The following is a 60,948-nucleotide window of genomic DNA, read 5'->3' as shown; positions in this document are numbered from 1 at the left end:
GGGCAAGGAGAGATTGCAGAGCAGCCACCGGAGCAGCGCTCAGCAGCACCACGGGGCAAAGCACAGGTTTGGGCTCCCTGAGTGCCAGCAACCCTGCATCACTGACAGCTCCATTGTCATTCTTCCATCCAAATACTTAGAAAAATAAAGAGTATGATCTGAGGTAGATAAACAACACACATTTTTTCCAGATATCCTAAAAATTGTAGCATTTCTGAGTTCTCTTGGTTAATCTATGTGAGGCAAACACTTCTGTCATTGCTTCTGTTTAAATTATGCTTCCTAATATGATAAGACAGATAATACACAGATACACAGGTAATAAAGAAGACCTTAGACTCACATTGACACTATTGTAAGCAAGACAGATCATAGCAGCACATGCTTGGAGGGTGAATTGAAATAAGTATCATACTTTTATCCTGTTCATTAGTACTGTTCACTAAGTATCATTTTTTATATTGTTCTTTTAAGTTAGTCTGTTATTTACTCATTTACTGTAGACATAAAAGAGAAGATTGGTCTAAGGGAAAGATCTGAAGCAAATGCATGAGATGTCTAGGAGAAGTAGAAAAAAAAACAAAGTGTAGATTAGGATATACTCTCAGACAGAGAAGTCTATATAAAAGTCTTGAAAACATTTGAGATTAGACTTATTTTTTCCAGGGTCACAGTTTTTTTTCCATTTGAATAGAGTGTAATGCCAACAAAAGAAAACCAAACTAGAAGATTTTGTCTTTTCTACCTCCAGTGTGGCTCATGTCCTTCTTAAATGTCTTCTAATGTTCTTTGTTTTCAAGGAAACATTATAACAATTTTCCAACATAGCATGGATGTCTGGGTCAAGTGCACAGCAGTTTCGGTGCTGCTGACTGCGGTCTGTGGCCGGTGGCTGAAGCAGGCAAAGGCCCCTCTGCTTCTCCACAAGCCGTTCATCGTTGTCTGGAACGCACCCACCGAGCAGTGCAGGCTGCGGTACAAAGTGGACCTGGATCTCAGCATTTTTGACATTGCATCGAACACCAACGAGACTTTGAGTGGATCCAATGTGACAATCTTCTATCACACTCATCTGGGATACTACCCTTATTATTCGGATAATGGAGATCCTGTGAACGGAGGTGTGCCACAAAATGAAAGTCTTATCAAACACCTTAATAAAGCAAAGTCCGACATTGACTATTCCATACCCATGAAGAAATTCCAAGGACTTGCAGTCATTGACTGGGAAAACTGGAGACCCCAGTGGGATAGGAACTGGGGCAATAAAACTATTTACAGAAATAAATCTCTTGAGATGGTTAGGCAACGGCACCCTCAGTGGTCAGAGGACAAAGTTAGGAAAGTAGCTAAGGAGGAGTTTGAAAATGCTGGCAAGAGCTTTATGAACAACACTATCCTTTTGGCTGAGCATATGAGACCAAACGGTTTGTGGGGTTACTATCTTTACCCAGACTGCTACAACTATGATTACAAAGAACAACCAGAAACATACACAGGAAAATGCCCAGACATTGAATCTTCCCGTAATGATCTTCTGTTTTGGCTCTGGAAGGAAAGCACTGCTCTCTACCCATCTATATATCTGGATTATATATTGAAGTCAAGTCCAAATGCATTAAAATTTGTTCACTATCGAGTTAAAGAGGCAATACGTATTGCCTCAATTGCTAGAAAAGACTATGTTTTGCCTGTTTTTGTTTACTCCAGACCATTTTATGCCTATACTTTTCGTGTTTTAACAGAGGTAAGCAGAGACCTCTTTAAAAATCTACAGGTTAGAGATAGCCTCACAGAAAAGATGCTTTCTAAAAGTTTTATTTGTAAAATGGCATTTATTTATTTGTATTTCGTATGTAAGACTGTCTCTCTAAAGAAAGTACAATAGTACAAAACACTACACCTCTCAATATTTAATTCTGCAGTGTTTTAATCTATTTCTGTATTTTAATGTAGATTTGTACATATTGTATATATTTTAATGAGGATAATTTAGAAAGAAAGCACAAAGAAATTGTTTCCTTAAGAAATGCAATTCCATATTTTAATCTTTATGATAGCTTGTGGAATGAAGCTGACAATTTTTTTTGAAATTTGAAAGTAATTAGTATAATGGAAAGATTATCTTTCATGAGAAAAGATCCTCCAGGCTTTTTGTTTTCTTCTCCAAAGGAAAATTCATTCAGTAGAGAAATAATCAAAGTTGTCTGGCCTGAGGCACCTAACTCCTGCATTGGCCAGAGGTACAACACTTCATGATCCAACATTTAGTACTAACATTTTGGAATCATTTAAATTAGGAAACCAAATTTTTAAATGACAGAATATTCTCTCAACCAATGACAGAGTGCAAGATATATAGCGTGACCACAATATTGATCACAATTTAAGTATAGCTTGGTGGTCAAGATATACTTACAAAAATCGTAGACTAAATTGAAAATGGGGGAAAAGAGGTAAAGAAAGAAGGTCCAGATTCAGTTCAACAGGCCACTAACTGCCTCAGCCTGGAGATGGGAGTAGGGATGTTGTGGTGCATCCCTGGCAAGCTGCAAAGTGTTTCAAACCACTCCTCTGTGGAATCAAATGAAATCCAAAAAATCCCTCATTATTAGCAACTGGGAACTCTCTGAAGCTGTTTTTTGAGTGTAATGTGGGATGGGAAATTGTAGGTCCCAGCTGCCTCAAAAACCAAGTAGGTTACAAATAGGCAGAGCCAGGTCCCAGTGAAGGCAAGGGGAGTCACTGGTGTGAGAGCAGGAAGGATTTCACCCAAGTTCACTCAAGAATTCAGAACAGAAGGCCATGAAATAAATCAGCAGTCTGAAGATGTAGACTAAAATAGTATGTTATCATATAAGTCAGTCCCTTGATTAGTATAAAAATGCCATGAAAGCTATGAAAACTGTTACCAGTTGTGCAAAAGTTCAAAATCTGGGGTGATGTGATGTTAGTTTTACCTTAAGTAATTTTCTGAAAAGTACAGTGGCAATTTGAAATGATATTCCTCATAGGTTTTTCAATTGTGTAGAGCCATTGACTTTTGGATGCCTTAAAGATCACTTTACAACTCACCAGAAAGGGCCATCCATGAACAGCCATAAAATTATCCTTGGGTTTTGCACCAATATATATTTTCTAATAAGGCACAGTATCCAGTTCTGCAGACAGTCATGGAGACAGAGCTTGCCATGTCTCCAGAGCGTACATTTAGTCTGTGAGAACAGCTTGGGCACTGACAGAAACTTGCAGGGTGCACTTAAGAATACTTTAAACAGCAATGAGCAGGAAATTGATGTTCCTGTTTTCTTTAATAGCCACAAAGCCATGAAGATATTTTAAGAATGCTTTTGTGCAGTCACATTAGTAGACTAGACTGGAGTTTCCTATTCGAACCGTGAAATGCCCCCAGGTGAAGCTTGCAAACCTTCAAATGAGGTATGAAACCCCTGAGCTCTGGAAATCTTTTGCACTAATGAGACACTAAAACCTGTCAGTGGAGTGTAGTGGCATCCAAGCTAAATAATCATAGAAAAACTGGGATACTGGGTTAATAGCCATTTGAGCTCTGACATAGACTGGGACAGGAGAACTGCTCTCCTACTCCCTTGGGTTGTATGAAGCCCTTATGTATATGACATGAAACATGGAGAAAATACCACAGTAGGAAAAATAAATTGAAACAGTTTTTGTGGGTCAGGGTCACTGAGGGAGAGACACAAATCTCTCCAGCACACTCTACCTTTTATCCCGACTGCACTTGGAAATCAGGGGAATTGTTCACAAGGTATCTGAAAAATTCATCCAAACCACTTATAAAGAGTGATTTGGGATCTCAACTGCTGTGACAGTTTTCTGTATCTTAAAAATGTGTTCAAGCACTTTGCTGTCTGTAAATATTTAGGAACTATCTTCCTTAAAAACTCATTAATAGCAACATGGGAGGATTAAATTGCATAGTAGCATCCTGACTAGATGACTGAAGTCACTAATAAAGCAAGATGTCACCTAACAAATGATCAATAGTGGATAGCAACTTCTTTCACTCACATACAGTGTTCTCTGAAGCCAGGGTGTGCATGGGTGCAAACACCATTCCCTGCAGCCAAACAAGGCCTCTGCTAGTATCCCTGTGTAAAGGAAAAACATGTCCTTAACTAATGATGGTTCAAATGTGAAGGAGAGATTACAGATATTTTTTTCCTTCTCTGCAGCAGATGACTTGGAGTGACTGTTCTGTTTCCTCTCATGCCCATAAGCTGGAACAGCTTAGCTCACCTCCTTTTTTTTTTTTTTAGAGGACAGTGCAGTTACTCGGCTGAATGAAATATGGAGAAGCATTGATCAGAAATGGGGCCTCCTTCTCTGTGTCAAGTCACCAGCTAGGATATACAGCCCAGAATAATCCTGAGGCTCTTTGGTTGTTGTACACTGCCCTGAAAAGCTGAAACAAGAAAAAGGCTTTGAAATGTTTATCGCTCGTAGAAATGCCAAGCACCTCCATGGCAGCTGACCCAGAAATGTTTCTCTCCAGTGCAAGAGTGTAACAGGCATGCCAGAGGATCTGATATGAGAGTGAATTAGGATTTCCCATCCAGAAAAATGCCAATATGGCCATGTATGAAATAATGACTATGTTTTCTAATAAACACTTATTTCCTGCATGTGACTCCGCGGGAATTAGAACCAGAGGCCAAGAATATCTGCTTAACAGTCCATCTGCTTGTCTGCTTGCATTTGCATGGAAGAGCCAGACCAGTGCTCACCTCACTAGTGCCAAAATGTGAGGAGGACTCTAGATTCACCCCTGAAGGCCAGATCATTGCAAAACTGACATATGTCTCTAAGGCCTCTCTTGGAGCTTACTCAGGGCTTCCGGGAGGCTCCTCCCTGACTCTCCTTCCAAGCTGCATCTCTCAGCAGCTGTGGGAGACACCTGAATTCCTTTTCTTTTTCTTTCTTCCTTTCTTTCTGTTTAAAAATGCCCTTCTCACTAGTGGTTATTCGGGTATATTGGTGCACAGAGAGAACACGAGATGGTACTCCCTTTATCCATTCCCCTGTTCAACATATGTTGGGCATCAGAAAAAGATAAGGGAATTTCTATACAAAAAGAATGGGAGAACAAGACAGTAACTGAATGAGATGGTACAATGTCATAGTCATAGGCTGTTCAGGGAAGACCCCTTCCATGCTAAAGTTTTTTTGAGTCAGTTGTTCGGAAAAAGACATAACTATGCATAGAAATGACAGTAAAAATCTGATTTCCTTCCTGCAGACAAGTTTCTTAATTGCTAAGCTGAATTAATGATAAACTTTAGAGTCAGATTCACACTTCTTTCTCTTGTTCTCCTTTGAATCTTTCAATATATGGTGCAGAGTGAAATGGTATCTGAAAGAAGACACTCCTCTAAGGGCTGCTTATAACTTCATGGTGAAGATAGCCCTCACTTAGTGGGAGATGAATATATCTTACACATAGATGAAGAGAGAAAAATTCAGCCAAGGTCTTTCTAGTTCCTCTGGGTGAAGATTGTCACCACTAAACCTTCATATTAAGGAAAAAAGAAGAGGAAATGAAAAGAGGAGGGAGAATGTTTAAATGAAATTCCGTATTGTTTGGAAGGGAGTTGCTGTTTTCTGTAGCATCCAATACCTGGACATCCTTTGAGCATCCCTAGGAAAATGTGTCTTGCAGTAAAAAGTTTTTGATCCTGGTGACAGTGTGAGAAAGATGCTGAGTTTCTCAGCATTGACAAGGTGATGATTATAAGTATGCACAAATTAGGAGCACGGATGGTTAGGAGACTTCAGTTGTGAAAATATCACTCTTCCTATGGAATTTATACATATGGACGATTAGTGTGGCTTTAAGGATATGCTCTTGGATTAAAATACCTTAATTCCACATCAATCATGGAATCTGTTTCTAAATAATTTCTTCAAGTAACAAAAGAAGATTGTGGAAGCTGAAGACATAGAGCTTGGATTTTTCACGATAATAGAATCACAGAACAGCTGGGGTTGGAAGTGACCTCTGGAGATCTTCTCCAACTCCTTGTTCAAGGGTCAATTTCTTGAACCCAGGTTGCCCAAGACAATGTCTATAGCATATCCAAGGATGGAGAGTCCACAACCTCTCTGGTTCAGACAATCTCATATGAAAAAGTGTTTTCTCGTGCTCAAGTGGAATTTCATCTGTTTCAGATTGTGCCCATTGTCTCTTGTTATGCCCATTTTCTCTTATATTGACTTATGGCCAAGAACTTTAACTGACAAAGCATATTACTTACAAAATCTTTTTTTTTGTTGTTTTTCCCAGATCTTAGCTCAGTCCACAATACCAGATATCTATCAATGAGCTCTTTTGTCAATTTGTTAATGAGCTCTAAACTGTGCTGGTAGACATCTAGAATCACAGTCTAGTCTTTGTACATGCATAATCTTTATAAAGTGCTTTGCAGATGAGTGAAGTTTGGAAACAGTCTTTACCAAGGTTATATGTCACATTCTCTTAATGATATTTTGATCTTTAATTCATACTTTTTTTTTTTTCCTATCAAATTAAATCCCATGGTGAAAAAAAGATCACCATTTCCCACGTGAAAGTAACACCTGCAGAGACTATACTGTCCTTTTATCCTTATTCACTGAACTACTTTTATAGAGCACTGAACTTTTATAAAGTTAATATAGTTTATAAACTATATTTTTAAGAGTAACGACATTCTTTCAAAGGCTGCTTGGATGATCATCAGCAACAAGAACTTCAGGTAAAACCAATTACAGTTTTAACACTTTAAACCTTACACTAAGAACTAGTAGGCGAGTTCTACTCTGCACAACTTCTTTGGATTTTCCTGAACTATTTTGTCTCACTTCAGTTAAGAGTAAAAATCTCTGCTCACTATGACTTCTCTGTAATTTTCTTCAACTGTTCAGCACAATTTCCCGATTTTCTAATATATTTTTATATCTTCTTTTTATATCTTCTTTTATATCTTCTTTTACTTCTTCTATATATCAGGACTGCGAATTCTAACTATGTATCTGTAAATCAACAGGCACACTTACATACTGAAATAAATTATTATTATCAGTAATGATATTATTAGTTATTATATATTAGTAATAATATTATTGGTAGTAATAATGACAATAATAATAACATAGTCCATCCATTCTATTAACCTGAATTTCTCTGAGTGCTATGTCTGGTAATTTGCTTGGTCTTTTGGATTATTTTCTCCTGCGAAGGGATATAAGATTGTTATCAAAGAGCATCAGTGACTTTTAAAGGAAATTTGAAGGTCCTTCATCCAGTTAAGAGAAATTACAGGATCTGTCATTACAAAAATGATCAAGAGCTACTTATTAATTATCAGTTGTAAGCAGAATTTGTTTTAGATACAAACAATCATGCCTTAAAATATGAGATGGATTCAAAGATCCTTTCTCCATGTTTTACAATATTTAATTGTATTTCTCCTGACACAGTATTCAGAGTCTCACGATTCCATTATTACTCCTCCAGTTTGTCTGGAAAGATCCCTTGTGAGTAAACCATAATGTTTTTATTAGTAGTCCTGCTCATGAATGAAGACCTTGCAAGCCTCACTACAGAAGAACTGTGATCTGAAGAGTGATTTTGTTGTGAAGACTATATATACCACAGGGACCAGTGTTTCCTACAGGGAAAACACATCGGTGCCTAGATCCTAGAACTTTTTTATTTTTATATCTGTGTTTTTCTGATGTCTACTTTCCACTTCCTTTTTCAGATTGATCTGGTGCATACTATCGGTGAGAGCGCTGCCTTGGGAGCAGCTGGAGTTGTGCTTTGGGGGAGTATACAATATGCAAGGTCAAAGGTAAGTAAGTGATCACAGAATCACAGAATCACAGAGTGGTTGAGGTTGGAAGGGACCTCTAGAGATCATCTAGTCCAACACCCCTGCTCCAGCAGGGACACCTAGAGCACGTGGCACAGGGCGGCATCCAAGCGGGTTTTGAAGATCTCCAGAGAAGGAGACTCCACAACCTCTCTTGGCAACCTCTTGCAGTGCTCTGTCACCCTCAGAGTAAAGAAGTTCTTCCTCATATGGAGGTGGGGAACTTCCTGTGTTTCCACTTACACCCGTTACCCCTCATCCTGTCACTGGCCACCACGGAGGAGAGCCTGGCGCCATCCTCCCTACAATCACCCCTCAGGTACTTGAACCTGTTAATCAAATCTCCTCACAGTTAGTGATGTTGCTTTGTTATTATTTAAGAATAGCCTCAGCAGCTATTGATTACACTACACAGTTCTGTGCCTTAGTCAGGCCCAGAAGTCTCATTCTTGCCCAACAGAAAGAACGGAGCTAATGAGTTGGAGAGTGCTTTACCTGGTCATTACTGGGAACTGTCCTGAAAAGACAGATGGAGAAGAATGTCACTGCAGGAAAAGGCCTGCTTTCTCTTCTTCCTCTCCTCAGGTGTTCATAAATACTCCATCTGTAAGTGACGGAGAGGGCAAGGTGTCCCAGTACTGCTGGAATTGCTGCGGACATTGAGCGTGGTTTTAGCTCAGGTAGTGTGTACTTAGCGTAGCACAGGATGCACAGCAGGCTGGCTCCTCATCTGCCCTCGTGGGAAGAGCATCCTGCCTGAACCTGGCAGGGCTTTGGTGCCCTCTGTGCCTTTGACAGAGTCTGTCTCCTCCTGCTGACATCTCTGACAAAACACCACCTACTCCGCACAGGAAGAGGAAAACCTGAACCGGACACAGCCAGAGGACTTTAATGCTTCATAGCTGCAACAATTTCTATGCCAGTCTCTGAAAAAGGTGAAGCTGCTAATAAATTGAAAGAGCTAGAGTATTCAGGATCAAAGCTGTAATTCAGTATATGCTATAAAGCCTATTTGTGGCACATGGCTCCTTTTCAAGGGCTACCAGAAATCTCTATTTAAAAAACTAGTTAGATCAATATGCAAACTGTTTAGTAAGACATCCTTCCTTCCCTCAAATCACTCTGAAACACTGTGTATTGCACCCAAACAGAGAATAAATAAAAGTTAATATTTGGCTAATCTTATACATAGAAAGAATCTCCCTTAAACCAATGTATTACTCCAGTAAATGTATGTAAATACAACAAAATTTATCTCATATATCATAGCCCCAAAGAGTTTTATAGTAGTATTTTATGAAATATATGGAACTCGGTCATAATGTTAGCTAGTGAGTAATTTGTCACAGTCTTTTATTTTCTACAGGAGAGCTGCTCGGCGGTGAAGCGATACATTGATGGCCCCTTGGGGCACTACGTCATTAATGTGACATCCGCAGCCAAACTCTGCAGCAAAGTCCTGTGCAAGAAGAACGGAAGATGTATCCGCAAAAACAGCGACTCCTCTGCGTACCTCCATTTGTCACCCCAAAATTTTAAGATTCAAGTCCATCACTCTGAGAGGGGCCCACGATTCCAAGTGACTGGAAAACCGAGTCTGAAAAATATCAAAGCCATGAGGCAGCGATTCATGTGTCAGTGCTACCAAGGCTGGACAGGAATATTTTGTGAACTGCCTGACCAAAGGTTAATGGAGCACTGGGTTCACTTTGTGTTCAGCAGATCAAGGAAACAGAAGCTTCATATCTTCCTCTTAGGGCCCACGCAGCTTCTTCTCCTTTTGCTGCACACTATTTTTTTCCTGAAGTAGCGTAAGGAAATCAGAGATGGTATCACTAAGACTTTTGTTCTTTAGAAAGTGTATATTACAAAGAGAAATAGTATTACTGATTAAATAATTTATTCAGCTTCGTTCATGGTCCCAATCCTTCTGGAATTGCTCTAGATATTAAGTGTATTTTTAAAGCATCTATGCTATTTTGGAGGGGCTGCTTTACAGCTTGAACAATTTTTACTCATGCCTTAAACAAATAAAGCTGCTGCTGCCGCCACAAGTTTTACCTGACTAAAAATGTTGAAAAAATAGCTTATAAAGATTTTTTTATGTAGAAACTTAAAAAAAAAAAAAAAAAAAAAGGACCCAGAGCCTCTTTGTATCCGTGCTGGATGACTTAGCACATGGTGATAAGGAGATCTTTCATGCAGACCTAGTCTGTTTCCCACAGCTTCTTCTGAAATCAAATGGGGCATTTTGTGTGAGCAGCCACATTGTCCAGATCTACATTCGCCATAAGCCACCCTAGATATCTCTGAAGAGAGAATGTGAAGAGTGCAGGAATTATGCATCGGTGCACATAATTACAATATATATGTTTCAGTATTTCAAGTCCTGAAGCTAATTTGTGTTACTTCTAGAGGCATAAGTATTTCCACTGATATTTCTGTCCCATCAGTTTCAAAGGTAAAGTTTGACTAATGATAGATCATCTCTGTAATTTCCAGTCTTTTGGTCAAATATTCATTTTTCCACAACCACAGGCAACCAGCTGGACTTATGTGATTTTAGATCAGGGCTCCTGAGCTTGGTCCTGGCAGGTGACACTTCACAAAGTTGCTGCCAAGGCAGAAGAAAGGGCCCATCTCTTTCTTGTCTCCTCCTGGAAAGCAAGCAGCCTCACACTTTCTCTCTCTTCTTAGCCAGGTCCCCTTCTTGATAGCAGCCTAAATTACTTAAAGCATTAGCATATCTCTGTGCCTTTTTATTTTCCCTAGTGTTCTTTGTATTCCTCTGTTATTGCTGATTTTTCTTTATGGTAACCCTCCAGAAAACCCCTTTTCTTCATTTACTAGGGCCAGATCCACAGCTGGTATGAGCTGTGGTGCTCAGGTTCACTCTTGTCAAGCACCCAGAGTATAACAGAACTGTAATAGATGCAGTGATCACTTTAAAGACATTAGAAGAAGGAATGACTTCATTTAAATAGAGATTTATTGCTAGCCATATTGTTTTGAGTCACTCTGTAATGCCATGTTGTGCTGAGATGCTTCAGAAGAGATTTGCCACTGACCTTTTACTTTACAGCATGTAACAGCAATGGATGACAGCAAAGTGAAGGCAAAAAAAAATTTATTGGTGTGAGAGAGAAGGAATTAAAATGCAAGCTTAGCAAAACTAAAAGCTATTAAGACAGAATCAAAGTGGAGTGTTTATCTTTACTTTTATTTTTCTTGATTACGTATATTCTGCTTTAGCTCTTCTTTCAGTTGAGTTGGCCGCAATTCAGGGGAAGGTTACTGATACTTTAATGTGGTGTGAGTATTGAAACCATTAGCTCATTTTTACTAAATACCTGTATCAGCAACAGATCTGCATTTAAATTATGTGTTTCTGCTTTGTAGAGCATTAACTTGCATTCTAAAACCATGACCATGATGTGATCTGAAAATATAACGTCATGTGTTATGTCACAGAAATGTGTTTTTTAAAATGTCATGTGTGTTGCTGTGAAGTGTTGATATTATTTCTACAGGTTCATTAGAATAGGTTGTTTAATGGCTTATATACAAAATTTATTTGAATGGCATAAATTTGGATAAACTGATATAAGGACTTAGTCAGCTAAAGTGCAGTTTGTTTGTGGGGAATTTATACTAACAATACAAATGCTGTGGCCGAAGTGACAACCTTCCTGATTTGGCTTGTGATGTATGATCCCTATTATTGTTCACTGACAGACCCTTGCTACATCCCTAGGGCTTTGTTTGTGTATCCCAGGTGTAAATCTGTACAGCACATTTCTGTAGTCTAGGCTACCATCTCACACCCAGGAGTATATGAATGCCCATAGCAGTGTATCTGCCTGCATACAGAGGATTTGGCTCAAATATTTATGTGAAGAACTGCAAGGCCAGGTCTGCACCCTGATCATTAGGTTGATTTCATTATACTTCCCTGGCTATAATAAAAATCAGAATTTGTTTTAAGTTCCTTAATCACTCTTAATGGAACAAAGCACTTAGGTGAATGAACTTTTACAGATTTGGGTTTTTTAATATTTCAGCTATTCAGAATGCTTTCTTCAGGCAATAAAATAAGATTTACTGTTAGAAAGTAGGTTTATTTGGAAGTTCTTTACAGCTGTAGCTGCCACTCACAGGGTTGGAGGTAGCTGTTGCTGGCTGAAGGCAGGTGGCTGCACATAAGGTCCCCACATTTGGATGATCCCAGACCACTGCTCCCAGGTGGAACCAAAGCTGGGATGCATTTGTCCCTCTTAGCCAGCTTGGTGAATATGTCCTGCCTGACCAGAGACAGAAATGCATCATGTGAGGCTGCCCATGGCCTGATGCTCAGCAGGACCATGCAGCACCCATCTGCCCAAAAATCGTATCAGGCAAGACACTCTTCTGCTCCCTTCCCTTCTTTTGTGGGTGATATGGTCACTGCGAGAGCCACCACACCTCCCCTAAAGGGCTTACTGATATCCTGGCATCTTTTTTTTCCATTGCTTGCTAAGAAATGTGAAGTGTACTGACCTTGATAATGGTCATTTTTCGACTTCAATTACCATTAAATTAACTCTCAAAATAAATGATGGACTAATCAATTCACTTAATCTAGGCCTAAAAACTCTAAAAGTTAATTCAAATGAACAGGCTTTCTTCAAAACCTTATCTACCTGGAAGATGGGGGACATGTAGCTCCTCATTATTATTTTTCAAATTCATTGATGCTCCCAAAAACTATCATGCAGTTACAATCTTGCCAATTTATTTCTTTCTAAGTGTATTTCTGTCTTTAATAGTATTTCTGATAAAATCAGACTTTAGTTGCTACAGCAGTATAAATTATAAACAGCAAGGGTCCTATTAGCAATTGCAGTGGTAGGTCTTACATGATCATACCAGTGCACATAATTTAACAAAGACTTTTTCTGGTCCAGGTGGATGGTAGAGGCTTTGAAAATACCCTCTCCTAGTACTAGCTGTGTTAGACTTATTTGGAGGAGGGAGAGTTAAAAGCAGCAGAGAACTGTGCTATGAACTTTTATGCTCATCTCTTTAGGTAGAATGAACTCTTAGAGCAGAATCAATCCTTGGAAGTGGGCATTTTGTTTCCTGAGATGATAGAAATCAGATTTTCTGCATTCTTTCTGTGTTTGAACTCAATACGTGTATCTCTTCCCAAATGCTGACCCGTGGAGCTGTTTAATCTTCTACCTCTCATCAGGGAATTAACAATACCAAGAAAAGCACAACTGATAGATTTCCGGCTTTTAATTTTTTTTCAATTTTACATTCTGATATTTTTAAATTTGGGGAAATGCTTTGTTCATTTCTTCTTTCTCCCTCACCACTGCCTCAGTGCCTGTAAGTGTACCAACAAAACAATGAAAACATTTTTTATTAAAGTTATCTATCTCATTAATTTTAGGTGATTTTTCCTTCCAGGGATAAAAACACCTGATCTGGGCACCCATAAGTCTTAATGATCAGGAAAAAAAGAATGGGAGGACAAAAATTATACAGTTTGGAAGGTCATGATCCTCTCCATTCATTTCATCCTGAGATCCCATTAACGTCTAATGAAGACCATTGTGCATGATATTTTTTTCAGTGGTGGGCTTTATATTTCTGCATATTATCTGGAAATCAGATCTGGAAATATAACACCAACCTTAACTTACCAGTAAGTGGTAACTTAGCAGCCATGTCACATGGCAAGCAAGAGAAAGGCGGGGTTATTTCAGTGGGGTATTGTGTCTAATATATGATTGTATGTTTTGAGCAAGCATGGAAAGGCTGAGGCTCATTTTGCTCCACTTCTGCACCTGACAGGCAGCTATGTGGGGCTGCAAATCCAGTTTGACAGCAATATCAGCTGCAGGTGCCACCACCGTCTTCTCCCGTCTCCCTACCTTTCCTCTGACTCCCATCCCTGTACTGTGGTGTGATGTCCTCTTGCTGTGTTGCGTGCCCTTGCTGAGAACTGTTTTGAGTACCCATCTGGCTCAAAAGCCCCTAAAAATGTATTTTTGAAGTCTTTTAAAAGAGCGAGTTTCCTTAGTCTGACTCATGTCATGACTGCTGAGTCAAAGCAACAGGAGTGGGCAAAAGCCATAGTGAGGTTGTAGCAACACACTAAGTAAGTTGAGCATTGCCCCCCTGAGGCAATATATCATGAATAAGCAGCCTTGGTATGAACTTGAGGGCCCAGTGGGGAGGAGCTGCCAGTGTCCGCGAGTGACTCACCTAATCCACCACACAGCTCTGCGGCGGTGGCAGCCGCTGCAAGGCCGAGCTGCGGCCAGCTGGGCTACCTCTCTGCCCTGGCTCCACTACCACCACCTAGCACGGCCATTGAAGCCTGGGCCACCACTGGGAACGTGGGCTTGGAGCTGGAAACTCACCCAGGAGCTTGTCAGGGGGGTCCTTTTCTCCTGTGTCAGTTCCCTGGAGTGGCTCCTTATGACAATACTCAAGTCTTGGCTAGCAAGGACATGGGAGTGCCTGGAGCAGCTCACATTGTTGGGGGACATTTGGCTAGGGAGGAGGTATACAGACACATGAGGGCCCCTGCATAGCTCCCCTAAATCAAAGGGGTCTTTGGGATAACTTGTTCAGACTTAGATCTCTAACCAGAGGACAAAGTCAGGACAGACAAGCTTCACCTTGAGCAGCGCAGCTCAAAGAACATGAATATTTAAAATATCCCATGAAGTGCCCTTTTGCCCCTGAGAAAACAAAAGCTTGCTGGCTGATCATAATCAGACGAGCATCTCTGTGTCTCTTCAGCTTTTTTTCTAATGCAAGGTCTCTGCTAGGGTCAGTGGATTTGTAAAAATGGGAAATATTTTTTAGAGAAAAAAAGAGCTAAAATCACATATAAAGCAAAGAGAAGAAAAACTCGGATCGTTAGTTACAGTTTGTGACACTGTGCAAAAAACAGCATACCTACATACATGTTAAAAATTCCTTGTCAAAATAAAAAGATTGCTAAAATTAAAAATTGCCTCAATTTTACAGATTGTGAGGGAGTGAATTAAAGTTGCACACCATACATGATAAGAAGATTTTCACCAAAGAAACTATGAAATACTGAAGGCACTGTGACAGCCACAACTTATTTTTTGTTTATGTTTCAGAAAAAGTAATTTCCTGTCAATCTGTGCCAGACTCAGAGACCAGGAATATATGCAAACACGGGTAACTAAAAATAGGTTGGAAATGAAAGTTTTGTGCACTTCGAAGAATGACACGGGCTGGAAACAGCACAGCTTCTCAAAGAAAAATCCAGTCCTTAAAAAAGAAAACAAAACAACATCACATATTCTTTAATAAGATTAAAGCCACTAGAATGTTTTTACAGAAACTAGGCAATGGCACTGCTCACTTTCTACATACCAAAACATGCTGCAGTCAAGAACCTTTAGATGTCAAATCAGAAGGGGTGGGAACTTTTTTAGTAGTTTCATAAAGTGAAAGGAAGATTGTATTTGAGATCTAATTCTGTGATTTTAAATAAATTTAAATTTTTTTTCCAGTTTATCCCCTATTTATTATCACCAAAGTAAGTTCAAGGTTGTATTTTCCTGATTCCGTGAATATCTCATTTAATTTGCAGTAAGAAAACATGACTAAATATATCCATGTGCATATGTAAATATATACATTTACATGTTTAACTTTGCCCCAGAAAGAGCAGAAGAGTTAATGCAGGAATGAGGCTGTGTTTTCTGTCATGTGGAAACAAACTTAGAGGCAGTTACATAACCTTATAGCTTGGCACTTATGGTCTTTGCAGAGGTTTCGGATTATGTGTATTATGTAACCTCGTTTACACAAGAAGCTAAAAGCATCAATCAAGCTAAAAATAAGCAGTCTTCTGTAATTTCAAATGACAATATTTCAAACTTCTTTAATACGACTGCTCTTATTTTAACAGCAAAAGTGGTCCCTCCAGACGATTTATTTACTTTTTCTCTTTGGCAATGTTTTACTGCGCTGGCAGCCTGTTTTCTCAGAGAGATTCAAAGCTACTTTCTCATTTTTCCATTACAGCAAGACTCTTCTGGCTTTTATTTAAGGTGCTCTCCTTTTGTGTTTGGAAGAGAAGCCTGGAATATTATTTCTGCTTTTCCTGAATTTTGTGAGCAGCTTTTGGAAAAAAAAAAAAAAAAAAGTTTGTTTCTGTACTAGTTAATAACCTTCTGAGTCAATTAGCAGGTTATTAAGACTATTTACTGTGTTGCTCCTTCAAACACTGGGTTTTCAGGACAGAAGACATGTATGTTTTTTTCCTTGCTAGAACTGCTCCTTACCTTGGTTTTGTAGCCTCACGCTTAATGTACCCCTCCAGTAAGAGACGGGGATGCTAGGAGGTCAGGAGGGAGACAGGATGACTTTGCAGGTCTATCAAAGATTTTTAAGCTTTGTGACATTCAGTTGTGCACAAAGGTCTCTCACCTAATGGTCGATATAGTGCCCTACCATGGTAAGTGATGGTTATTGCATGGGGTTCGTCTGCACAAGTGTAAACTGAAGCCCTTTGGAGACTTCAGACTGCTCTACAGACAGGTGCTCTTAAGTTTCAGCATTAAACTTTGTTTTGCACACTTTGGACTAATCACAAACATTTTAGACCTGAGAGAAAGGAGAAACAAGACAAACTCTCCTGTGGCATCCTAGAAATTTGGGTATGGAAGGATCTTGATTGCAAAGTATTGGTAATATACAAGTACAGAAGTTGCTATGTAAGTACAGCAGCAATACTCAGAAGGGTCTCCTAGCTTTCACACCCCACTCTCAGTATACTTGGATCAGGATCTGATCATAAACTGACCTGATTTCAGTGAAGAGGCTAATTTGATTTGTGGAGCTCTCCACTCACTTTCAACAGAAAGGACGTGATTTTTCTGAATGTAATATCTTCTACTTTTTTTTTTTTATGTCAACACTCTTAAAGGTGTACAACCTCATCAGGTTTAAGATAATATCTCATTTTTGATTTGCATCAGCTGAAAACCAGACATGAACTATTCATACTTGCTTTGTTCATCCTCAGATTTTTTCTTTTAGTCTGTCTCTAACCCATTAGTTCCTAGCACCCACTGGCTGCCGCAGGGACGGCTGGCAGCGATTCCTTAAACATCCACTCTGTGCTCACAGAAAAGCAGCAAGTCATATGATTTTTTGCATGGAAAGGCTGACTGAGAGCATTACCACTGAGCGAGGCTTGCTAAATTTGTTCAAAGCCTAAGGATTGTTAGAATCCAGTCCATACATGAGGCTTACAGAGGTTTACATGACTCCCAGCTTCAAATAATTGCAATAATCCCTTAGGCTGACAACGTTGAATTGTATTTCCTCCAACAATAACATTTAGTGCTAATGTGATACTCAACTGGTGGACGGGAAAAAAATGAATTGCCTTCTTTTGTTGTTGCATTACAACGGTTATTTTGTAGGAAGAGGAAGAAAGGAATGTCACCCCAATCTGCTGATGCTGGGTGCAAGCTGTAATCATTCCAGTCCATGTGTGGGAGCTTGTTCTGCAGACGCTGGGGGGCTGATCTTATCCTAGTGCAAGTACAAAGGGACTCTGCCAGACTCACTGGGAAGTTAGTGGGAGGAGAGTCAACCCTTTCCTCCTGGGCCGGGCTAACTTCTGAAAAGAATATGCTCGGAACATTAAGTGTCATTTATTTGCTTTTTCAGTCGCGATTTACCATTCAATTGGATCAGGAAAATGGATGACGTGTAAAACTATTTCTTAGGAGAATCATTTCAGCACAATTTAACATGCTATGAAGTTAGCATTCATTTGTTGGCATTTATTCTTTTCTCTCAGTAGTTGCAGAAATGCATGAAAAATGGGATGGTAATTACATTCCATGAATTTCATGGTCCAAAAATGCCATTCATTCACACTGTGTGGACTCTGGAGGGGGAGAACCCAGGGAGTTTTCATGTCTTAAAACGGGCCCACACTTGGGTTTTCTTTCTTTTTGTAGACAGCCTAAGCCAGGTAGCTGGCTATGCTATGATGTCATCCTGTAAGCACATCTCCCAGACTTGGCTCTTCATAGTGTGATTATTTTTCATTATCAATAAGTGGACAGCAGTGTTACAGGAAATTGGACATCCTGGGATACAGAGTTTAAGCCAGCTTGTGAATGCAGACTGCATGTCATGCTGCCAGTGTAACCCTGGAGTGTGAATCACCTTGCGTATGGTGTAATCCTTGTAACTTTCTAATATGCTCTCACATGACAGCAACACAAACTACCCATGCTATGCCAGTACCCAGGCCATTATGTAGATTCTATAGCACAAAATTCCAAAATGAAGCAGAGGTTACCCGCTTTGGAAAAGAGCTGTTCTGAAAAACCTTTGGGATTTAAAACAATTGTGGCATGGAACACTGAGAACCTTTCAAATCTAAAGGCAGATATCTGGAGACATTTTATTAAAAGGATTTGATTCTCAGCTATAATCAACCCTCATTGCTACTGAGTCATGGCCAGGTAATGCTAGGTAAGGTCTTGCTCCATTTTTATTCTTCATTATGCTGAATATTCACTACCTTACAAATAATAACTTAACAAAGATACTGCACGGATCTCCTCCAGGTGAATTAGTCTAAGGAGCTCCCATCCACAGAAAGGAAGGTAGAGGATGGCAACGATGCATCCTGCCATACTCTCCTCCTTCAGGCTGTGGCCAGTGCCTTTCAGGGTGGTGCTCTCTGTCTCTGGGCTCCAGGCATCTGCACAGCCTCTGGGCATATTGCCTCCACATCCAGATTTGTCACTGAAAGCAAGAGTTGCTTCTGATGGCGTTACTTAAACCAGACAAAATTTCTTCCAGCTCATGAGGCTTCTTGAGTGTATCAGCTTTAGCTTCTAGCTTCAGCTTTAGACAGCAAAATGTTAATTCTGTAAAAATCCAGGGATTTTATTCAATCTCTGTATGAAAATTCATATTTTACAAAAACATGCACCTCTGACAAGGATGTTTGTTAGTTGGCTGACCTGTTGAGACAGCCTGCTTTAAATCCATCAAGTAAAAAAAAAAAAAAATTCCCCAAAAAACCCCAAAAAGCCCTCACTGTCTGTATTCATCCTTTGTAACTCTCCTAGTCCTTTGAATGGAGTAACATCCTTGGAATATAATTCTGTTACAAGACAAATATCAAGGGTTTGAAGTACATTTCTCTGCTATAGATTAATTGGGGTAGAGAATACAGGGTTTATATAATCTGATCAATGTTTAGCCTCTCCCTTATCATTTACTTAGTTTTTTTTTTTTCTTTAATCACAGTCTTGTGGTCTGGTACAAGCAAATTCTTTTGCAATTCTGAGCTATATTTTAAGCTGATTTTGCTTAGGCACAGCTAGAGCTGTCTGCTGTCTAATAAAGACACAAGGTCGCCACTTGCTTGGCCTGCAGGACATTGCAGCCCACGGTGCTTTTGGACTGCCAAGTGAGCTGGACACCAAGTCAGGCTGTAATTAGCAGGCAGGGTATAACTGGGTACATCCATCCTGGATTTTGGCAATTACGGCAGACATAATTGAGAGAAATACCTAGCAGAAAGGGGAAGGAAGTCCCTAGCATGCGCTGTGCAAGTAGGATCGGGTTTAGGAAGCCTGGGTGAAGGGAAGAACCCTGAGCAGCGCCCGGGCTTGGGGCACTCCTCTCAGCTCTCTGCTTGCAGAGTTTGCTCATGCCTGCAATACAGATGGAGGTGAAAAGCCCCAAAAGGAGCAAAGGTGGGAGCCAGGAAACCTGAGGGATCTCTCACAGTGTAGGACAGGGTAGCCGTTGGCCTCCACAGGCCCGGCAGGAGAGCAGCCTGGCGCAGCTCTCTGAGGAAGCTGAGCAGCAGAGCCCTTTTCAGCACAATCATGGGGATCTGCTGCCCTCTGGTAGGATTTTCTTGCATCTCTCATTCTCTGTGATGGGGAGAGCTGGCACAGAGAGCGTGGTGGTTGCCTGTCTGGAAGTGTGCTGGCCTGCCTGTATTTTGGGGCTCCTTGGGGGCAACCAGAGCATTGCTGCAGGTAGCCCCAACTATCACCTCCCTGCTCCTTCCTGGGCAGACAGGAGGTTCTCGTTGATCTGAGGAAGAGGCACCATGGCTGCCATGACACCCCTCCCTTGCTCTGTCCCTGCTGAGGCGACAGTGCAGTTCACCTTGGTCCTGCTTGGGCTGTACGTCCTTTTAGTGACAAAATGTTGTTTGGCCTATAATGCTGTGGCTCTGCTGAGTTCAGTTTCTCAGCAGGGTATATTCCTTCTGAGAGACACTGACAAAATTGAGCTAATTCTCATTAAAGCCGTTTCCCAAAAGGCATGTTAATGCAGATTAGGTGTGCTGCCTTTGCCTTTTCATAGGGGTCAACCATCCAATTTGCTGACGGTAGTTTTGAAAATCTGGGACTTCTCTAAGTGTATTGTGTGTCTCCAGGGGTGAGATTTCTCTGCTGTAATTCTGAGCTCTGCAGGTTTGCACTGTACTTGCAGTGGTTCTGTCGCCCATCTTTGTGGCCAGCAGAAGAAACAGGTATGCATAGGACATGCATCAAATCCTTCCATCAGATAACTTGTTTCCTAAAAATATCTAAAGCTTATTAAAAGTGTCTGAGGTTGCTACCTCGGATGCTGATGATTTTGCTGAAAGTGACCAGAATTATATCATAAAATAGCAAAGAAATGGAGGGGGGGGGGGAGGAATGGTGTAATAAAAATACCACAGGTGCATAGATATCTTCTTTTTTTTTTTTTTTTTTGACATAAAGAAGAGGTATCCTAGATTCCGTGGAGGAATACAACTGCTATTCCCCTTCATTTATGAACCAGCCTGGCTGCTCAAATGAGTCAAGTGCTTACCTCCACTGTCAGTGTCAGCCCCAGGAGGGAGAAACAGCTAGGCAAGGACCGAGGAAAAAGACAAAGTAGGACTTGGGAAAGTACAAATCCATGACACTCACTGATAGTTGTACTGCTACGTGGGATTTCCCTAGGGCTCTGGATGGGGAGGGGTGCTCAAAGCTGGGTATGGGTAAGGCCGAATAAGCAACTTCTACACAGATGAGTGAGCAGAGCAAAGGAGGCCGAGGCAGTGATCTTGCAGGGAGAGGCATTTCAGCATTGTATAAGGGGTATATTTTTATGACAGAAACAACTGTATTAGGTAGGTAAAGGATGGGCACAGGCAATGACACTAGCTATTTAACTAACATAGATGCATGCATACATATATATACACACACATATAGCACAGACATAGCAAACAATGTAAACTTTTAGTACCTTCATGCCTTACACTGTGGCTAATGATTCTGCTTGTACCAGTGGCCACAAGCCATGGCGTAAGAGCCCACATTGTACATTGAAGTGCTGTGCAAAACAATATGACCTGGTTTGTAAGGAGCTAGTTCAATGTGACAACACAGCTAGGCTAATAAATAGTTCAGAATGGTCTTTCATGGATCTGGTTTATTGCTGCCAGGGGTCTGATCTTGTATCCCTTTATGATACTGCACAATGACAGTGAAATATGTGTGCTTGTTTAGAGCTATTTGGAGCATCTCTAGTTGTGATGACAGCACTAGACAGGTCAGGCAGGTTCACAAAGCTATGAAAATGGCAATAAAATCTAAGGTTTGATTGGATTGTTATCTTTGTTATTATTGAGAGATTTGGAGGAATAAGGTAACCATTTCTTCATCTACCTTTCCAGCTGCAACCGACATGGCCACTAAGACATGGCTGATATAGATCAATGTGGAAGAAAGAGTAATATCTCTTCTCCTATGCTCTGCAGACAACCTGGGGGAGCCATCTACTATTGTCTCTTACATCATGAGAATTTGGCCTGAAAATAGGATGCTATTATGCATCATTTACATGTTTCAACTCATGCATGGCTGTGCACAGCATTCACCTGGACTTTGGTTGTTCCAAAAACAACCCACCCACCAGCTTCCCAGAGGAAACCTTTCATAGCTGCCTGGAACGCACTAGCAGGCCTGTGCCCCTCCGATAGAACATAACACTGAACTTGAAAATGCTCCATATAATTGGATGCTCATTATGATGTCATCTGTGACATCGACTGTTGCATCCCAGCTACGGACTTCAATGGATTAGTTGGGAGAACTGGAGGCCTCAGTGAGCTTGCAACTTGGGCACGAAAAGTTCAGGAAACTTATTTCTGAACTGCAAGGGAGTATTTCAGCTAATGATATTGAACATTTAGTCAGACGTTCCTTTGAAGAAAATGCAAAAGCTTTTATGAAGGAAACAATTGCATTAGGAATGAAAAGTAGACCAAAGGGCCTGTGGGGATATTATTTATACCCTGACTGTCACAATTACAATTTCCATGAACAGAACTACAGTGATTCCTGCCCAAAGAGTGAAGTTTTAAGGAACAATGAACTTTCCTGGCTCTGGGATAGCAGTGTAGCCCTGTATCCTTCCTTTGGCATAAGAAATCCCATGGAAACAGTCTTTTTTTTTTTTTTTTTTTTTTTTTTTCAGTAAAGAGTAATTCTCACTTAAGGGCGAATGAATCCATACAGATGTCCTCCATGACATCTCAGGATTATGCTTTCCCTGTATTTGTGTAGACTCGACTAGGTTATAGAGATGAACCGTTATAATTTCTGTCTATGGTAAACTACTCCTGGAACAATGTGAGCTGCATTAATGCTTTAAACTTTCTTGCAGATGGTGCTTTAGGATGGGAGCACTCCTAATTGGGCCAGCTCTGCTGATTCATGTTAATTGTCCACATGCTTTAAAGAGCTCAATGTTCTGAAGAGAAATTTAAGTCTCAAAATACATAGATTGTTGCTTCAATTCATCACTGTGCTATACCCAAACATGTATTTGAAGGGATTAAAAGGGATTTCAGCAGTCTGATGTAGTACACTGGAGATGGTTAATACATTAATCCTCCTTGATGTGCTTTCTTCTGCTCAGGTATGCAATTACTAACAAATCCCCAGAGAGCTTTCCCTATTATAGAAGAGAAACTGAGGCAAAGATGTTAGTAATTTGTTCTGTGTCACATCAGAATGAGAAATTGAAACCAGGAGTCTGCTTTTCAAAAAACAACTTAATTTTTCTGTCACAACCTTGACTTAGTTCTCCCCTGCAGATTGACTCAGATTCCGTGGTTTACTAACCAGAGAAGTGAGCTATATTCGCTTTATAAAGGCTGTATTTAGGCTTGCAGCTGAGGTACACAGTGCAGAGCAGGTACCCTGTGTGGAAGGAGCTTTAGTTGGCTCTGTTACATTGCACTCCTCCCCAGGCCTTGCTACTACTTGCCACATTTATGAGTAAGGGGCTATGGCTCTCTCCAGCATGAAGGCACGTGCCTGTTCTTGGCTGAAGACTTTCCTTTGGGCCTGTTCGCGCCTGGTGAAGCAATGTGCAAGTTGCATGCCGTGGGCCAGGAGGAAGCGGGAGAGGATCCAAGGACAAGGAAACCTTCACTTGAAGGGAGTGGGGCTGAGGCAGCTCAATGTACCCAGTTATTTATATCCATTCTGTAGTCACCCAGTCTCTGGATTATTAATTTACCACATGTGACAGGGGGCACACTCTGCAAGCAATGCAGTTCACAGAGATTACAGAAAACAGTCATCTGAATGCAACGGCCTCCTGGGAGCGCACAGGCCTTACTGCGCCTGTGACTATATGAATGACCTTTTGAGGGAGATTTTGGTCTGTACTAGAGATTTTCCTTTCCGAAACCTGGCAGCTTTCTTGACCTAACTCTGAATGGCTTCACTCAGAGTGGAGATAGCTCTGAATCATTGACATTGCAAAGCTGATGAGTAGCTTGTGGTGGATAGCTCCTGGTCAACATTGAAGGAGGTGTTGACACCTGCTTTGGTGGTTTTATCCAGCTTGCTGTTTCGTTTTGCAGAAGAGGAAAATAGAGGTTAAAGACTGCGCCTGGCTACTGTGTAAACTCTGCTGTTTTATGCGCAAATGATTTCTACCTCTTCCCCTCTTAGATAACCAACTCTCTCACACAGTTTTTCCATTTGATTCTTCATGTGATTTGGCCTGCAGTCTCCCTTAAATCTATGATGATAACCTCGGAGACACTTGCACACCAGTCATCTTTCACCATCAGTGTAAAATGTCAAGCTTGTGGCACAGTAATTTGTCACTGATCCATAATCACTATTCAGATCAGGGAGAAACACCCAAGCACCTAATGCCACAAACACAGAGAGACCATGAAAATTCAAACTGAAATTCTTAGGATTCCTCAAGAGCTGCCTTTCTCTTTCATTAAAGGTTGCACAATGCCAGCAGTCTCTTTCCTATAATTTGTGCCTATTTACAGTAACTTTTTATAGGATTTGGATAAGAACTTAAGTGAGCTCCTGCTGAAAGCAGCAAGAACAGTGCACACCATCAGAATCACAGCCTTTTAGATCTGAGGGGGACTGGAAAATAATTGTTAGGCATTGGAAAGTAACTCTTTCCTTCCCCTTATCTGCAAGATATGAATTCATGGAATGATTTGGGGGAATTCTCATATTTAAATCTCACTTTAATAGAAAGATTTTATTTGTTCCTACTAAATACTGAGATATCAGATAATTACAGTTATATTTTGCATCAAAGCTAATTAAAATGCATTCTTTCCTCAAGTGTTTGTGACTTGTTTATTACCAGCATCTCAGGCAGTATACCTAAATTCGAAAAGATCAAGCTGTGTTTAATTATCTTTGTACTCCAGAAAGCAAATTTTGAGCTAAAACAGAAAAGCAGTTTATAGGGATAGGTGAGAGAAGAAAATGCCCTCTGAAGTATTGTCACATAATAAGCCCCTGGCTTGCTTTAGAAAGGCTGTGAAATGCTGTAATATTATGATGGTCTTTTTTTTATATTTTTTTTTCTTTCTTTTCACTGTAGCAAGATCTTATTAGCACTGTTGAGGAGAGTGCTGCACTGGGAACTGTAGACATTGTTATTTTGGGAGATAAGAATTTAACTTTGTCAAAGATAAGCTTATGCCTGATTTAAACTGAATGCATAACATCCTCTTTTTATTTTTTTTCCCTATTAATAAACAGGGTCTAACTGCAACAATTTTTTTCTGAGTACTGAGTACTTGGTACCAGCAGAGCTAACTGCTTAATCAGTCTTTGTTTTTTCTGGCCAGGATTACTGTGGAACTTTCAATTCCTCCTGGCATAACAAGGTGTTGTCAGGTTTATAGACCATCAGTGGTAGGAAAGGAACCAATGATGAACAACAGGCATTCTGCAAGATAGTTCCTCAGTATTTATAATCCAGATTCCTTTCCAACTGGATAAAATACCAGGAAATCAGCTAAAACTGACCAGAAGATTAATTAGGCAGGTCTAGGAGACTGGTGCCCAGCAATTTGCCTTGTTATGGGAAATCCATCTGTGCTTGTGTGTGGGCATGTCAGACAAAGCAATCTCTTGAGATCATATGGACGGACTTTGGATTACATGATTACATGGATTAGTGTTTTCTAGGGAGTACAAATTGCTGAAGACCTTTGCACTTCTATATTGGTGTTTATTTTCTGTATAAAACCCTGTGATAATCCTTTAAAGTATTCAAAGTTTAGTTATCCCAAATGAATTCAAACAGATTTAGTAAGGGCTGCTTGGACAGTGTACATTTTTAAGGTTAAAAAAGAGAAAAAAAGAGTGGCTAGTTTCACATAAGCTAAATTCTCTTCTCTACAGTCCTACAGAGGACTGTACAAAAGTACAGCAGTTCCTTGATTCTGAATGAGGACCCTACATTTTCAGTATCACATCAGCTGCTGAGATGTGCTACAGGCATCTTTGCCAGGACAAGGGATGGTATGTATGAAGAATCTGGAAAGCCCTGGCAAATTTACATTTGATCCTAAAAGCTTTAGGATAGAAGCCTCAAAGGACCAAGGATTTATTGTGAGAGGAGAAGCATCAGATGAAGAACTGGAAATAATGACAAAGAAATTTGTCTGCTATTGCTATCAGGCTTATAAAGTAACTGACTGTAATGAAGCTGAAGTAGCTGATGAAGATCCTGGGGGGTTCTACAGGGGGCTCTTCTCTTACCCGGCAGTGATCTGCCTGCTTTCCTTGCCTTTGATTAGCATGATGTGGTGGCTGCTTACTCAAAGGACTGATTAGTCAGTCGAGAGGAGTGGTGGAGTGGATCTCACAGAGACACATAATCTCCAGCTGGGGGGTGAAGGTGTCTAACGCAACATGGGTGTGGACCCACAATTTTGCAATCCAAAATCTGCAGCTAATGACCTGAGGCTCTTTACATAATGCATGAGGAGAATGGGACACCTTGATGGCTGAGTCAAAGACCCATATTCTACATAAAGACCTGCCTTACTCAGAGTTAGTCAACAGGAAGCACAGGTCATAGGAATATGTCCGGACTTCTACCTCATCTTCTGGTATTATGCTGCTCAGAGGATCTGGAAGGCAGTTTTCTGTACACTTGATGGCCACAACCATGACTGTGGATGGAAAAAATTCCCCATAGATTAGGGTTCACTGTTTACGTTTATAGAAAGAGAAAGCTAGACTATCTACATCCACCTCTTGCGGTATAGCTTTTTTCCTGAAAACAAGGGTTGAGAGATAGAGCTGCTTTTGTATTTGGGTGGATTCAACCTCATTTTTCCCCCTTTCACATCCGTCATCCTGGAGCTGTTCATATTTGGTGAGTCCTGTTCTACTTGGTGAGTCCCCAACCAGGACGAAAGGAGACAAGAGTCAGGGGACAGGGAAGAAAAAGGACAATCCCTGTGGATTAGGATATTAGTCAAGAACAGAAGGTATATGTTCTAATCCCACAGTCAAAGACCTTCTTTCTTATTTTTTTCTGTGCTATGACTATTTAAAATAAAATTAATAAATAGTGCTGGGAGCAGGAGCTCCATCTCCCAGGGATCTACCTGTCCTGAATCTCTGACAATACTCAGGTATCTTTTAAGTATAAAGCTAATGAAAATAATACCCCTTGGCAATCAGAGATGCAATTAGTCAGGATCAGGCTGGTTTATCATATTCAGCATAGAACCTATGTATGGCCCAGATGCCACTGTAACAGAAGTGCTTTAGAGAGGGTGGAAATAGGGCTGAAGCCCTCCTTCCAATCAATCATCACCAGAAGAACGCTCTTCTAGAGGAGGAAGAGCAGGAAGAGCAGGAAGCTTACTTGGCCTGTCTTCAAGGCACTCCATGAACACACAGCTTCCCAGCTTCTCAAGAGTCATGTAGTCTTGAAATAGAATTTACTTGCATGAGACAAAAGTATATACACACATATATATATGTAATGTGCATGTGCAATAAATTGTTTCTTTATATTAGCATCTCTAGCTGGATAAAAAATAGACAAATAATCATGATACAAATAAAAAGCCTATGAGACTTAAGACTTTTTCTGTTTGGCCAGGACAAGCATTTGAAACATGCTCTCTAACTCTGCCCAAAATCTTAACAATCTTAATCTATGTGATTTTAGACTTCTTAGCAGCTTTTCATTCCTCAGATACATGCTCCCCCTTTTGAGGAAGAGTTGCAGGTTATGTGAGATCTGGTATAAATTTGTATGAAATGCATCTAAGATCAGACTACTTTCCTTTTGTCCTCCTAGACAGTTTCAGTCTTATACCTGTTTGGATTTCTAATTATTTCTTTTTGTGTTTTCTATTGTCTGTGTTTCTTATTGTCTAGTGTCTGTGTAAGTCCTTAGCTTATGTACTGGGATTGATAAATCTTTTGCTTAGAAGTCTGGCTTTCATAGCTCATCCTATAAAGAACCTAACTGCTTAGACTTCAGAGTGCAGGTTCCTGTCTGGTGTCAATTCCCTTTAGAGCTAGGCATGCCAAAACTCAATGTTATGGTGCGTAAATTATTTTTTTATGTTTCAGTAGAGTTAGGCACCTAAAGATGTATGAGAACTTGTCCTTTAGCTCTTAACAGCTGCATGGTTAGAACTATCTTGCGTTGCATGGAGAATGTAATGCAGCATGACCTAATAAACCTGACAGTAGAACAAATTATTCTATCTGTAGTTTTTTTCTCTGCATAGGATTTGAGCTAGATTTCTGTTATTATACTCACTGAATGGTAATGACAGAACTGCCTAATTTCTGCACATTCATGAGAATGCAATTTTTAAGGCTAATACATGTAAACACACATTCTCTTATTATAGTATAAGTTTTGATTCTTTCTTGTGTTTGGTGCAGTTAAAAATTCTGCTGTAATGTCACATGAAAATAAGCATCTATGGAATTAAAAATCAGAACAAAGCAGATAAGCACAGACGTATTTTAGTTAATGTTTGGATGGACCGACCCAAACCGCTCTGCAGTCAATGGGAAAATGCATCAAGCTTGGGAGCGTCTGAGGGAAGGATGCTACAAGCTTCTGCAGAATTTCTGGGGCATCTCTTCCATTTTAGAAAACTCCTAAAATAGCACAGATGGAAGAAGGCATTATAAGCAAAAACAAGTTTTGAAAAGGTTTGCATAGCCTCTCTAAAAATACCTCTTTTCTTAGCTAAGTTGCTGAAGGCTACTAATCATTTAAATAACCAATTAAATAAACAAAATGGCCAATAAATGAGCAATAAATAAACATGATTTGGTATCTAACAAAATTTATTGGTATAGGGCATGAGAATAACCTTACATTTTCTTTCACAGACAAAAGACTAAGAACCATTTAAGTCAGCTAAAAATATCCATACATCTCAGTAATAACTGAGATAGTGTACAGTGTTTTCTGTATATTTAGTCTCTCAGCAGAGATAAGCAATGTTATTGAAACAGATTTGTAGTTTTGAATGAGAACAGAACATACAGAAAACTGCTCTGACATTATCATCTGGTAACAACCCCCCTAGTCTTTCCTATGAGACACTTTGCAATGGAAAACCTGCTACTAATTTTGAATTTCAGTTAATTTGGAACCTCCATTTGCAGTACTATGTAGCACTGACATGCTGTCCCACATTTCCGCCAGGCTTTACCACCAGGTAAAGATATCTTCTGGTGTTACTTCTCTCCTCCTGGCAGAAGGCAGATGCTTGAAGCTGGCACCTGACTACAGTCATACTGTGAAGTGGCTGTAAAAATCATGACCTTGTTCCACCAGCCATATTCAGGCAGGCAAACCCCATCTGCATGGGTAGCCAGTTACTAGGAATAAATCCAAATAGCAGCAATGTTAAGTTAGTGTTTCAAATTAAATCAAAAATACTGATCTGGTGCAAGCAGTCCTGGTTTGAACTGTCCTAACTTATTCAGTACTAAACTATTTTCCTGCTATTACCTTGGAGGATGCTGAATGTTACTGCTATACCTTATTGCCCATGTTAACTGTTTCATTTTACAGACCAGGATATTTGTTTATTATACAACCAGTTCCAGATATTTGGGTGTTGATGTTAATCTCAGGTAACTGTCTTTTGACTGGGACTTTGTTGCATATCAGTTTGACAGCCAAGTGCAAAATAAATTTGCCTTGGCCTAATTCAGGTGCATAACTGCCTGAAATGCTGGTTAAACTCACAGCAATAACACTATTAAGTAAAGTATTTTAAACACTGTGCAGATTGTGTTGCATATTCATTTTTAATTATATTCTGCATAGAAATGGATGGGAGTATGGCTCTTAAGTACCCTTAATGAGTTAGATGTTTGTTTTTATTATTATTGTTTCCATGTAGAGGACATTAAAGCATAACTATTTATCTGAGCGTTAGTACTCTCAATTATGATAGATTATCTTATGCTCACATTGAATAATTTAATCATAACTATATTGTAATGAGGATATTGGAGTAAATTATAGAGCTCTTGCATCTTTTTACATATACTTCCACCTTGTGCTCCACTGGAGCACAAGTCTGAGGTAAGCCATTTCCAGCAAATTACAGACTTACATTTAAATCTTAATTTGTCTTGAGACCTAAATTGCTGTTTTATTAGTAGCTGAATTTCTACTGTGTTCCCCCTTTAGTGCAGTACTTTATGGCAGACAGGCATCGTTAAAACCAGGGAAGAAAAGACTCAAAGCTTTAGCAGATTTAGAGACCCTGTTGTTTTCCTCTACTATGTAGGCTTGGTTAATGAGGTTGCTTACAGTTTTCACTGCCTGGTACACCACAAAGAATGCTCCAGAACATTAAATCTCATTCATGTGTGTCTTTCTTAGCAGTTTAAGGTGAGATATTTACTGTTGTTACATACTTCTGTTCTGATTCTTTGGGATTTTTTTTTTCTGTCATTTTTTTCCTTGAACTGTTTTGAAAGAGTGGGAAAGGAGAAACAGAATATGAACAGAAGTTGATGATCAGTTAATAACAAATATGGCAGGAGATTCAGATTTAAGTTCTTTTTATAGGATCTGATAGAAGCCATCAGATGGCTTCACACCATCATCCTGTTGAAGTATCACGTTTTAGATCATTATTCAATCAGCTTTTGCCTTCACCCTTTCTCTTTATAAAATAAAAGTAAACCATCTGAAGAGAAAGTGAAGGCTGTGCTATTCCAAGGACAGTAAAGCTGCATATCTTGATCGTAAAGCTGTATGTCTTAATAGTGGCATTTAATCTATCAGCATTTCAGGTAAACAGTAGCTCTTGAAAGTAGGAGGTTATTAGCTCCCCCTGAAATCTTTTTTTCCAAGTATCCTCTCTGAGCAGACAAGCAAAGCAATGTTGAAATCTGTTGGGACTGGATGCAACGACACCTTAGATGTGGCAGCAGAAAACAGGGCTTCGCTGGCTCTGACCTGTAAAGGCTTGAGCTAGATTCTCTGAAAAGTTGTTTAACGTTGTTTTTCAGCTCACAGAGCTCTTATGCAAGTAATAGTCTCGCCTTTTTCCAGATCTTCCAGGATAGGCCATTGAAATGATCGCAGTATTGAAGGTGAATACTGTCCTAGCCTAAGTGTTTGGGACTGGCTTATTTCTCAGCAGGAGTGGGAGGAGGGATGGCAGCCCCACAATTATGATGAAGTCCTTATTTTAAAAGAGTGAGTTCTGAAATAAAGACTACACCACTGCTGCGAATAAAATAAACTCCAGCTAAACTACTGTTCAGTTAAGGCAACATAAATACAAAAGATTTACTTGTAACTCCTGGGAGAGAAGTGGGTGTTTATATAAATGGTAAAATCTCTTTTTTTTCCAACTTTCTGAGCATCCTGCTTTTATATTAATAATAGACATTTTATTAGCCTTTTTATATTCTTTATTGTGATTTAGTATATTCTAAATCTAAAAAGGATCTGATTCTATTAAAATCAGAAGAGCCTTTGGTTATGTTTTAAAAGAGTACAGGGTAAAATAAAAAGGTGTAATTTACAGCCTGTTCATGACTTTATCTAAATAATTGTAAGAGTTTCTGGCTGGCCAAAAGAAATGTCACTGCTCTATATCAAATATATCAAATATTTCATGTTCTTACCATGATACAATATAGACTTCAGTAGCAGTGACTTGCTTGCTGACAATACTGCTGAGAAGACACATAGGAAAAAACTGCAGTCAGAATGACTAGTCTGACAAAAGTTTCCTTAAACAGATGAACGTTAGAAGCAAGCCTGACATTAGATTTCTCAGAAGTTATGAAACAAGTCCTGGCAGTGTTTGTCTCTCAAGACTATTTCCTTATCTGTTACCAGGGAAGAGGCAGGTTCTGGAGCTTCTCTTGCTTCCCTTTAGCTCCCTAATTCCCCCAAGGCCGTTCAGCTACTGGGCCTTCAGTTTTCATTAGAGCGCTTGATAGGTATGGCAAAACACTGACTATTTTGAAAAGCAAAATGGGAAAATTGAATGGAACAAAAATGTACTAATTGTTAAGTAACCTTCACACAGATGGTATCCTCACCTGCGGGGGATGCAGTCAACTCTCACTGAAAGCAGGAAAAATCTTTCCAGTAACTTTCACAGGGCTGTCAAATTTGCATGCAAGAAAAGTGCAGGACTCTGAATTTTTATTGATTATGATAAATGCACACATCTGTAAAGGAAAATGATAGCTGAAAATGTAAAACTTTCTTCCACATTTTTCCTGTTATGACTAAAACTTACATTGTACAGGCTTTTTTTCATTGTTGAAAAAACTTCAGAATATCCTTGCTAGAACTTGGATTTATTGTATCTAATCCATAAGGAATACCTAATGTCAAATAGTGTTATAGAAAATGTGCTATATTTCTGAGTTTTAGACAGCTATTTGATATATAATGTTGGCACTTTAAGGATTATGCTGAATTTTTAAGCCATTTGGAAAATAAATCAGAGTCTTCAGTGAGACTTCTCTGATTGACTCTGATTGACTCTGATTGACTCTGATTGTTTTCGAACAGGCTAATTGCCAACCAATAGGAAAAACTTCAAGGTGATATTTGAAAAATAAGCACAACCCCCAGGTCAGTTACTGTCTTTTTTTGGTGGATTTTTTTTTTTCAAAGCAAATGGTAATGACAGTTTTAGTGACTTTCCAGGTACAGGTTAAGGGTTCTGCTGCTATAGCACCTGCTATACCCTCACATGGCTTTGGGATGACAGGGGGAAGGCACCGGGAAGCATGTCAAGGAGAAACACGAATGCAGCTCTATGGGACGTCTGTGCTGGGCTCATTTCCCTCAATGGAGGCAGCTCCGTGAAAGAGAAGGAGCACTCTGAGTTCTCAAAGGCAAAGGATTGACTATCAACCTGGAACCAAAGGAAGGAGCTTGGGTGGCCACGTCAAATTGCTACCCGTGTCATCCTGGGAACTGCTCTGAGTCAAGGCAGGATAACCTGAAAACCATTTCCTGAACAACAGTCTCACAGTTAGAGCATTTGCTCAGAGACTGCGGCTGGACCTTCGTGGGAAGCTCTACAGTTTGGCTGACTTCTTACATATGCCCTCTGTGATCCCAAAGATTTATTTTAGCTGTGTCTATAGCAGAAGGTGCAGTGAAGGCCCAGGTGGAATCATCACTTTTTAAGATCAGTTCTGCATCAGAAGAATTTGGAAAATGGTATATAACTTCAAAAACACATCAAAACTCTCTCCCAGAGCTCATATCCATCTTGCCTGAATTTAAAGGTCTACTCAGAGAAATCATCTCCAGTGAAATAATTTCCTAGGATGTGCATTCATTCCTTACTGCAGGAACAGCGCAATGAAGGTGGAGTGTTATACAAGTGAGCAATAATGTTACTAATATGCGCTATTATTAAGCCTATGAAAAAGCTAACTGGCATTGCAGAAAATCTGGCGTCAATAAATACCTATTAGCATCTTATTTACAGTGGACCACCAGAATGGCCCATCCTGCCAGACACAGGAGCACTGGAGGAACATGTTCGTGTACATGGTGCAGCTTTGCAGTGCTGGGATTGTCCTGTGCAGTGCCTGGTGGGTTTTGAAGCAGGGCAGTAAGGGCAGCAGCAAGCGGTGCTGGGGCCCAGGCCTCAACTGCAGCAGGGCACAAGCAGGAGCTCCCTGGGCCTGCCTCTACCTTGGTCTGCCTCTACCTTGGTCTGCCTCTACCTTGGTCTGCCTCTACCTTGGTCTGTCCACCAGGCCTGCCATGTTGCTGCCCTCCACATAGTGGCAGCAGAGAAAGAGGTGGCTGTGACATGCACCCACGTTACATCCAGAGGGAGCTTCTGAACATTGGAAAGATTTGGAGGAAAGGGAAGGCATTTTGCTAGGAACAGGAGGGTGAGATGTGACCATGTAGCCCTCCCTGTTCTACAATAGTGTGAGGCACTCAAGGTTGACTTGCTGGGTAACCTGATGGTGTTTCTCGGATAATTCCTTAGCCAGTGTATTGGCAGGCAGCTTTGTGAACTCCTGCAAATTTATCACTGCTTTTTTTTTTTTTTCAACACCTTTTTTTTTTTTTTTTTTCTCTCCTTGGTTGGCTGGCAGAATTAAGAGTACAGAAGAGTGCAAAACATAACTTCCATTTGTTAAGGTGAGCATTTTGGTGGAACTGGAAGGTAGACAGACTTCTACAAGCATAACTTTTATGACTTCAAAATTTTGCCTGAAATTTCTATTTATGTTTATAGCTAGAGATCAGGTCAGATCAGTGACATACGAGCATTGAGTGTGATCTTTCTATGAAATTTCACGTTTATGTCTTGCATAGTGCAGATCCAGTGCATCTCAAAGACATTAGTTATTCTCTGTAGATTAGTTATAAAACATATGCCCCAGAAGACCAATGTTTCCTGGACCCACTGCTCTAGCCACATTAGGTTTAGCACATATGGTATGGAAAAATGACTGAAGCCTGATAAAGCAAAAGAAAGGTAAGAACCTAATGCATACTGTTTTTAATACTCAGTAGCTTCTAGGCCAGTTGCATAATGATTCCTATAAATACCTGCTTTTTATTTTCTTTTCTTTTTTTTTTTTTTTTAATAGTATGTCCAGGCTGTGAATACTTGGAGTGCTTTGGAGCCCAAAACTGTACAGATGGTCTAACTGTAGTCCAGAGGGACAAATGATCCCTGCTCATCTTACAGCTGACCAACTGCTGAGACGGGAACAGGACTGGAGCCCCTGAACTGGGGCCAATGAGTGTGTTGCTCCCGAGGGCAAGTCTTGGAAAGGATCCTTCCTTACCACAAACTGTTGCAATTGTATTTCCTGCAAAGAAGACATCCCAGAGGGCTGGCACAGGGAGGGTTCAATAGCTCTTTCTTCAGAAGTCTGTAATGACTGCTTTGTTTTATATTTTTTCTCTTTTTTTTTTGTAAAAATACCAGCATAGTTTTTCTCAAGCCAATGCTGTTATGACAGTTTACATCTGTTGAACTACTGATCCTCTCTATTAAAAACAAAACAAAAAACAAAACAAAAACAAAAACCCCATAAAACAGCTAAACACAAGGAATGGTTACAGTAATATTTGTACTGGTGAAATTCGTATTGGGCACTTTCATTCAAAATAGTTGCATGTAGGCCTCTATAAAATAAGCTAAAAACATAAATGCAATCTCTGAGGGCTCTCAGAGTTTGTACAGTGAAGCTCAGAATAGTTTAACTGTATTAAGTTGTTTAGCTAAACTACATCATGCCATTTTACCGGTGCTTTAATTCATCCTGTTTCCCTTTATTTCTAGAGTGACTTAAAAAAAACTTGAGCTAAGGCTCTTTAATTTTGAATAAACAGGAGTTTAATGAATTCAGTCCCAAACATCTTAAAAATGTGCCTTTAGTTAGCCTACAATAGAATTCTTTGTTCTACCCCCTAGCTAACTCCCAGTTTCAGCTGCCGAAGAGACAAATCCTAAAGTACTAATGCTTGAGCCTGTGGAAGCAAAATTCAAAACATGGAGTTCAAGCTCAAGATCTAGAAAGCAAATAGGAGCCCACCTAAAAAGGTCTTTAAGCTCTTTGGAAAGTGACCGACTTTGGTGGCAGAAAACACTATTGCAATGCATTCCCTGTTACTAGCTGTGCTTCTCCATGGCTTAGTCTGCAGCCATGGGATCAAAGCTTCATCTGCTCACATTCCTTCGTAAATATTCCACCAGTGGAAGATGAACTCTATCTCCTATGTGGTGCCTGGTTACTATTTATTTAGTACATGGTATTAAAACCTTAGCTATGGAAAAGCACAGTGAAAACTGCGTCTCAACTACTTGCAGAAAATGTTACTGCATATATGAAATCTACATAAAGGAACATTGTCTGTGCAAAGATTATCTTAGTGCACCATCAATCCTATGGAATAGATATTTGCCTTATTTGCAGCAGAGGATTAGCTGTGTCTATATGGCTCGTCTACATTTTGACCAACATCTACATCTTGCATCTGAATTTTGCAGTGAAGTCTTTTATTTTTATGTTTGTCCTGTTTCAGGATAAGTTAGTCCATAATTACCACAACTTTATCCCATTTTCTGGCTCGCTTGATCTCTCTAACCAAATCATTCTTAGAATCAACCTGCAAGGCAAACGATAATGAGAAAAAAGATGTAAAAAGCACTTTTTTTTTTCAGGAAATATTCTAGCCTTTCAAATAAAATTCTCTATTTTCTCAAGAGGTTCTTCAAAGCAAATTTGCTCATTATAAGTTTAATTGGACACAGACAGGGAAAGGTCATGAAGTCTCATATTTATTGAAACCTGCCTAGAGGAATTCGATAACCTAGTCTCTCTAAATAGACTTTGTAGCACTGAATTTTCTATATTGAAAAATATGTCAAGATAACCTTTTTGATTTTTTTTTTCATTCAGCAGAAGCTTTGATGATATAGAAATGATCAGATATAGGGAGAGTCACAACTTTTTCCTGGTATCTTCTGGGAAGGGAAGTTCTTTCTAAATAAGCCAGCCTTCTGGTTATTGAAAATGAAATGAAATCTTACTCATTGCCTTTTCTTATTGCAGATTTCAGTAAGTCATGATTTTTTTACTTACTTTACTTTTCAGGGTGCCTCAAGTAAATAGAAAATATTTTCTTTAGTAATGTTTAGTCCCTTGCTGGCTTCCAATATACTTCTTTCTGAATGAATCTTAATACAAGGTATTACTTTGAGGAACTACAGGTAGGCGACTGGAAAACTGGTGGAGAGTGGCACAGTGACTGCAGGGCTCTATTACACTAAAGCGATGAGAGCAACAAACAATTATTCCATTTATCATGCCATGCAGAGAGAAAGAATTAGAAACATAGCCCGTTTTATACTGACTTGACTTGGGAAAGGAGGTCCTCTAGAGAAGGATTTGTACTGCTCCTTGACAACTTTGCCCTGCTTCTGCTGAATGGGATTTTGGAGTAACAAAATAGAGAGAAAATGCCAAGAACATTTCTAGTTCTTCAACAGCATGCATCAGGAAAGAGTTTTTCACAAACCTGATAGTGCTGCCCAAGAGTCCCTGCAGTCTGCTCTCAAGCAGTGCTGCTTTTCAGTGAGTGATGCTTAACTTGAATATAGAGGCCTAGTGCATTAGTTCAAAAGGAGCCCACTAAAACATACAAACCACTCTCTTCATGTCTTGATCTGTCCTTGAGATTTCTGATTCCTGCCTACATTTTAGAAGCTTGTACAATTTCCCAGTAGACATTTTGCATTCTCTCTATATCTCTGATTAGGTACATGTCCTTCTACAAGGCACTGAGTGCTTATGTCTGTGGATCAAGAGCCTTCACATCTTCCTGACTTCAAACACTCAAATAAAGGTTGAAATTGATTTGTTAACTATGTGAAAGAGTACATGCTGTAACAAGTGAGTGTGGCAGACTGCACTGTTTGCCGCCTTCTGAGGGACTGGAACTGGATTCTTGCCAGACAGTATAGAGGTAATGTACCTTTGAGAATAGGTCCTTCTGGTAGTTCTCTCCTACAGAGCCTTGTAAGAAGCAGGTCTCATCTGAAACAGGTAACATCTCTGCATAGAATTGCTTATTTTTGTTTAAGCCTGCTACTGTTACAGATGGGTCCTTTATAACCTAAAGGTGGGGGTCAGGTGTATCTCATTTGGCCTCCAGTCAATTCCAGAAGGACACGGAACGCTCTTACAACCTGTGTCATATCTGCCAACACTGTGAAGGTACCGGGATAGAGCAGGATGGTTATTATGTCACTAGATGCCTGCCAGTCAATTGAATCATCACCAGGAGTTTTCACAACCATTTGCACTTGTTTTATAGAGCTTAAACCTGCATAAATTTGAATTTAGGCCAGAAATAGCTGAGTCCTAATGCATGAGGACACTGACAAAGATAGTTTACTTTGATGAGTTTCTTAATAGATGTGCACTGGTAGCAATCTTAATAAGCTAAGATGCTTAAGTCTACCATGCAGATGTTACCAAACTCCGAAAAGCCTTTGCTCATTTCCTAGCACTCTAGACTCCAGATTCCTTCTGCACATCAGGATTTCCTAGTAATGTCAGCACCTGACTCCTTCTGCTGCCTGGATAATTGTGCACTAAGATTTGGTGGGATTCTCTAGAGATCTCATCTATCTCACCTATAGAGGGTGTTTTGGTGAGGGTCCTTACTGAGTATCTCCTGGGCATCTGAGGAAGAGCCAGGTAATACTGAAGAACTCCAACTGTGTCTCATTTTATCCAACAGCCTAACATTTTGGTAAATTAATTTGAAAGACCTGCTTTCCCATCTTCTTTGAAATAAGAAGCTTAAACCCAAGTAACCTGTAATTCTGCTTGTATATGTTTGAGGCCATTCTGAAGTAAATTTTTCATGCTTTCTGTCAATGCACTTCTACTTTAGGTAAATCAATAGATGCTATTGGACAAGAGAATCAAGTTACAAAGAAAAAGTTGATCCAATAACCCAGAGGTTAGGACATTCTTGTATGCTAGGTCCACAGCTTTAGGCCTTCTTCTAACAATTTTAATATTTAATTAAAATGACCTCACTTTGGAATGACAGAGAGTGTGACCCTTGCCCAATAATAAATAAATGTAGGAAATAAGAACACTCTCCCTGGACACAGTAGGTCTGGATTTCCGTTCCTGCTCTGGTTCAGGAAGTGTACAGAGCTGAAAACATCTTGGCCAGATTCTAGTGATGAAAGGAGCTCAGGTCAGAAGTTCTTCTCTCCTCCAACCCCAGCATCTGCTCTTGAAGAGCAGAGACAGTCCCTGCATCCTGTGATTGAAGGGTCCACTACGTAGCCAGACCCCAAAAAGATTGGATGTTAGACTACCCACTATCTGCTGTTGCACAGGCCAAAGTCTTGGTTCAAAAATTCATTGATTCCAGTGTTGTTGTTCTACAAATCCTAACTGAATTTTACACTGCCTGCATGGTGTGGTGAGTCTTTAGATGATGATGCAACAGAATACCAAGTGCTCTTGTTTTAACAGTATGGTGATAGGCAAATTAGATAGATTTTATTCTTTGTTTCTGATGCTGATCGAAGTTGCTTGGAATAGAAATCCAAAGATGATCCGGTCAGGCAGGCTGTTCCATGAGGAATGGGAGTCATGAACCAAGGGTGACCCCATTGCAGGCCATGCCCTCATTGATGGGAGCAATCCAAGAGTCTGGGCACAATGGGGAGAGCTGGGTGCTGCTAATGGAATCCATCAATAGCTCCAGGGGAGACAAGTGACAAATCAGGTCCAGAGCCATCAAGGGAGTTTAATCAGTAGCAGCAGAAAACAGGGCTAGAAACAAGGCTACAGCATGGGTCCAAATGGTCCCTCAAACTGACATGGCCAGGGAAAGGGCTGGAGACGGGTTCACCTACAGCATAACTAAAAAGGGGCTGACAACCCTGGTCAGAGATGAAATAGGGTCCTTTTGTGCAGTTGAGCAATATATGAAACAATATATCTTTTTTTTTGCTTTTACAACCAATTTTTGATATAAGGCTTAAGTACGTTAGAGCAGGGCAAGTAGTCTCCATGTTTATGGGGGACATTTGAAGTGCAATAGGTTCAAGTAAGTGTGTTTTTTATCATAAGTTCAACTTTTATGTAGAGTAAAAAAAAAACCACAAAATAAATGGGCAAAGCAATATTTTACAAGTAAGAATGCAATTTTTTTTGATTAAATTATAAATGAAATCTCGCCTGTCAAAAACTTCTCTTTTCTGCCAATGAGTAATTCTCTTTAGAAAAGTGTGACGGGTAAGGATGAAAAGCAGGCAGTCCATTAGGAATTCAGTCACTTTCCCTTCTAGCTTAAGACTCTGAGGGGAAAGGCTCCAGCGAATGAGTGTCCCTGACTCACAGCACTCACCACCTGGCTGAGGATCTAATTCCATCTCCTGCTAAAAGTGAGATGTTATGAGCTTGGTTTGACTCCCAGAACCAAGGCAATACTAGCACTGCTGAAGGAAGCCCTCAGGCCAGGGGCAAGTTTTGGAAATGAGCAAAAAAGAAAACAAACAAACAACAAAAAACCTACCACCACCAACAACAAAAAAAAAACTTTGGAATAAGGGTGATATATCTTCATTTTCAATTGCATTTTCAAGCAGCTATATACTTTTACTTCCAAGGGACTCAGATAATGCAACCCAGATGCTTCTTTGGCCATCAGTTTAAAGACTCCGAAGCTTTTTTAGGCAGGAAATGAAAAAAAAAATCTTTTCATAGCTCTTTCACTTCAACAAATGATTTTGCCTTCATTTTTTTTTAACTTCTAGCTATATACAAAATAGAATGAAAAGTAATTTCAACTGAAAAATTTACACTTTTTTTTCTAGAGTATTTTGATGTTGTTGGAACTTTCTCCCTCTTTACTAAAATTTCATTTTGGAGAAAAAATTGAACCATTTTGTAGAGCTTAAAAATATACTTGATTAAAAGTCATGCCCTTTTTAATGTAAACCTCTTTTTCTAGCAGCTCCGCTTACTGAAGTGGAAATACACATTAAGGTCAGACTATGCTTTATAATATTTGCTAGACATGTTCTGCAGAATGCTACATACCATTTATTCATTTCCACACAGGCAGGAGGTGTTTAACATCTCAAAGACAGATATATATAGAATTTGAGTAAACACTCAGAGAATTTTTCTAGCCTTTATATCACCAATTCCATGATCCATGTTTAAGAAGGTATATCACCATCCATCTCTCAGCCATTTAGATGGAATTCGGGCTTTGAAATGCTTTTCAGGCTAAATGCTTAAGTGGATCCCTACAGGGTTGTTTAGATTGATAGTGGTAACTCAGGGATTACAGCACTGAAAATAGGAGTGGGGGATACCACAAGTTATAGTAAGAACTAAGGCAAGTTCAATAAGTAAGTGAGCTGCATCCTTCAGTGATTCTTGCCCAAAGCTTAAGGAACACTAAATCTGACCTCTGAGAAAACAAGTGAAGAGTTTTCTTTCAGCTTCTCACAGTGAATGCACCTTGCAATAATTCCTTTTTTAAAGTTGGAAGTAGAAATAAAAGCCACCACAACTATGCTGATGTGATGATCCTACCAAACTCAAGAACAGAGAAATTACTGGAAATTGCATTAGAAAACCTGACAGAGGGAAGTTTCCTGGTTCAAGAAACTTAGGTGAGTTTCAGTTGTTCTTGGATATCTTTCTGCAAACTGAATGCTTCTGAATATTTAGGTCTCTGAAGTTCCTCTTATTTATGAAATCATGTTTTTATATATGTTAATATCTGCAAGCTTTGTCTTTAACCAGCATTCTAGACAACACAGAAGACTATCATGTAAAAAGGTCACAAAAGCAGATATTGGTTTTACTAGCTTTGGGAAAAATTTAATCTTCAATTCTTCCCCTTTGGGGCTTAAATGCCTTTAGTTTTCCACACTACAAAAAGGAAAATACTTCTGAGAACTTCTCCTCTAAAGGCCACAAGCCAGCTGTTCCTTTTCTTTCACATATAAAACTCTTCCCCTCCCCTACAGACACACATTTTTCTGCTTTACTTCGGCAAGAATTGGCTATATCACCTATCAAGATGATTTATGCAGCTGAGTTCAGTGATAGTCGTTCACCCATCAGCAGACACAACTGCTTTTTAAATTCTGCTTGGCTGAAATAAAGCCTTGTGAGGTGAGCAGGCTAATAAGGTTTTCTTTCTGTTAGTGAAAGCTTCGCACAAGTCTGTTCCATGTTGTCCTGAAGGACTAAGCTAGTTAAGAATACCAGCAGTAGCTGATGGGTTTTGAAGCAGATTTGCATAATGAAAAATCACTATTAATATTAACTAATTAACTTGGGGAAATCATGTTTGAAAGAAAGTATATTTTTTCCATTTGTAAAATAATGAAATATGTGGAAAGTTCATATGACTGTCAGAAAGGCTGAGTACCAGGCTGAGGGAAAAGGTTGTATTGTGAAATGTGATGATCCAAAAGAAAAAACATCAAGCAAACATGGGGAAGACCTCACATTTGATCGAGTAGTATAGAAAATTATTTTCTAAAGAAATCTTGCTAATGATCATTTACCCTATCAGAGACATTGCTATCAAGTGTACAGAGAATTTGGTTCACATAAGACTCCTGTCTAGAGGCGCCTGGTTTCTGACACCTGGGAAAGCACAGAGTGGGCTCTGGTGATTGCCACTGCAGGCCCATGAGTGTAATCATCCCTTGCCACAGGATATATGCCAGTTACTCAGGACCAACGTGCAGAAGATTTTCCACAGCAGTGCCCCACCGTTTCTCTCTATTAGCATAAGTCACACACTGCTCTTCGGTGGAGTAATAATTGCTTTTTTTTTTTTGCAAATATCCATAAGGACAAGGATGAAATAATGGCAAAATTAGAGGCAGAGGAGAACTGGAAAGAAGGAGTTTGCGCAGTTTGGCTAGTAGTTCCCTTCAAAATATGTTACTCTGAAGGAAGTTCCTGGAAAGATAGGTCTCCAGGCAGGAAAGAAGAGGAACTTTTGTCTATAGGCTTTCCTGACGGGTGCCTCTGGAGGAGCACCATGGAGGGCAATTGCATTGGGCTTGCATTGCACGGCATACATCAGGCACATTATCTGAGGATCAGGGCTGCTAAAAAAAAAAAAGGGTAACCCAAAGAGAGAGGGAGGTGGTCCTTGTCTGCTGCCTGCAGTAGCTGTTTCTGAAATTGGTACAGCTGGATCCTGCTTAGCCTCATCATTATGGCAGAGAAACTTCAAAGAAGCGCATCTTGTCTTCCTGGAGGGGCCACTGGTGAAGGTGGACTGCGAAAAAGGCTTGCATAGTTGTGGCTTTAGGCATTTTGCTTCCTGGCTCTCTCATGTTTTGCTGAACTAAACTCAAGCTGCTACTGTCGCTTGAGGGTATTCACAGAAGGCTGACTCCCCTTTGAAGATGGAAATGCTCTAAATGTCAAACACCTCTGTGATTATTTACATGCAAATTTACATTGTATCAGTCACTTACAGTATAGCAATCAAAATGATAAGGTCAGAATTCAGAGAAAGTTCAAAAATCAGCATTTTGTACCTGAAAATAACTTGCCACTGAGAACCACTTGTCTAGCTCCAGTTAAAAGTCGAGCTCAAGCAGGACAGTTGATAAATACCACGTCCTTTCCCTAGGTATTGTACATTAAGCTCCTCAAACTACAATGAACTTGCTACACACTGCCTTCATGTGGTTCCTGAGAATATTTTCACTTTTATTTTCAGCATAGAAATGCTTCATTGCAGAGCAGTTGTTCCTGTGAGAAGTCTATGAAGTACTTCTCCTCCTCAGCCAATGACAATTTGAGCAATCCTTCTTTACTAAATTCTTTAGATTCCAAATTCTTTTATAGAACTAATTTTATAGAACTTATGGTCATACTCACATTAATGCCAATTTTTAAAAAGTACATTTATTTTGGTGGCACGTGATCAGACCATGAGGCAAGACATTATATCAACTTGTTTTAGAAGTGGTCATAAGGGGATTAAATAGTTATATTTGCTTGATGATCTCAGCCAACATAAATGTATTCTCTTTGTTACTTTCCATCAGCAATATGCAATTTTTACCATCTGGTTGCCTTTATTTATCCTCCCACTGCATTTCTCAGTGTTTGATTTCTTCCATGTAAGGCCACACTCTCTTCCTTCTTCCTTTGTATTAGGAAAATTTGTGGTATAATATAGACATTATTTTTTTCTACTCATACTTCTTCTGTTCTTCAGTATTTTAGTTTTCTATTGCATGAACCACCTGAGCATTACTCACAAATTAAAACAAGAAAAGACCTATCTCTGGTTTTCCCTCAGAGACAAGAAGAGCATTGAATAAGTAGATTGCATTGGTTGCACAGAGTACATTTTCTGAGCTAGCAGTTGTTCTCAGGGCTTTAGTTGTAGTAAATTGCCCAAGTTTCATAGGCCACAGGGCACAAGGTAAACCCAGTAGTAACAGAGAAGGAAAAATTCTTCTCCCTCAAGAAAAGAAGATAGCTGGAAAAAAAAATCTGAAACAGTTACTTGGTAGAAAGGAAATATCTAGGAAAATAAATGCTAGAAGAGAATAAGTAATATCAGTGCCTGGCAAAATAGTGGCTTCCTATGTGATTCAACTGCAAAAATATACTGGTGAAATTTAGTGGCAGAGTGACACCATGGAGCACTACCCTTTTTGCAGCACATACTCCTGTATTTGTAAGATAGCATACAGAACTCACCATGACCTTACATTAAAAATATTTTAAACATTATAGGCAATTTAGGGGAAAAAATGAACATGAACAAATTTGAATAGACCACCATAAGTTAAAAAATTAAATAAATAAAAAGGTAAAAATGATCGATCACACATGATCCATGGTAAAAGAGGACAAAATAGACTACCAAGAAAAAAAAAAGGCCTATAAATACCAGGAAAAGGAAGATCTACCTTGTGTGGTATCAAAAGTTTAAACTGAAACAACAGATTAAAGATAAGAAAGAAGAGAAAGCCTGGTGAATATTTTGGCAAAAAATGAAAGCTGTAAGCTGTATTTTTCTCTGTGAGCAGTACTGGAAGAGAATGTATAAAGTAGGGGATATATGCACACGGTTAAAGGACAGTCCAAGTGACCTGTTAAGCTCCCTTCCTTGTGAGATTCAAAATACTGAGAACAAAATTCCATTAACCTCAGTATCACTCACACTCTCAAGAAAATAAGTTAAGCCAGAACATTGCTTCTGTGCAAGAAAAATAAAAGTTATTTTACTTAATACAAATTACCTTTGCCTGATATTGTAAAGACTATAAGAACTGATGCATTTAGGCCTTCACACCTTCGTCCTGTGCTTTTCTAATCCCGGCAATGTGATGCAGAGAAGGACACTTGCAGCTGTAGAGCTATTGTTTGCAAAAGATGCCTGATTGCTTCGTTTCCTCCACTCAAATCCCCCCATCCTGCCTTTACAGAAATGAAGGGAAGAATGAAGCACATTATCAGCCACACTTCTCTGTGCCAGGCCAAAGTTAATTACACAGGATTTACACTGCCTTAGACCTGCTTAGGATCCAGCATGTGACAATGTTCACTGTGTCAGGAAATGAATGACTAACACTATCCTACTAATTCATGATGTGACCATTAACTCACGGGTAGTCATAGAGAAAGCTATAAAGGAGGTAAAATCAGTAGAGTGGTGACACTACTTGCTGAGCACCAGCTGTTGATCCAGTGCAGTGAGTTAATTTTTAAAGGAAGAGTTTACCATAAGAGCTGTTTCAGAGTCAGGTACCTTCCCACACTTCCCAGACGGATGTACTTTGCTGGAATATGGATCCCGATCCAGGATGAATTGCAAGGATGGTATAATAGATTTTTCTTCCTGAGTTTGTCTGTTGTCATTACCTATTTTGATATATTTTATGATTCTTGCTTCCAGATGGCAATTTATAGCTTAGCTGAATAAAAAGGGGGGATTTTTTCTCCCTATTTTGTGGATATAATCTTTTATTGTGAAAAAGAAGCAAATCTGTTTTGTGTTTCTAAACACTGCTGAAAGAGGCAGTACACTAGGACAATTTTTCCTGGGTCCACTGTTACCTAAAGCAGTGCAAAGAAGAGACTGAAAAAATACTCTCTTTTTCCATTTCCACTGTTATGACTGACTAATATCACACATGTGCTGCAATGCTGTCCAGTGGAAGGGCAGCCCCAATATACAGGTCAGGACAATGCCTGCTGCTGGCTTTCTTTTAGACAATTCCTGCAATTTGGTTTGCTTTAGCATCTTTTTTTGAAACTAAATTAATTTAAAAGGTCAGTTTCTTTGCTTGCAAAGTAATTTTAGGTCTCTCCGGGCAATTAGTTGGAATACAACCTGATTTTGAGCTGTTTCTTTTAGTCTGTGTCATGGCAAGAAGAACAAGTGCACGGCAAGTGCACTTGTGAGTGCTCAAGATCTTACAGCATTCTTGATTTAATGAAACCGGATCTCTAGCCCTATAACTATAACTAATAAAACTGAGGGAGTTTTGTGTATGTGTGTATGATGTACTTAATGCCAGTGCTGTCCACATTCATTTATCTTTGAGTCACTCTTTAACGAACCTGCTCTTGCAGCTGCTAAAATCCTACTCATAGCTGTGATGACACCCTCTATTTGTGCTTTATGAATATAACTTGTACAGTGTATTAATGCAGCAATTTGCTAATAGCTGTTCCTGCAGTGGCCTCTTCTATAGAGAATTTAGTACTGGTTGTGTTTTGATTAAGCTGACGCTGCATGCTCTTTGGAAAAGCCACTGATATCCATGTTATCATTTTATTTTTGATATTGTTCACCTTTTAAGTAGGGAATTATTAGAATTTATTCATCTTTATGTAATTTCATTGAAATTCAGGTTAAACATCAAGTGTTAAGTTATGTTGTATCTTGGAGAAAATGTAACTGAACCTCTGAAATAGACAATTCTTGCCCCATGGGGCCTCCAGCACCTTCAGACTGTGCACTGCTCAGCAGTTTGAGAATTTTTTTACTATCATGTTCACATTATCCTTTGTCACATGCTGAGCAGTTCTGTATGGCATAGAAAATGCTTTAATCTCCTATGGAGATAAATTAGTTCTGATTTTATGTGCAAATAGATATTTAGGTAGAATTTATCTACACACCTTATCTTTCATGCACAAACTAGAGGTCTACTATCTCTAGGCACCACCTGCAGTCAACAGAGAGAGACTCTGAGGGTGATTCTTTCCCCTTTACTCACTGTTCAGCATTTAAAATGAATTCCAGAAGTTCCTGCAAAGAGTCTAGGCCATCCCTTAGGCAGGGACCTCAGCGAGATGCGTAGAATAGCCTGAGTGAACTGCACAGTAGCATTCAACTCAGCGTTTTAGCCACCTACATATCAGGCTTCTGGACTCAGCTATTTACTCAGTTACTACAGGGACCTCCTGTCAAGGATGAATGCGGGTATCTTATAGATATATGCCTTAGCTAGACAGGATGAATAATGTTCTAGAGGTTTCTGTCTGTTTCTATTGATGGCAAAGAGTGCCTGGGGACACTACTTTGGAGTAAGCACCTACCTATTAGGTCACAGAGAGAAGTCCCATCCTAAGTGATAAAGTATCACTTTGTCAGCTCAGCCTTTAAGCTTATACAGTGGGATAAAACAGGCAGCAGAATGTGAACTGTCTAACCTCTAACTGTCTATCAATATCATTCAAAATTTTTAAGCTGTGACCTGCCTGAATAGTTGGAAAATAGCTCAGTCTTCTTTGCTGTTAACTCAATTCCTTTCAGCTGAACAGTCACAGCAGGCAGCTACAATATTAACTGGGTACTTAGAGTGCAAATAGACTTTCAACCTAGTTGTGATGCCTCCATACAGGAAAAATACATTTCGCTGTAGATATTTTGAATCCACAATGGCAAAGGACGGTTGGGATAAAGGCTACAGGTCTTGATACCTACTTTTAGTAACAATGCCTGCAATGAATTTCAAAATTTTGTCTGTGTGTGTGTGTGTGTGTATATACATATTATATATCTATATGTTTATAATGTTTTGAAGTCTTCTAAAAATTCTGCTACTAATTCCATAACCATATTGCATGTAAATGCAAAAAATTGGCTGCTACACTGAAAAAATCCTCACAAGGTTATACAAGCCATGCTTGGACAAATTGCCTAGTATTGGCTTGTACAGTCTTGGATGAATTCTGCAGAAGCAAGACAAAATGTGAATTTTAAGGTTAGCTTATTCCAGTGTTACTTGCTGCAATGTGCAGAAATTAAATGTTTTGTTTTGCTCAAGGAGGAAATAAATGAGCTAAAATTGATCTTTTCTTTTGGGCAATTAGAAAAAAACTATGGGTACATATTTTTTAAATTAATCCTTAATTCTAGGTGGTGCATTTTCCAAATACCTATCTTTAGACTCTCCTGTTTAAAATATCAGCCTGAATGGCTGAAGGCAATGTAAAGAATATTTAATGCTTCTGGGAAAACATACATGGCACCAGAAACTAACGGGCAGCTTGGAAAATGGGGACTTTGGTATATTTCTGCCTTGATATTCAATGGAAATGTGTACAGCCTTTAAAGGCTTTTATCTGGCAGACAATCCCAGACCGTATCTCATCTCTTGCACTACTATGTAGTCTGACATATGTGTAGCCAAAAAGAATTATGTGCCAGCCAATCTAAAGAATCTAAAGAAGAAAAGTTTAACTCAGAGTGACATTAAAATATGGTTGAATTCCAAGAATACAGGAGCTTGTCCGATCCATTCCTTGCTTTCCAGAGTTAGGATTATTCCTACCTATAACTTCCTTGAAAGATTTCACAGCATTCCTCAACACGATATGTTAGTGTTTACCTCCCCTTAGTTTTATAAATTTTTCTAATATTTAATTTAAATATTTGTTAATGAGATTTAAATTCATTAGTTTTCCAACCCTTAGTGGACACGGAGAACATGAACATTTGTTCATCCCTTTTTAATCCTTTCACTCATAAAACTATTAACTTTTTTTTCCTAATATTCTCCTGGACACTTCCTCCTCTGAGGAGCTGGAGCAGGTAACTAAGAGGTGAAGGACAGTAAAAAAGGAGTGTTAGTTGACTGTAGATCTGCTCCCGAGAAATCCAACATGAAACCATAAAAAATTATGAGTAGTAAAACTGTTTGAAGCAGTAAATAAAAAGTGAGCTTAAGAGCAGTCTGCTAAATACTGTAGTAAAATGACCACATATCTTGTGTAGGCTGGAGGTGAGTGAGGGTGTGATGGAACAGTACAGATCAGGGAGCAAAGTATTTCACTTGTGCAAAATGCTCAATGCGTGCTACAGCAAGCCTCATTACACTGGATTCAGGTGGCTGTGAAATATCTTGAACACGAATGATTCTATCCCTATTTTTTCCTTGAGAAACTATTGTGGTAAAATCACACAGTTTAAGATATAGCAGCCTGTGATGCTTGTCTAATTGGTTGCTAAGTTTCTCTTCTAACAAGAGAATTCAAAATTAATATGCCAGGAAATACAGAACTATTCCTGAAAGTTTTGGCCCTGTTGGTATAATAGTAGCAATGGAATTCCAGTAAAGATATCCTTCAGGTGCAAGATATTTTTTCAGCCACCTGATAATTTCCTTTGTTATATTCAAAAAGTATCTGTCACAGATGATTTACTCTTATTTCCCTCAATATAGAAACAGGAAAATAGCAATAAATACACTATCCAAAGCAACCATACATAATGCTTTTGGATTATTTATCTCTTTGTCTTATTTGCATGTTTTGTTGGTTTCATAATGATCTAGTTACTCGTGGTTTTGTTAGCAAGTTCGAAGCCCCTTGTTCAGTGAAAGGCAGAATTGAAAATAGATGATTCACTCTGTTTTATACAAGTGTTCCAGAAGTTCATATATCATTTTATATAGACAATTTTAGAGTAGAGTCAAGCATGGAAGAAATCATAATAGTTCTCAAATGACTAGTTGAAGAATGTCAAAAATACCCTCCAGAAATTCTCTATGTTGCAAAGAATTAAACTATCAGGAATCAAATGTAGTCTATATATGAAATTCTTATGGAAATTGCCATTTCCCAAGCTATTCCTTCAGGACTAAAAATATTGGGCAATGCCATGCTAAAGTGCAGTATAATTTTTATAATGTCCAACAATATCTTAGGAATATGTATAATAAATAATCCATGAACAATGCTATTGCTGCCTAGAATCACCATTGCACTTGCCATGGGTCTTCCTGAATTGTTTTGGTACTAGTCTTTGTGACTCTGTGTAGTTCTTTTTATGTCTTTAATATGTAGATGGATAGCGTGGGAAGACATTTACCATTTCAATACTGCTTTGCAATCCAAATGAACTACTACCTCTGCAGCTTTCAGAAGCCATTTAAATAGGTTTCCCGGGCAGGTGAAACAGTTCAGAGGCAGCAGATAATGCAGGTTTTTTTTTTTTAAGGCTACATTCCAGCTGTGTTATAAGGTGCAGAAGCTTACAAGTATTAAAGCAAGCTGGTAAGCAATCTTCCACTCTTCTACTCCCATGAGGGCTTTTCTTCTGGTCTGTTTTGTTCATTCAAAGGCAGGTAGTTACCCTGATACAGATCAACATTTATGGCCTGATTTAATTAGCATTACTCGGCAAACTTAGTAAATGGGGCCTTTTTTTTTTTTTTTTTTTTTTTGAGCGTAACAGATGTAGCCATATTTGTTTCTAAGTATTTTAGGGAAACTCTGATTCCAATTTATTTAACTAATCCTTTTAAAAAAATCTTTATGGGTGGAAAAGATTTTGTGAGACATCCTTGGTTTGTAACTGTTCACAGTGCAGTCTTTCATATTGGAATTACAGTGAAAACTTCCTGCATCTGATTCTTCTTTCTGGTAAAAGTAAACCAGGAATATCCCCTGATAAAGTTTGCGCAGAAGAGAGAAAGATTTCTTGTAGATAGATATAAGCAGAAATGGATCTAATTTGTCCACGATTTCTGCAATAGTGATATGTGAATACGCAACAGGTAAATAATGCAAAAATAAAAGAAAATTAACCCTTTAAAATCTTGAGCTTTTTCAAGACAAAGATTTTTATAATCATGACATTTTAGTACCTAAATCTCAAAATCAGACTCCCAATGCATGAATCGTTATGGGCATGCTTTAATGAGTTTCTCTATCCTTGACTTCACAAGCAGAGTGAGGGAGAAAAAGCAGACTCAGCAGGGAAGTTCTAAATCGTCATGAAATAGAGCTAATTTAACTGCAACAAGGTCTCAAGAAAATCCTCGAGATCAAACTGGAACAGAAGTCTGTCAGTCAAACACACGCTATAATGCACTACTGTATGAGAATTCTTCTAAGAAACTCCTTTATTTTTATTGGACAGCCATTCTATTAAAGAATAAAAAGGAAAATACAAGGGAATATAGGTTTCCCAAGCAAACTGAAACAGCTGATGGGTCAAATACTTTTTCTTACAGTTTGAAATGTGTGTTTGCAGCAGAAGACACATAGTAGTTCCTGATAGTAGCTACTGCCATCCAGGGCTCCCTGTGTTAAGGTAAGAAACAGCTGAAGATGATTTTGTCTAATGAAGGTTGCCTATACTTGCATTGTGTCCCTGCTAAACATGTGGAGAACCTCCAGCTAGGATAGCAGCAGAGGATCTTCTGTGCTTTCTTTACATGCATACACACCATTTTGCAAAGCAACAGCCAGAAAACAGGGCCTCTTCCATCATCTATCTTGCATGTACGTTTGCTTGGACAGTGACACATCTGTGAGCTTGAGGTAGAGATCAGTGTTATTTAATAAAGATAGTTAATTATTCTTGGTCATTATCGTAAGTGATAGGTTCCTATTAATATAGGCTGATAATAAAAATCTTATTATTTTTAGAAAAATGCATATGGAGAATATTAATGTGCTTTTTGCATGTCTTCCGCACTAGTGATTTGCAAGTGGATTACTTCCCTCTAACAGAGGAAGTTTTGACTGTAACACCCACATTTTGATACAAGAGTAAACTGGCAGCAGAGAGTGAGAAACCAGATTTTCTAGGATACAGAGGTCTAGGTATCCTAACTGGAAAGAGATCAGCAATATATGAAAGACTGATATATGAAAGACTGGTATATATGAAGAATGGTCTTCTGTAGTCTTTATCATGAAATGGATACATCCCTGGGGAGAGGGGGTCTGCTTCTCCCTGACAGGAGCTCTTTGAACTTGTGTGTGTGTGGAAAGAATCCCTTTCTGCATATACCCACGGCATGAATAGGCCAGTGGGCTTATTGTAAAAGGCATACTTGCAAGTATGCATTATGTTGATGAATGTGGAATAACAATGGCTTAAGAATTACCTTGATGTATTAGAGTTATCTTTTCATTGGTGATATTTTGGTGAAAAGAGGATTTCAGAAGGATCTTGTTCTATTGTCGTTCATGCAAGCTGGAGTCATTTCCCAAACAATTTTTGTGCTTTGCCTGGGTGAGGGAAGAGTGTCTTTTCTCCTCTTATTCTTTATTAAAGCTGCTACATTCAATATGTGCACATTATATACAGAAATATATCTTACTTGACATAAAACCATTTTATTCCGCTTGCTTTTAGCTTTCACATCTGATGATATAACTTACTTGGAAGTGTCTTGGCACAGATTGACATAAAACACAATGAGACATGAAAGGCAATCAGGTAAATAAGAATTTTTTTATTTACTAATTTTAATAGTGCCTATTGTTATGGCACTTTGACAAAGAATAAGAAAGATTAAAATGTAAATTAGATATGCCATTTCCAAAGGAAAATCAGTTAAGTATTCAAAACTGGAGAAAAACAAAAACAAACCACCTACACATGCAAAAACCTATAGGCCATGCTTGAAAGTTTAAATCTGAGCTCTGGAGGTCACCAAGTGCAAACAACATTGTAGGAGGCTTCCTTGAAAGACTGTGCTGCCTATCAAAGAACTTTTCTAGCCTGTACAAGTCAGAGGTATCCTTGCATATGCAAATATGCTAGGAACAGGATAAGGCATAGCTGCAGAAGTGTGCAGTGTTTTGCCTAAAGTAAAAGCTCTGCAAAAAGAGGTAGAGCATATCAGCTCTACAGAAAGCACCTTAGTCTTTCTGTGGGTATAGGAAAAGTGTGAGAATGTCAATAATGTTAAAAACATGAAGCAGTGATGGATCCTCTGGCAGTAAGCAGGCCTTGCTTTGCTTGCCATGTGCTCCATCTCCTGCCTGTGCTGAGATCGTGAGTGATCTGTGGGGCAAAAAGATGGAAAGGAGAGCTCAGTATTTTTGACCTTTCTGCCTTGCTTCTGAGGTGGGGAAACTGGCTGCAGAGTATTGAGATTGGACACTGTGGCCTTCACAAAGAGAATGTGTTAGGGAAGTTAGCTGTATAATGTGAAAGGTTGGAGGAGACTAGGGTCCTGAGGGACTGAGATTGCAAGATAGGCTCTACAGAGTGGGTAGGAAAGCAAATTACAGAGTAGATCCTACCACCTGGGAGATTTGCACGTTAAGAGGGGCACTTGGGAGAAATGAACACGGTAGGTGTGAGTCCCTAACTGTCCTGGAATAGGAAAGGAGAAGTGGACTTCAGTGAAGGATGGGCTTAGGAAAGGGGATATGATGGGGAGGTTAGGATCTGACCTGTTCTGAGTGAGGATTAGAAAAAGCTGTGTGTGTCCTAACAAATCATCTGGCCCAACAATGCCTTTACTTCATCGACATATGAAGATGTCCCAGATAGGTTTCATCTTCACAGTAGGGTCCGACAGTCTGGAAAGCAGGGATATGTTAAGAAAGGAAGAGAGACACCCTGTCCTCAGCATACCCCTCTGCCTCCTTTGAGTTGACCTTGTATGCTTTGCTGCAACCTACTCTGCCAAAATCACAATACTGAGTTTTTCTACTGATTAATAATGGGAGAAAAAAAATAAACTGCTCTGTCTTGGCACCGCAGAAATTGGTTTTGCTATGCTCCTCGGGAGCTTTGAGTCAGCTTTACTCTTGCATATTACATACTCTACATTTTTTATTTGCGGCATTCAATTATGTAAGTGGGGGGAGTATTTGCATATCTTTACCATCTTCTCTTACCTTCTGGCTTCAGGCATCTCCTTTCTTACTAGCTGCCAGATGTGGCTTTTCACTTTTTTCTAGTCTTTGCCATCTGTCCCCACAATCAGCAGGAACACCTTCCAATTTGTGTCACATCAAATTGAAACCAGGAGCCACCTGCGGTCATACTCATGAGTTGAAGGAGAACCACAACCTTTAGCACCACATTATTGTTGAATCCAGATTATTCAAGAGCACCTGGAAATTGTTAGTCTGCCTTGCAGCCTGGCAGCCGTGGGGTGTGACACTGGTGGCTTTTCTCCTATTGCTAATGGACAGATGTCCACATTGTAAAAGGACAAACAAAAATTAACACTTTTTCTGGCAGCCTCAGCAGGGGGAGTGATGCAGTCAGTGCTCCAGTGAGGCTGTTGTTGACACTGGACTCTGCCCACAGAAAAGCTTGGAGAACACTGCAGTGTTCATTTGCACTTGTACGAATGGGAACCTTGTGTACCAAGGACAAGAAGTCTCATTTTGAAAGAGACAGTTTGATGATAGAGGCCACAGGGGATGTTACTGAATGTCTAAGACAAATTGGTGGCTTAATGAGGTGGGAAGAATGGCTTGGTCGTAGTTCTCTGCACCTATTCTGTTCTTTAGTTTCCCACATCTCTGGGGAACTATTTCGATCTCTTCAGGCTCCTTCATTTTATTCTATTTCACACAATCACTTCCACCAAGCATGGTAATTTTTTTTTCTCATTTTAATAATGATTTTATTTATTTATTTTTTTAACACTACTAGCAGTAGGCTTATATTAGAGGAAATTTCTGTTTGACTGGGGAAATAGATGTTAGACCATAAAATGAATTGCAAAGATGAAAGGTGCTATAGTGACTGTAGGACTCCTATGAAGTGGATCCTGTACCATAACGATTCAGTGTTACAGGGGAGAAAAATAATTACCACAGGTGAAGTGGAAGAGCCTTGCAGGGTATAGCTTGGGCTGAAACAGCAATGGCTTTCATTTAGCTGGCTCCTGTTGTTAACTCTCATGAATCAGTTACTCTCAGCAGTAATTTGACCTACATAGTCTCATGACTTATTTATGCTGTTCTTCTGACACACAAAGCAGGCTGGATATTTTCCATGAAGAAGGAAAGTAATTTCTTTGACAAAAATACCTGGTGAAAGAATTCAACCCAGGCAAAGAACAAGTACAAAATGAATATTTAAAATTCCAAAGCTTTACTTTGAATTTTACTCTACATTTTTTTTTGCCAATGATTTTTTTTAAATAATTATGTAAAATTAGTAGCAGAAGAGTAATGCTAGGGAATGATGAGATGACAACATAAACACCAAGAAACAGTGTTTTGTCTTTTTCCTGCATCTTAGAAAGTCTTTGCATTTTTCTCCATAACTTCAGAATAGTTTTATAAACTGTTGTTGTCTAGGCCATTATGTGCCCTTATGTGGGTATGTGTTAGCATTCCCTACATCTCCACCTGCAAGCAAAACTCTGGCCGTGCTGCCTGAATATCTGCAAGAGCAGTGTCAGGTGGTGCCCAATTCAGACATGTTCAGGTTTAGCAATCTCTGTGTCCTATGGTCAGTTGAGGATTTCCTCATGCTACCCCATTCTCAACAGGGTGTGCACTGTGGTACCCTTTGGATGCACTTAGTGCTTTGGCCAGGACCCCCCAGAACATGGTTTGGCTTCCCTTCATCCCTGTTTTCTATAGTGAATCCGTGAAAAAATCTTTTAACTTCATTGGTCAAACCAGTGTAGCACCAAATGAAGTAAATGAAAAAAATGAAGTTAAATGAAACCAAAATGTCAAGTAGGCTCACATTAGAAAGGGAAAACAAAAAAGATAGATCTCTTTTAAAGCATTTGTTTAGTGTTCGTGAGGTAAACTACAGACAAAGAGCACGACCTGTAGCAGGTAATGTTTTGTTGTTATACTAGTCCCTGCGAGCAGCTATGACAGGAGACACTTTTATCAACTACCCCATAATTATGCTAAGTTTTTCACTAAATGACAAACCCCAATTGGCTGGGCCAGAGCCCTGCCTTTCCAGACGAAGCTAATTACACCGTCCATTCAACCTTTCATTCATTTCGACAAGTCCTGACCTGTGGTATCATGTAGGTGAGTATTCACTATAGATATTTTTATTGCTTAAATTTTTACTACTTCAAAATTTAAAGTTTCTGATCTCCCTAAAGGGAAGATTCATTTCAATAAGACGTTCAGAAAGGCTGTCAAGAATCATAGCTACACAAGCTACACATTCATCTTCTTCTTAGTGTGATACTATTTTCTATTTTCTTAGCCTGTTTTGAATTTTTTAATCCCAAGTGATTAATTGAACTATTATACAAACAAAGACTATCTTTAAAGAGTAAATACATGGTTGTCATAGTTATTGAGTAAAACGTGTATGTATCAAAATTCTAAACGAGTGTCACACTAATGCATTTATTTTGTATTCTTTATTTATTTTGCACTTTTTATGTTAAACTGCTCATCTAGACAATTATTTCTGGAGCCAGGGAATTGGTTTTGTTTACAGGCAACAATACACTGATATGGACTTTTGTTTTGTTAGGAGTCTACTGGTTTAAACCAATAAACTGGTTTATGCTAGGGGGAGTTTAAGTTATTTCTCCCTAATGACTGCTTCTAGTAAAGACTGGATGAAAGATGCCTTAGCGTTTTCAGCCTTTCAACTCGGGTAAATGATATATTGCAGTGTAATTGTTATTTTTCTATACGGAGCCACAGATGGGGAATGGAATCCACAAAAAAAAAAAAAAAACAACAACAACAACAACAAATCAAAGGCAAGAGGTTGGTGTCAGAGTTGCTTATAAACGATGGGGCAATTCTTGGCAATTCCTGCATGGCGATGGGTTAGTGTGAGCTCCTGACAAGAAGTTCCTGGAGTTTCTCCTACGCGGAGAAGACTCAGAGCATGAGGATGTGGGAGATGTCCTGCCTCTGGCAGGAGCCCGGAGCAGGGCCTTGGCAAGCAAGGCTTTCATGGACCAGAGTCCGTGTCATCCAAGTGGTTCAGATTCATGCTCTCAGCATTGAGGCTCTTTCTCCTTAAAAAAAATCTTATTTTTGCCCCTTGCTTTCACTAGTTAGCCAAAATTTGTATTATTTTACTTAGAAGAAGGTCAGGTGTCCTTGGTGGCTGTTCATAAAAGTTGTGTGAGACTTTGCTTCCCTGAACTGTGGCTGATTCAAACAAACAGAAATTGCTCTTTGCTCAGAGCTGCCAGCCTCTCCTTTCCTACTCCCTTTCTCTAAATCCTTGTCCTTAGGCTTTCTGTAGGGGTTGTGATAATGTGCTTGCTGAGGACGAGTTGGATCCCAGCTGTGCTCCTTTTCTCCTTTAAGCCGAAGCTGTCGATTCTTTGCATAACCATTTCCCAAAGCAGTGCTCGATAAGCCTCCTTTATAAATCGCCAGTGTTCTGCATACCTTTGTGCTCACCTTTGTTTTGAGGTTTGGACATCTGCCTGCCCATCTCTCTCACCTCTCTCCAGGGATGGGTGGCAATTAGGCTGGCGGCTCCACATTAGTAGGTTTATCAAAATAACAAAAGTCTATGAGAATTGTGAAAAAGCAAAGGATGATAACGGCACAGAAGAAAACAGTAGGAAAGAGCAACTATTCTTGAGGGAAGGTTAATTTCTTTACTGTGGTTTCATATTTTCTTCAAATTATGTTTATTTATAGAGTCATATGGGAGACGGGAATACAAAATGAACTATAGTCCCAGGAGGGCAAGTTTGAAAAGAGAAAGCATTCAGGTATAGCAAAAGAGAACTGAAACCACATACTGTGAAGAGAGAGGTTAATATATAAACTGACTGAGGTTAATAAGAAATATTTATTTTCAAGGATAGATCACTTCTGAGGACTTCCCTACCTCCCACTCCTGTTGTTCTAGCTCTAAAGGATTGCTATTGAAAACCTGGTAACAATTTTATCAATGGAGGCTGGATTTCCTCCAGGATTACATCTATTCCCCTGCCACTAGGCAAATGATGTCCCAATGAGGGAGCTTACATTCTCTTCTGGAAGATTCACATTTTTCCAAACAGAGGACATAATTTTTTAACTGAAACCATTTTACATTCTGAAGTGTGTTAATTTTAATACAGCATTACTTAAAACTACTGGGCAAAAGCCTGCTTTGCCTGTCCCTTAGATACTTTCTAGAGCTGCCACACCTTTTTCAAAGGCATAGCTTTTTTGTAGCAGATCATTTTTCATATTAATCACTACAATAGAGTAAAGATTTGCTAAGGGAAAACATTTTTAACACAGATGTGAAATTCTGGACTTCCAAATAATATTCCAGTGGAAAAGGGAGAAGAACGTTTATCAGAAGCATGTTATAATTCCCCATAATACGGGCTCCATGTGATAATGTCTGCACACTTGGAGGTAGGTTGTCTTGTTTGGAAAAGTTCACCTACAAGATCTAGTAAATTGCTTGAGAAAAGTGTTTTTGTGCTGTAACTCAAAGTCCACTGTGATCTGAACTTCAGCTGTCTTGTAAAAATTGCTGTCCAGAAGAGTTTAAAATGATACTGGAGTGCAACATATTGCTGCAAAGAAATACACATTGGGCACCCTTAGATGGAACTGCAAAGCAGTATCCGGATGAAAGTGTTCGAAGATTATTTGTTTTGCTTGGTTAAAGAGGTCTCAGTGTGATACAGTGAAAGATACCTGACTAAAAACAAAGGAAATCACTACTTTGCATTTCAAAATGTCTGTCATTTGCCCAAAGTCTCACATTTGTGTAACACAGAAATGTGATCCAAACAGACTCGCAGATTTAATCTGTGCTTCACTTAGCTGGATGGTTCAGTGGATACATGTTTAGATTGTTTTCATAAGATATTGACTCATAATAAATATATTCAGTGATTTAGAGAATAAATTTGGACATCTTTTGCCAGAAAGCAGTAGAGATTCAGCAGACAATAAACATTTTGCAGAACAGCCTTAGTGAGCTAGATTTCTTTGCAAAGTGGCAAGCAATGGACTCTTATCTTGTCCTTGTTTCCTCTTAAAAAACTGCAGTGGAAACTCTCGTTACAGAATTTGAGTTCTGCCAAATGTAATTATACTCAGTGCAGCGTAGGATTTTTTCAAATACTCTTGGAAATGTGTTCAGACAGTTTATTTGGCTAACTCACTCAAAAACAAATTAAAACATCAATAAACAGGCTGCTAGGATATTAGGAATTTTTACAGAATTGAGAATTAGAATTTGCAAGAGGAAAAATATAAAGAATCAATAGGAAGAGAGAGCTTTTCTGAGATTTTTAAATTAGTCATAAAACACTGGAGTAGTCATGATAAGAATATAAAAATTAATTGGAAATATTAGCAAAAACATATAGCAGTATCACACTTAAGCAATCAAAAAGTAACTTGACCAAATCTTTTGTATCCATTTCTCTTGCAAAAGGGAGGCTCTCTTCAACTCGCAGGATCCAAATCCAATACAGTTCATTAAATTACTAATATGTTATATATAGGCATACATAGGCAACATAAAGTTCTTTAAGTAATTCACTTGGGAATGTCAGTACAGAAATTCATGTTTGGAGTTTTTCTTTTAAGACTTCAAGTCCTCATGCAGCCATTGTCCTGTATTCTGAAAAAAAGTACTCAGGAATGAGATTAAACGCTCATGGAAGAGCTGGTTTGGCAATTCTTGGTGCCAAGGACAGCTAGAGCACTAGCTGTAGTTTGACAATCACTCCTTAGATCAGCAGTGCTGGCTAGACTAGCCAGTTTTGCTGGTTTATGTAACTATGCTGTGAACTTGGTTGGAAGAAGGGGGAAGCCTTTATCTCTTCTCTTTTGACTGAGGTACTTTTAACCTGAACCAGATCTGGACTGTGTACGATAGATGGTTCAAACTTCCAAATTTGCACCTTCTTTCTCAGGAGCTTCCTAATTCTCAAAAGCATTAATATTAGCCTGACAATGCCTATGTGTATTAAATCAATATCATTGCTCTCTGTTTTAGAAATGCCAAAATGAAGAATCATCTGGGGAACAGAGGGAATGCAGTGTAAATGTGAGATTATTCTTCTCTTTCTTCTGTGGCTATTTTATGACTCTGACATCAGTTTATAATGAGTAGCCTCTTACTCAGGACATACATCTTTAAAAGCCTGAGGATGAGGATTAAAATCTTGTATAGACTGAGAGGGGCATAAACTCAAATATCTCACTTAGGACTAGGGTTGTCACAAATGAGAAAAGCTATGAAAGCCATGCAGTACATTGCTGCTTTAAAGAAAGGCAGTGATACTACTCCCTTCTTTCAGAAGGCCTCTTCCATAGTGAAGAGAATGGGGTTATTTCATTCTAAAGAAGTCTTTAGGTACATTTCAAAGTTTCATATTTTATTTAATAATATTTTTTAAAAAGAAGTAGGACATAATATTTGAACAGTTGCAATATCTAATATCATATTGTGTCTACAACAGCGGGAATTATTCTCACAGCAACAAACAAATGCACATTTTATATGCATCTAGTCCAGTCTGCATTTTTTAATGTTACTGGACCAGACTTGACTAACCGTGTCAAATTATCAGGGCTACTACTATTATATCAATACTACCCTTATGTCTAATTTCCATTAAAAAAAAAAAAGCTGAATTCTTCTAACACTTTGTGAGGTGTCTTGGGTGTATGCCAAACACCCTAATAAATGTTTTTGATAGGCCACATCATCAGATAATAGCACAAAATATTTGCATGTGGTTCAAGCACAGATGTAGTACTCATCTTTTTCATTACTTCACTGTCTTTGCCCATTAGAATATTTTTTCAAGGTCACGTGGCATGGCCCAGGTCTGTGATTCTGTAGCTGTCAGTGGTGCCCAGTGATGAGACAATAGGCAATGGGCACAGACTGAAACACAGGAAATTCAGTTTGAACAAACAGAAAACAATTCTTTACTGTGAGGGTGGTTTAAAACTGGAACAGGTTGTCCACAGGAACTGTGGAATCTCCGTTCTTGGAAATATTCAAAACCTTTCTCAACATGGTCTTGGGCAACCTGCTCCAGCTGACCTTGCTTGAGCAGAGGCCCCTTCCAACTCCAAATATTCTGTGATTCTGCATCTCCCACAGATATTATATTGCACAATTCTATTTTCAATCATATATAGCTCTGCATTTCAATTTATTCTGTGAAAAATGACTAAATAAGTAAATCCAGAAAACTCAGGCGATTTTCTACTAAAGGTAACTTACTTTTAGGAATGCCAAATTCAAGAAAAACAAAAACAGCAACTATTTCTCTAGAATAAGGGCATTTAGATCCATCGGTATGTACTTCTAATCAGATAGCCCTAGAGCAATTAGTGTTAATATATGGTAAAAAAATGACTTTTTGATGAAGACAAGGGCAACTTTATTACTCAGCTCACTTAGACCGACAGGCATGGAGACGGAAAAGAGCAACATTTATTAGAGGTGTCATCAT

The 60,948-nt window shown here is 39.2% G+C and overlaps 1 protein-coding gene and 1 pseudogene across 1 annotated transcript; both read left to right on the top strand.

Annotated features, from left to right (window-relative positions):
• Window positions 1-829: 829 nt before the first annotated feature.
• LOC104568217 (hyaluronidase 4) lies at window positions 830-9,702 on the top strand. The gene is made up of 3 exons (XM_010215105.2): window positions 830-1,747; window positions 7,782-7,871; window positions 9,259-9,702. Exons 1-3 carry the CDS (start codon window positions 830-832, stop codon window positions 9,700-9,702), a joined length of 1,452 nt encoding a protein of 483 aa, XP_010213407.2.
• A 3,900-nt stretch (window positions 9,703-13,602) lies between these two features.
• Window positions 13,603-26,089, top strand: LOC104568218 (hyaluronidase-4-like; annotated as a pseudogene).
• Window positions 26,090-60,948: the final 34,859 nt, after the last annotated feature.

This window comes from Tinamus guttatus, unplaced genomic scaffold, assembly GCF_059628265.1.
Source record: "Tinamus guttatus ecotype Peru unplaced genomic scaffold, ASM5962826v1 Tinamus_guttatus_pri_ptg000138l, whole genome shotgun sequence".
NCBI lineage: Eukaryota > Metazoa > Chordata > Aves > Tinamiformes > Tinamidae > Tinamus > Tinamus guttatus.
The sequence above is the reverse complement of the archived record's forward strand: the minus strand, read 5'-3'. Positions and strand labels throughout refer to the sequence as shown.

Coding starts and splice junctions, on each gene's coding strand:
- LOC104568217 (XM_010215105.2), top strand. CDS start 830: ATGGATGTCTGGGTCAAGTGCACAGCAGTTTCGGTGCTGCTGACTGCG. Junction 1,748..7,781: donor CTTTTCGTGTTTTAACAGAG/GTAAGCAGAGAC, acceptor TTCCTTTTTCAG/ATTGATCTGGTGCATACTAT. Junction 7,872..9,258: donor TACAATATGCAAGGTCAAAG/GTAAGTAAGTGA, acceptor TATTTTCTACAG/GAGAGCTGCTCGGCGGTGAA.